We start from the raw sequence: 68,715 nt of genomic DNA on the forward strand, positions 1-68,715 counted from the left end.
CTCGTTTTAATCGACTAATTTGTCGATTAAACCGAGTGTAATTTGAACGAGTCTAACAATTTTACCTTTGTTAATTGGTATTTATCTAGGTAGAATACATTTTTTTTTCATATTATTTGTCTATTTTCATATCTCTTCGTGTTTGTGTCAGTGGCATTGTACTTTGTAGCACATCTTTAAATTAAAAACTAGTAAAAAATTTAGTTCCTGGGTCCGCCACAGGCCAAAGAAGCGTTTGGGCGCTTTACATAGATGTAGGCACCATCAAATACATATGATTTCTTTCTAATGGATCCAGAATAGATAGATATTCCCTCTGGTCAAAAAATACATAATATTTTTGATTTTTTATAGTCTTCGATGTACAACTTTAATCATTATTTTCTATTAGAATATAGTTATAATATATAATAAAAATATAGTATTATGAAAATATTTTTTAAGATAAATCTACACATGTGAGTTTTATGTTTTCTAAACTAAATATTTTAGAAGTTATTGACGGTCAAAATTTTAAAAGTTTAACCAGATCTTGATCAAAGTGACAAGTATTTACAATGGAACGGAGTATCTTGTATCATCAATGTGTCGGCTGTTATTTGAGATTCATGCGAAGAGAGATGGACGGGCGGGATTGAAGCGGCGTGAGAGGTGTTTGGCTGTGTGGATGAGATGAGCACGTGTCAAGATACAGTTGGCCACTTTGGGATGGGTGGGTGAGAGGGGTTTATTTGAATTTTGAACTTTAAACATATTTTTCTCTTAACCTGTGAGTTCGCTTTTGAATGCGTTTGAAATGTGATATTGTTTAGAATTAATGCAACAAAATGAGATCTATACAAGTATGCGTTTAGTTGAAGGATAAGGTTTGATGGGATATGGCAATTCATGTTTTGTTGAACATGACGATCTAATTTCTTGTTTGATAATATAATGGATAGGGCTATCTAATTTTTTGTTTGGTTGGACAGATAGAATCTAGATGGGGTTAGCTAAAATTTTGTGGGACTCGTTTGTCTTATATTTAGTTTTTTATCAAAATATAATCATATGAGATTTTATTTTATTGATTTAATTGCAATGAATCAGGGGCGAAAACAGGGGGCTAGAGGCCAGGCCCCTATGCTTATGTATTCTACAGTATATATATATATATATATAATTAGTAGCATATAAAAATTAAATAACTTAAGAGTTAATTGGTATACAAACTCATTTATCTACTATATATATGTTTCGAGTATTATGTCTTTTTTTAACACATTTAAGGTATTAGATGTCATCGAGTATAATTTACTACACATGGTTATTGTGAATGCATCTAAATGAAATGATTTTTTCTTGCCAAACTTTATCAATTTTAAAGCATTTGTGCTTAATGCTCATGATTTATGTTACATTGCTTTACTCTTTATTAACCCGAGCTTTAGTTATTTTTAGTTATAGATGTTTTTTTTTAGCAATTTCTATGGTAGACTAATATCAAACTAGAAAAGATAATATTGAGACGTTGAATGGATAACTATCATTATCTATTATAGGAAAGATCGTACATTTGTGTATGAATAAGAAAAAAGATGTTTTAAACTGATCTTAGAACATGGATTCATCGTAACATTTGTATTTTGTTTTTTCTAAAAAATAGAAAATATATTAACCAATATTAAGAGAAAATTACGTTTTTTTTATAAGGATCAATTTAATAGCTTCTTGTCGATGTAAAGAATAAGAGGTTTCTTGTCAGGAGGGCCCACATTGGCAGATGCTAGTTGACAGTTGATATTTTTAAAAACCATGGCCCCCCGCGTGACCAGGCGGGGCTCACGCGATCAGTCCCCTAGTCGCAGATGGAAACCCCACGACCAGCCCTTACTGGTCACGGGGCAAGTACTCACCTAACCAGTCTAATCGTATTTAATGCTTTCAGCAGGTGTTTTCCTTCCCCAGGCACCCTTTCGGCGAGCGAAGTCGTGGGCCGGCGCAGAGACGGTGTGACCCGTCCCGTAGCATTTAATGCTACGAGATGGCTTGGCACGCGAGCGTGACGGCCTGGCAGGTGAGCGTGACGGGCTTGCAGCGGGTGTGACGGCGTTTGGCGGATGGGACAGGGCGTGCAGGACGACCAGGGCGGGCCAGGCGTGCCCACCCCTGTAATGATGACTTAGGAGTAGCTGTTTTTTGTCAGGTATAGGACAGTCACCGTATTTGACACGGTCTACTCGTATGTACACGGTACACCTCGCCTACTGCTATATAAACGGGGAGGACTAGGCTTGTAAAAGGAGGACACTCTGGATAAGTTTATCCAACTCATAAGAAAATACACAGAACGTAGGGCTATTATTCGAAGGGAGGCATGAACCTGGATAAACTCTGGTGTTCTTGAGTTCTTTCGATACACACCCACCCACCAACAGCCACCAGAAACGTTGATCACGCATCCATCATCCGGCATACCCCGGATACATTGTCAGGGATTAACTCTCAACACTTCTAGAACCGATTCAAATTTATCTCTCCTCGGCCCCCTATCGTCCAATCCTGGCTCTGCCCATGCAATGAATACAATGGTATAATCGGTTCGCAAATCAAATAAACGGTTTAGAAGATAATATCATTTGAAGCATGATAACAAAAAAGTGCATTTACTCTAATCAACCAGAATATACCACATCAGTAGGGATAAAGCTCATCCAGTACATGGATGGCTCCATCCAGCATCTAAGAAGAATATTATCTCTAGATGGTCATCTCATCCAGCTTGCCCTTCAACCAAACAACTCAAAAAACTGGATAGTCATATCCCATATAGAGATATCCTTCCAACCAAACACACCATAAATATATTTTTCTTTTTTTTGATTTTTTTAAATCAACATTTTGAATGTACTAGTTCAACCTGCTGAATATACTATTTCAACAATTTCACATAAAATGTTAAACTAGTGTATTCAAAATGTTGAACTATGTTTTAAAAATGTTGAGCTATTTATACACTTTTATGAATTTGTTGAGTCAAGTTTTTTGAAAATGTTGAACGTGTATGTTGAAATTGTTGAGTTTGTTTCAATAAATGTTGACATAATTATTTCGAATTGCTGAAAGGAACTAAATGATAAACATAATAAATTAATCACAAGGATTACAGGAAAAAGTAAAGAAAAATGGAAAAAAAAGAACATGGGCTGACTTTTTTCCTCATGATGGGCCGTATTTGGGCCTCTTCCCCTGCGTGATGGGCTTCTTTTGCCGGCGTATGCTCAAGCTACAGATAGGTCTATAGATCCCTCTCAAAAAAAGAAAAAGAAAAAAAGATAGATTGACGGCTCGACGCCTCTCCTCTTGCCTGCTTCCTCCGTCTACCGGCCTCGAATCCCCTCCAGCCACCGACTGCACGACTCTTCCACCGGAGCAAAGCGCGCCGCCTGGAAAGAATCGTTCTTGCAAAGTTGGAGCCGTCGCCGTCCTCCCCTCTGCTGGACCGGCTTCGAGTGGAGATCCCATCGGGACTCGAATTGATTTCCTTTTTTGCTGGTAAGAACACTCTAGCTTGCTTCGCCTGATCGTTCGTCTGAGTTGTTCCGCAAGATCTCTTCTTTGTTGCGATTGATCTAATACAAATCATCTTGCCGAGATGGATACTCCAATCCATCCATCCACGTTGCGGATTCGCTCTCTCTCTCTCTCTCTCTCTCTCTCTCTCTCTCTCTGTGTGTGTGTGTGTGTGTGTGTGTGTGTGTGTGTGTGTGTGTGTGTGGTGGGCGTACTCAAAGCGATTTATTTCCCAAAATTTTGGGGTTTCAGCTGAACTGCTATATATTTGCGTTGATTTCAGCATTCCAATACGCGAGAGAGCAATGTCAGAAGTCATCACAAAGTTTGCTGTCACATCTACGGTGATGTGGATGGCCCCGGTTGCGATCGTGTATGGGTTTTACTACCAGATGATTCCAGGTTCGGATGTTGTTCTCCCTACTGCATGGTGTGCTCCATCTCTTATGTGCAAGTGAAGTACATACATTGGCAATGATGTTTTGCTCCTTGCTCAGGTGCGAGTCAGCTGTCGTCCTCGACGCAGACCCTGGTTAGTGGATTCCTCGCTGTCATATCTGTTAATCTGGTGATCGGCTTTTACATATGCATGGCGATGAAGGAGACTCCCCACCAGGAGCCACAGCCAGATCCAACCAGTTAGCCAATAAGTATTTGTGAACAGTTATTTGAGCTGGATATGAGGACTAGACAGGGCTTTGTTTTACTACAAACATATTACATAGGTGTTGTGACACAAAGCAGATAGACTCTTCATATATTGTTATTGACTTCCTGAAGGAATTCAATCGCGTATGACCAAGGAGCACTAGCTCTGGCACTTCAGTCTTGTTTGTTACATGTGCCTTTCTCACAGGAGCATACAACTGTTGATAACCTGCATAGACATTTTCATTTGTCAAAATCTTCATTTCTGCACAGAAGCTTTGAATTTATCTGGTTTGATCGTTTAAGTACGGATTTTATTCTGACCAAAATAGTCCTGCTATGTTACTTCTGATATTGGAAAAGCAAATGACGCAGATTTGTTAATTATATGATAGAATGGACTAAGTCTACAATAAAAGTTCATGGCAGTACATATTGTAGCACGATGACTTGTATGTCTTAGGAGTTGGGACTAAGATGACTCATCTGTAATTTGACATTTGGAAGTAGCAAGAGACTACCCAAGATTATAATTTCTTGGAAAATAGGAAAGTCAAATATGGTAAATACTTCACCAAGAGCATGCCGTTTTGGGAAGATAAACATCTCCAGGACAAATACAATCAAGCCTCAAACTTTTGCCGGGAATATGGGTGGAAACACAGTTCTCTGCTGCTCTAAAGATCTATGCCCATATGGCAAGCATGGACATCAGCCCTGCACCTACGAAAAGTGCAAGAAATGTCATCAGCTGAAGCTTTGTGTTCGTCTGTAGCTTCAATTTATTAAAATCTGCGGCTAGAAGGTCAACGAGGGACATATATATCAAAATTCCTGCCGAGGCCGAGTTGAAAACCCCTTCAACAATGAAGGCAGTAGAGCTATGGACATTGTAGCTAGATGAAATTGCAATCCCTAATGCAATGCCCACGGGAGTGGTCAGGGAGAAAAACACTGCCATCATGACAGTTGCCCTTAACTTGAAATTTGCCTGCAGTGAGAATTGGGAACCAAAGAGTGTTAGCTTTTTATTGATGTGAAGCACAATATGAAGTTAAGTTCTTTCTCCTTTGTGTTCATTTATTTCCTTTCTTGAAAATATGTGCTTTCTTTAACGTATGAAGTAACATATCGTTGTTAGGGTCTGTTTGCATGAAGTAATTGGTGAAGTCATTGGACAGACTTATGAAGCTATTTTATTTTTTATTTTTTAGGCCTCCAATGAAGGCCGTGCAGATGGGGTCGCACTGTTAAAAAAATAGTTATTTTTTTCTCTCTCCCTCTCTCCAAAACACTTCGAGGCTTATTTGATTCAACTTTCACAACATAAGTCTGTCCAATGATTGATCATTGATCAGTGTTGGGAATATATTTTGTGTTTTTTATTATTATTGGAAGAATGATTAGTAATGGTTCATGCTTGTAATATAGTAATATGTGATGTTGCTGTCCAAGAACCATTTCATTTGAACTTTATATGTCGCCTTCCTCTTGTTTATCCTCCTTTTCTCCCAAAGGGGCCACTTCTAGAGTTCTGGTGGTATACATGTTCTGACATGCTGAGTTATGGAATTGCCTTTTCGTACAAGTTGTAGGTTCTCGTTATTTTAGACAAAAGGTGGAAGCATAGAAAATAGTTTGATTTTTGTCAAGGTATATTAAGTTTATGTTATGGTACAAACATATACCTGAACAATGCAACCACCCAAGCCTATGCCTTCGAAGAATTGATGGAAGCTAAGGGCACCAACAAGAGGCCTGATGGTGGATGGCCTCACAGATGCACCTAAGGACACCCCAATGATCACTGAATGCACCAAGATTCCGAGCTCAAGGACCTGCATGGTGAGAGATTCACTTTGTTATTTCAAGGGCTGTTTGTCATGAAAATGGCAACCTAGTTGGTGAACAGTGTCCAAAAGGAGTCAGTTCTTAGGCTGGAGAGGAACATTTTGTTCTGAAGCACAAATTAACACACACACTTAATAGGTATTGATCTTCTCATACCAATCTCTGTTTCTTCATTGGTGTATTATGGAAAAGAGTAAAACTAGATGTACCATGCTGATTTTGGAGAACTATTAACATATCATTATGCTTTTTTTTGTATCTCTGGAACTGTGTAAGGGAATTATTTACATCTAATGTTCAATGTAAATATTTGATTGATCATAGTAAGATATTTGGAGCTAGTTCAGCAAACTGCTATTTCATTACCTTGATCTGATTATGTGCACTACTCATGGAAAAATGATGTATTCTTGATTCTATTTAAAAGTCTTTCATGCTTCTTTATCATTTACTTTGCTGCACTTTTATCTGGCACTCGTGAATTAACAAAACTTCAACCTTTTTTCAGTACTACTGCGAGGGAGGCTTATGAGCTTCAAGTGTCTGCTCTTACCTGAGATACCACCCTGTGCCGGATTGTGTCAGCTGTTGAAGCCTCCTCTGGTGAACTGATGGCATCCGCCTCTCCGTGTGAATGCCCATAACCATTTGCATGGGTGTGCACATACACATGTTGTGCATGCTCAGTCCTCTCCTCGTCTCCAGGTTGCTCATGCATCTGGAGGTTGTCAATTGGCCGTGCCTTGCTGAAGTGAGACCGGCGGTAGTACCCAGCAGCCAGTGAGTCTATCACCATTGTGGCCATTGCGGCAGACATCGCGACGAGGCCTGCGAAGGGGAAACTGTTGTTGTCCCTGCCACCTTTCTGGAGGCATGGGGACGTCAGCCCATCAAACGCTGCTGGCAGGATGTGGACCATGCCTGTGGAAAGGATGACGCCAGCTGCAAATGCCTTGACAGCGAAAAAGATGTCGCCATCAGGGCGTAGCGCAGCCATGGAGCGGCCAAGCACTGGAACCAACACTCCAGCTGCTCCAGCTGCCAGGATGGATGCAATGGCGATCATCTTCAGCTTCAATGCACCCTGGTTGTCCGCCCCATCTGTGGCATTTGTGCAGTTGCAGGTGCTGGCCGCAGCCAGTTGTGCAAAGAGCAGGAGCCATGGAAGCACTTGCAAGGTATGCTTCACAGCCTCCATGGCACTGATATGTCTTGTTGTGCTGTATATTCCGCTATGAATTGCAAGGAGACGGAGGCAATGGTTATTACTTTATATAGGAGGGAATGTGTTGATAAGGATAGTTGCCAACGTACCATCCTGTGGCCAGGTGGGGTCTGCTATTCTCAGTTTCCACATTCTGTGCAAGGTATTATTCATACTGGAGCGTATAGTATAGTCATCAGTGTCAAGGACTGAACGTCTGACCCGCCCCCCCCCCCCACCACAACATACTGCTGCTCTTAGACCTCATTACATGATGATGTTTAACGACTGGTGAATCGTCGAACATGGAAAAAGGAAGATCCAGAATCTGATCATCCAGTGTTAGCAACCGCATAGCCTGGTCGGTGCGTTCCATGACTGCTGGAGCTTTTTTTTTTAAGAAAAAAGAGTTTTATTAACTCTCATCGTTATATCAAGATGATACAACCGTATAAGAGTTTGCCTCTGATCTCTATATTATTGAGATGCACACAGTCACACATTAAGGAGGACTGCTGGAGCATGGATTGATGAAAGCATATACTGACGGATGAGGATGCGAAGGCGGTGAGTGACGCTTTCTGGTTTGGGACTGTTTGTTTCAGTTTCGGATTGTGGCTTTCAGCTTTTACAATCCGAAACTGAAACAAATAGATAATTTTTTGTTATAGTTTTTTAAAATCTGCTGGTTGAATTGTGGGAATCTGAGAAGCTAGTTTTTCTCAGCTTTTGATAGATTGTGAAAGTCTATTTTACAGAACTGTCCATCAAGGATTTTTAGAATCTACCATCTAAAAACTTTTCACAATCCAGTTTTTTACAATCCAGCTTTTCACAGTCCAGCTTCAGAATCTCTAACTGAAATAAACAGATCATTAGTGTAGTTTTGACACTCTTTTGGTTCGTGTGGAGGGCTGAAAAGGCTGTTTGGTTCCTGTCTAATCATCAGTGATGAGACTAACATTTGTTGATGGAATGACCTGTGGAGTCACCACTCAGATTAATCGACCTTTTCTGCGAGGATATTGCTTCTGGCTGGTCGTTGTTGCTGGTCGCTTATTTTTTATCGTCTACTGTAGCTGGCAGGAAAAGCATATAAGCCTTCACGTTGCCTCACCGTTCTCTTATCTTTACAGGAGGACTGCTCTTGAACCAAACTGATTTGTTGATGATGTCCATGACTTCGGCAGTTGTCGCAATGTTTTCCTGGAAGCTACAGCTCACCTTTTTACCAAGAAGCCGAGGCGAAGCCTCTCTCCACGAGAGAACCTCTTTATTCGCCTGGTGTGTGTTCATTCGGAATTATCTGTTTCAATCCTGACATGCGACAAATATCAAATGGTATCCTTTTACAAAGCACTATGTTGGGGGGAGTGGTACTATATTGGCTTCCGCTCGTTGACTTTGGCCATATCAGTCAATTCTAAAGGCAAAATAGCAAGATTAACATTGAGACATATATTTTTCTTATACTCTGCAGGGATTAGGTTGAAGAGCGTACAACGAAAGACGTTCGAAGATGCATGTGATGATCCCGAAGGGAGCACATAAAAAAAAGAATACTGAAGGGTGGAAGCGGTACCAAAGCCTGGGAGGTGAAGTTTGGACACGAGGACCGAAGGACGAGGGGATGCGGCGAAGCCCGGAGGACGAATGGTACAAAGAAGCCCTGTGGACGAAGGGATGCGACGCAAGATTCTTTGATAAGAAAACGAATGTGTACGATGTCATTTTGGCATGACAAAAGAGCTATACGTATACACATATATGCTACATACATACATATGCAAATATTGAAATAAAATAGAGAAAAGAAGGAAGAAGAAAACAACACATGCTCACCTTGCTGGGCTAGCCTACTCGGCCTCATTTTCCTTAGCTGGCCCAATACTTCTTCTAGCCCGCGCAAGCCCCAGCTGGGCTGGACCACCGGCCACCTTATCTTTTAGCTCCAGCACCAGGCGCCCCTGGCTCCTTTGACCTCTAGCCGAACAGCGCACGCGAGCCTGGGCACCACCTCCTCTCAATCCCCAACCAAGCTCCTTCCAAACCCCCCCCCCTCTCTCCTCTATCTCCAATGAAATCGGAAGGGGATTCTCCTCGATCCCCATCCGAATCCAAACTGCACCTCATTCAAATCTCTAATTGACTCTATCCCTAATCAGTTTGAGCCGAATCCTTAATCGAATCACGGGATTTTCGCATCCGGTGGCTCATGGTTGGTGCTTATATAAGGAGATGCATCGATTCGTTGGAGGGGGGGGGGGGGGAGAGGGCCAGAGGCCCTTGCCGCCGCCACCAACGAGGGAAAAGGGGGGGGGGGAGGGTGCAGAGCCCCTGCCTGCTGCCCGCCGCCACTGATGAAGAGGGAGAGGAGGGGCGGGGCCCTGCTGGCTGGCACTCGAGCGCGCCGCCGCCCCTGCCGTCGCCCACCAAGAAGGAGAGGAGGTCGGAGGCCTCGGCCGCCGGGCCGGCCGCGCCCCTTGCTGGCTGCCGTCCGCCTGCAGCCACCCTCGCCGCGCACCTGTGCCACCCCGCCTTGCTGGCCGGCGTCTAAGCGTGCCGCCCTGCTGTTGATGTTGCCCGGAGAGGACGAGGGTCGGAGGCCCTTGGCGCCGCCACCAACACAGAGAGAGGGGAGAAGGGTGGAGTCCCTGCCGGGCTGAGCGCCTGCGCGCGCCGATGTGGTGCCGTGCCGTGCCCCTGCTGATCCGCCCTTGCTGTCGCTTGAGAAGAAGGCCGGAGCCCTGGTGTCTTTCGAAGAAGAAGGCCGGATCCCCTCGCCGCCCCTCTGTCTTCATGGCCGTGGATCTTCACTGGAGTTGCATCGTTGGTGAGTCCCTATGGTGATTCCCGCGCTCCTTTGAGATATCTCTGGACCTTGTGCCATCGTGCCGAGGCGTCGTTTCTGTGATCCGCCGTTGCGCTGTGGAGTTCACCCATGTGCTGGCCATCGCGCCGTTATGCCTCACCTTGGCCCGGCTACTGCTGCAATTACGCTTGTCCCCGGCCTTCGCGTCGGCGTGCTCCTGCTTTTGGTGCTCACTGTTGTGATGCTGCGTGTCCGATTGGCTGGTGATGAAAACCTGAGGCCCGGCCGCTATGCTTCATGTTGATGCTCTGTGATAGCCCGGCCTTCATGCCGTCGTGCTCGCCGGGGCCGATGATGACAAAACTGAGGCCCCGGTCCACTTCGTCGATATGCTGTTGCCGTACCATGCGATAATTGTCGCTACTGATATGTGGCTAGTACGGGCTTGCCCTTGTCCTGATCATTGCCTAATGCTACTGTTGTTGGCTGGCCTGATGGTAGGGTGGCTTTACTGATTTTGGGCCTGGCCGATGACCACCAGATGAGATTACCTTTTTGTGAATTGATGGTATGGTGGCAATGTTTATGCTCTTAGACGAATCAATGGCATGGTCAATGGGTTGTTGGCCGGCTGCTTGGTGATCATATGGTGCAGAAAATTCAGAGTGTGGGTTTCTTTTGGTTGCCCCCAGTATTAAGTTATGATATTGCCCAAGACCTAATCCTTTCATAGGATGTTCAGTGCTATGGTTGCTGTCTGGTGGTGATTATGTGATACAAAAGAATACAAAAGAAGGGCTTTTTGTTGCCCCAGTATCGAATTATTGCCAGATACCTAATCCTTTTTAAGGATGTCCGGTGCTATGGCTGATGCCTTTGTGGCTCACATGTTATTACCCAGCCTTTGTGGCGTTCGCCTTTGTGGCACATTGCCTTCGATCGGCCAATGAGGATACGTCCGAGGCCTGAAGAGGGAGTTAGTGAGTCAAGCACGACGTCGGAGCTCCTGGTTGTGACCATGCTGCCGCTTCCGGTCGAAGCTACGCGTCGTGCCGCGCTCCTGGCTTGCCTCTTCATACATACATACACAATTCTGAGGCCATACGTGGTCGATGATGACCCGGGATACATAAACAGTCCAAAAAGCTCATGCTAGACTGTTATCCCGTTCTTCGCCGCTTTTATTTTTAACACTCACTTTGCTTGGTCTTTGTTGCGTGTGACTACAGCCTTGCAGACTCGGAGATGACCTTGATATGTCAAGGTCGACCGCCAGCGCAGCTTAATCGGAGGTAGCCCGAGGACGGGCGTAATTAACCGGAGGGCCTCACGAGGCCACGGGAACCAAGATGAAGCAATCGCCAGAGTATCACATAGTCAGATAGCGTGTGTGTTGTGGAGTAAAAATGTATATGAGAAACTGTACTTTATGATTTCGACATGAATGAATAAAGTTACATATTTTCGATTATTACATTCTCCTATCTTTTGTATACTCTGTATACTGGCACGCTCGCAAGTATTACATTACAATCATACTTATACAATTCGAATGTGTGTTTCGAATCCGTAAAACAAAATGACTATCCCAAGAGAAACCTATGGGTTAGCAAGAGTCCGACGAGAAGATGACCAGAGGGAATCCGTCAGTAGCCCCGAAGGAGACCCGATGTGGGTCCTTTGGGACACGTGTCGGGCCCAGTTAGGATAGGGCTTTGTAAATATACATTGACAGTAATATCTCAGGAATATTCTGGAATATTTTTTAGTGTTCAAAAGAATATTCTTGTGGATAAGGGACACAAATATAATGATAATTTGATGGTTAAGGTATGACTATAAATACCCTTATCTGACTAATGTAATAACATGAGGGAACAATTATTACACTCATTATTACGAGTGTACTGTTCATTATATTGTGATCGAGATCCCAACACACTCCTCCTGTAAATATGATTACATGCTGAACATCAGATCAAAAGTAAACGAACAAGATCATGCAGAATATGAGGACTATGAGGTCATGGATTTTTTTTTTTAGAAAAGAGACTTTCTCGGCTTAAATTGAAAGTCAAATTAGGCACCATAAAATTCTTAACATCTGTTGAGACTACTATCTACCAAGACCAATCAGACTATCAAAACAAAACTGACGACTAAAAGAGAGTCTACATACTGCTCTCCATGAGCTCAGAAAGGTGAATCCATCCGAGGTCATGGATCTAGGAGGAAGTAAACTCCATTCGGGCCCTGACTCCACTCTACTGTGAGCCAGTTCCTGTACGATCGGTCCAGATGCAACCGACGTACGGCTGTTTGGCTCTTTAAGGGCAGCTTCAATAGTTATTTTCAGCTGTTATCTTTTATTTCTCTCAACGTATTTATCAAAAGATTCCGTTCTCAATTCTCTCTATCTCACAATGCTCAGAGGTATCTCTTATTTTCTCTCCTTTAAAAATTAACTCTCTAAGATTCCCCTCCAAATAAGTAAAATTCTCTTTCACGTCAGCTTCATCTTTACTCTCATCTATTTTTCTTCTCTCTACATACTACAGTAATAAAAACTAGTTGCTATCTATAACCATTAGCCATGATCGCACGATTACACCTTTGGATAGTTCCTAGCTAGTTCCACTAACCTTTGGGTCCTCGTCCTGTATCCAATATCGAGGAATATTTGTGCATACATCAAACAGTAGCCATCAAATAAGGAGGGACGGGGACCCCCAGGTTGGAAGGCTGATGGTGGAACCTGAAGCTTTTTTTGATGAGGAAGAAAGCTGAATATTTTTCATGGAATGGAAAAGAGAGGTGGAATGACATTGCCGGATTCTGGCCCCAATAATGCCAATATGGATGAGATATGTGTAACGATGTTATCGCCCAATCAGTTCTGCACAGGAACTCTTGGATGAATAGACGCCGCATTGGTTGAAGTTGAGAGTCCTTTATCCATCCCGATGGGTTGAATTTGTTGGATAAAAAAGTACTTTTAGGTTTAATTTAATCCTTAGATAAATTATGAACACGAACGGATAAACTAGCATAATTATATAGCAAAAGTATATCCTAAACATATATGTAATATAACTACATGTATATATTTCTAATATACTCAATGATAGAAACAACAGAATAATAAGTATAACATACATGAGGGAATAAGAGCCCTGATCACAATGAACGTACCAATCGACAGCAAGAGATAAGAGAATAAGACACTATTTACGTGGATACCATGCGCGGCATCCTTCACATGTTGAGCCTTTAAGACTTATTCTTAAATAGGAAAAAATACATTTTTGATCCCTCAACTATCGAGTTGGTTTAAAAATCATCCCTCATCTCAAAAATCAGAAATCTTAAATCCTCCAACTTCTAAAACCGTTCGCTATCCATCCCTCAGGCCGTTTTATGGTGGTTTTGCACACGTGGTGTATCTGAATCGGATCTAACATGGACAGGCACGCTGACTGGGTGTGCCATGTCGGATAAAGATGCTCATGTGGCTAACACGTCAGCACCTCCGGCTGGGTTCTCCATGCCTCCTCCTCCGCAAGCAGCAGCAGGGGCGTGCGGACTCGCGTGGCAGCAAGGACGGCGTGGGCTCAAGGGCGGCAACTTGTGAGAGAGGCAGTGCGACCATGGGGTGGCGGCGTGGCGAATCTTCCACGCAGCAGGGCTTCAACGCAGCGGAGCCTCCGGCCAATCTTCGCTCTTCCATGGCGGGAGGTGGCCCATAATAGGGATGATGGGCGGCATCTGTGCCTAGCTGATCTTCCATGGGCGGTGGCCAGCAGCTCTGGGGGCGCGCGCGGCAAATGGGCTCGGCGGGCGGTGACCGCAGGACTTGGCGCGGCAGGGACAAATCGGAGGTGAGGCTTCGATCAGCAGAGCTTCCCATCAGCAAGGCTCGGTGAACACGACCGGCGGCGAAATCGCACGGCGATGAAACGCAGCAGGACTTCGTCTTTGTTTCTCCTCTCGATCGATCTCCCCGGCGGCAAAGCTTTCGTGGAACACCTTGTGGGTGCGTCGAACACCTTGTGGGTGCGCTGACCCGCTCTCCTCTGCTTCGTCCCACCGATGCACCGCGTCGCCGTTCTCCTCGGCTCGATCAAATCTCAGTGAGCTACTTTGCCACGAGCTCCTCCTTGACCTCCTCCTTCTTCTCCCCGCTCCAATTTGGTCATTTAGCCGTCGCGCCATCACCCCACCGAAGCTCCTCCACTTCCAGGCCCGGCGACCGTCGCCAGTCCAACCGGGGCGAGGTCTGGCTCACCTCGATGAGGGGATTCACTCCCTGCATTGAGGCGATGCTCGTGCATCCTTCGATTCGACTGAAAATGCATCGTAGCGTCGCCGCCTCGTAGCCCATTCTCCCTCCCCTCCGGCCATCGTGGGCAGCTCCACCTGAGCCACTCCGCCGCTGGCAAGCCTTAGAAATTGACTTCCCGCATCAAGGCGATGCTCATGCGCTCGCCGTTTTGGACTGAGATCCGCCGGAGCGCCATCTCCATCGTTGGCCCGAGCCCTAGACCTCCGCGCATTGCGGAGGAGCGGGAGGGCCAGGAGGTAGGCGGCGAGGTCGTCGGTGGGCACACCGGTCCTACTCGTGGAGTAGCGTATCGATGAGCGTGGTGCACACGGAGGAGGCCGGGTCACACACCTATTGCAGCGCGGCCGACATGAGTCACGGGACGAGCGGGGCCACGGCATCACGGCGGCCACGAGCGCGAGGAGGCGGAAGGTGGAGTGGAGAAGAAGAAGAGGCTAACAGGTAGGTCCCAATATGAGAGAGGCTAAGTCAGCATAGTCAGATCACATTGGATGCAAGTCAGCGCGAGGAGGCGGAAGGTGGAGTGGAGTTGAAGGATGAAAATTAAACCAACTTGATAGTTGAGGGACGAAAAATAGATTTTTTTCTCTTAAATATAATATGCCAAAAATAGATTTTTTTCCTCTTAAATATAATGGGCCAATTAAGCATATATATTGTGACAGAATTTAGAAAGAGATGAGATGTCATCTGCATCGATCTCAAAATAGGCATCCCAATTGCTCGCTTCATTTCGCCTTTCCTTCGCACGAATGTGCCGCGTCATTGGAGGCATAAAGATTGATGTATACATGCAATGAAGAAGGCTTGGAAAGTTGCTCCTGCGTGTGGGCCAGATTCCTCGTGCTCCACATCACCCTAGTACACGCATTTCAACCGTTCTAATCCTCAGACAATGACAATTCAGTGAAGTGGCCGCCAGAAATCACTCCTAGTTCTGAACATTGCGATTGCACATTGCAGTAGGCATAAAGATGAGTTTATCACATGGTCGACTGAGTAGTAGTAGTGAGCCCTGCAGCATGGCAGGCTTGGTTATGGCCGGTGCACTAGAGAGAAAAGAAGCCAGAGAGAATGCCATGTAGGAATTTGTTTGGTAGAGCTATCTTTAATTTAAATTTGTTAGAGAGAGTGATTTTTTGAAAAAAATGATTTTTTAGCAAACTTTACAGATAAAGTGATTCTGTATGGAAAGTAAATCAGAGAAAGTTACTTTTTTCAACTCTCAGCATCTAGTTCATTTTAAAAAATCACTTCTACGAATTTCACTTTAAAAACTAAAATTAAAAACTGCTATTTAATAAAGTTTCTCTGATTTAACTCAAGAAACCGATCTGAGAACTTTGCTAAACAAGCTCTATCATTCAGAGAAGGATAGAATTGTGGATAGGATAACGTGATCCTTGTACATGAACAGCAGGAGCACCGTCGATCGCACCAACTGTGTATGCATCAGGAGTGGAGGAACTACTAATGCTCACGATCGAGAGTTCGAGATCAACTGTGTAACACGATGATGGTGCGCTTGACTTGACCCCGATTGAGACATATCGGTGCAGGCTTATATGCTGTTTGCACAACTTGACTTATATTTTTGGCCCAATAACTAGTTAGCTATATATAGTAATTCGTCTAAAAAGATTAACGACTTCACATGAATTGATTAGGTATTTATTATTACCTAAAGACTAAATTCCGAGCGTGTATGTTCTCATCGCGTGGCATGCACGCTCGGATCGGCCGTTCGTTCTTCATCGGAGGCGTGCGCGACTCGCATATGCGTTCACACAGCGTCGGAGAGATGGAGAGATTTTTCTCACGCGCGTCCGTCTCGCTCATCTGTTAACCGTATACCGGACCCACGCGTCAGCGAAGATTTGCTCGCGGAACCGTCGAGGTGGCTTTTGGAGGCCTATTTCAAACATCGGGAACCGCGCCTGTTCATTTCGTCGCTCTCGTCTCTCTCTCCAGGTTCGTCGCCCTCGCTTTCTCTCGGAATTTCCCCTTCTCTCTATCGCTCGCGGTTTTCCCCCTGCGAATCTACGCACGACTAGGGTATTCTGATTCGCGCTTTTGTTGATCCAGTGAAAATCGGTAGCGTGGCGGGGAGGAGGGTTGCACAGGAAGGTGAGTTTTCCCCCCAAATCCGTCTGAATGTGCTGTGTTTTTTGCTTCTCTCGTACATATTTTGCTTTTTCGGGATCCGTATGATCCAGTGCAAATTGCGCGTAGCCACGTGCGGATTCCTCTGAATTTGCTTGTATTTGGTTCTCTCGCATGCAATTTTTTCTCCCCATTTGTTGCATATATTTTTGCTCGGGGAATCTGTATGATCCAATGCAAATCATTTATAGCCTCATATGCATGCCTCTGAATGTGCATATTTACTTCTCTCGTATGCAATTTTTCTCCCTAAATCAGTCACACGTAAGGGGTGGGGTTTCCGATTTGTGTTTAGGGTTTAGGAAGTCTAGTTTCTTCGCGCGTAGCGCATGTTTTCGTCCTAGTTTTTTGAGTTGTTTATCTAATCACGCACTGTGGTGGGGATGGCCCGATCCGTAGCATTGCCTAAATTCTAAACTACACCACTCTGCTGCACAACCAACTTTCAGAATGAGTTGAATAGAATCGCTTGCAATGATTCATATTAAAACGTTTTTGGCATTGAAATTTCTGAACTGCAAACTAGGCCACCCAGCTGCTAAACTAAACTGCAAAGAGACTTAATAAAAATGCTTGGAAAGTGTGCACAAAATTGCCTAAAATCTAAATTTACCAACTAGTGGTCGTATTGCTAAACTATAGTGCATAGCAACTTAAGTAGAATAAGAATAGGGGTTGTATTTGAAATAAGGGGCTAACCGTTTTTTTTTAATAATGTGGTATGCTTTGATATGCAGCTAGCACAACAGATTTTTCATACAAGATTTTATGTTACAAAATATCACACCCAAAAATCACCAACCAGATGTTAGTATACCCCAGCATACTATAAACACAACATAGTGATAGCCTGATGCATTCACTCTTCATACAAGATTTTATGTTCACTTTTTTTTGTGCATACATATATATAAGGTTTTTTAAGGTCAACAAACATTGGATGAGGTTTTTTCATCTTTCATTCTTTTTTTTAGGTAAAAAAATGGCTATAGATGAAATACATATGACAAGTCATGTTATGTGCCTGTTGGGTATCAATTATGGGCCACAAGCATGCCTTATTCGTGCCATGGCTCCAAATATCCGACGCAATAGTTTATTCAATGCTTGTTTTGTAGCTAGCCATGTCCTAGAGCACAACATGTTCACAATTGCTATTGATATGAGTGGATTTACATTCATCCAATGTCTGAGCGGGGCTGATGTAGAGCTTCTCCACAACACGAGCTACAAGTGGGGTGTCGAAGTTGTCTCCTTCCAGCACGTGTATTATGGTGACGGATGCTACAAGTGGCCAGTCGACCCTCTTTTAGAAGTTCACGTACCTCAGAGGATGTAGCAGAATATATAGAGTAAAATAGTATTATGTAATGTAGGGGAATGTCGATTATAAATTCCCATGGTTTTTTTTTTCTATATGTCATTTATGTATTATCGTCGCATGGTTAAAAAACTTTGTTATGTATTTACTGGGTCCTCACATATATATAATCCATGTGGTCCTCTTTTTTTTACATCTCCCCTGATGCTATGATTTATCATTTATTTTTCAACGCTTAATGCGAGGCAATTTGTTTATGTATTATAAGCATTTTAATGCTTTTACTGTGTAGGCTAAATTGCTTATGTATGATAAGCAATTTACTTTTTTTGTATTAGCAAATTTGTTTTAGCAGATAAGTATCATTGCACACACACCCTGATCTTCTTTTTTTAATTATTCATCTTTTTGCTTCCATTTTTCACACGGCTCCTCTGATCTCCATGTGTCAATTTTTTTTTGTAAATTTTTCATAGGTTATGGCAAGGCAAAAAAACAAAAGAGGATGTAGCTTCTACATCACGTAGCAAGCATCATCGGCAGTGTGGGATGCGTATAACAAAAGTTATTTTATTTTTTGTTTTACTTCAATAGGTTCCTGGTCTCTATAATTTTTGCTATGTGATTTGACTTTTTTTTAACATCTAGTTTTGGTGTGATGGTGCCACATTCCATTTGCATCGATTCACTTTTAGAGTAGTTCTATGATAATTGATGATGCTGATCAAGTACTGGTTCAGAAAGAAAAAGCCTGAATTTCTATAAACAACTCACCACCACCACCACAGTGCTATAAGTATTTTCATGCTTCTATATATTTGAGTAGTTTTTTTAGTTCTAAGGGAAGTATTGTGTTGCAGTATTTTTTTTTTAGTTTTCCTATAGCGTGGCTTGTATAGCTTTTTTCTATAGTGTTGCAGTGTTTTTGTTTAGTTTTTAAATGATGTCATGTCCCATACTCAGGGTGCTAGGAATAGAGCTTCACCATCAAGATTGGTTAAGCTGTATAAATGCATATCAGCTGCACAGCGCGACATGATTACAAAAGTTGGTTTCGGAGGGTTGCTCAGTATAGGGATAAGTACACTACCATCTGACCTTACCAAGTGGGTGATAAGGAATTTCAATGCTAAATCGAGCGAGCATGTGTCACAGCTGAATCAGTTCATAGGATTCTTGGCTTGCCAAAGAAGGAAGACAAGGTGTTGTATGACTTCAATGTAAAAGCCATCAACTTTATACATGAGAAATATGATACTGAGAATGCACCGAAGATTAGTTCAATAGTGAAGAGATTGAAAACTAACAAAAATGCTGATCAAGATTACCTAAGGACATGGCTTATGATACTGAGCAAGCTTGTGATTTTTTTTATTTCTTTTTATATGTACAACCGCTGTATCTGGACTCTTTGGACATTGACGGATATGAAATTCCTGATTGCATTCTAAGAATTGGGGCATGGAAGAGGACAATCATCGATAAAGTCATCAAGCTTGACAAAAATAGAAATGGGTCATTTGGAAGCTTAAGAGTGCGTGAACTTTATTCTCATATCTTTTTTTTCAGTTCAGATTTAATATGTACAAGTTTTTATCCTGCAAGAGGGGTTCACAAAATCTCACTTTCTTTCATGTTGTTTTGTCTCCTTTTTATTCATCTTAAAAGTTCATGTCACTCAGTTGTCCAGGAGTCATTGCTGGGACATATGGATGATATTGAAAGCTTTGTTTCATCTAAGGTCACTCCAGGCTTATCAACTGAGGTATGTTCCATATTCTTGCTATGCACTTTTTTAATTAAAATCATTTCAATTTGTCCTCTCAAGCACTTTAATGTTAATTCTCAAGCTACACCAACTTTACAACGGCCATAAATAGGGTACTAAAAGTATTGCATCAAAGCTACATATCCAATGATAGGCAAATCAGAATGAAATTTTGTCTCCAGTTAAAAAATTGCTACTCCAATTTTGCATCCAGCAATTTTTGTTACTAACTGTAAAAGCAATTTACCTTTGCTGCGAGTTGCACCTATACTTTCTTTCCTATTAACCAGGTGTACAAAAGCAATTTTGTTAGTAACTGTAAGCAATTTTAATGGGTTTGAAAAAGCAATTTTAGTAACTTGGAGAAGTATTTTTGTTATCTATCTACAAGCAAATGCAGACAATTTGGAGAAAGCAAGTTTTTCATACTTGTCAGCAAATTCTATATAAGTCGAAACAACCTTTTTGGAAATTTCAATCAATGAGCAAATCGACAATAAACTGAAAGCAAGTTGTTCCATGTTAATTCTCAAGTTCTTTTTTTTTGACTAAGTTAATGTTAATCCCCAGGTTCTTTAATGTTAATTCTCAATGCATTTTTCACTAAGATAAGCACTGCTATTTTACATGAATTCAATGCAGAAAAAGAGGAAGCTCTCTGAAGCTGTCAGCAAAGTATGCATTGGCATCACAGAAATGATGGACAACTTTTTAGGAGAGGTATCTGAAATCATGGGGGAACACTAATCTTCTGTGTACCATGATCAACCAAGGCAAAGAAAATCCAAGCGGAGGAGGATGAGCAAAAAAGATGAAGACGATGATGAAGATGAATACGACGATGATGAAGATGAAGACTATGAGGACGAAGAAGGAGAGGAAATACATTATGACTCCAGCGAAGATGAGGATGAGGAGGATCAAGGTTCAGAGAGCGAAAATGAAGCATGTGCAGGTGATGAGGAGGAGGACTTAGGCAAATATGATGATGAGTCGAGTGAGAAGGAGTGCAACAATGAGTCCGTTGCGCATGCAGAATCTGAAGAGCAGAATCTGAGAGGTCATGACAAGGAAGAACAAAAACAAGATAGGCATGATGATGAAATACAGATTGAGGAAGACATGGAGGAAAAGGAAACACCTCTGGTTAGGCGGCTAAGGAAGGACAGAGGCGTGGAGAAAGGACAATGTGAACTAGATAGGGAGCAGAAAGCATCTGGAACAGCTGCTATTCATGAGGAACAAGGAGTTGGAGAATTGGCCAACAACAAAGTCATAGAGTTACCGTTACCAGAGCATCTAGAAGATGTGCAACATGGAATAAATAGCAACACTAAGAAGAGAGGCGCTCAACAAGATGATTGTAGTGAGAAGCGTTGGAAGAAATTGAAGAGGGAGAGGTTAAGGCTACTTGTCCCAGCAGATAGTGTGAAGAATGAAAACTTCATTTTAAAGAAGAGCAAATCAATAGATGATGTCCTAGAGACAAAAGATGTTACACCACCTATTGCTAGGAGCAATTCTTGGGATTTCCCGGCACCAGAATGTAACATCATGAAGTTCATTGATATTAACTCTGATGGGATTGAGTATGAAGAAAAAAATTTAGAGCAAACAAAGGTTGATTTGATTCAGGCTAAAGAAGGCCTAAGGAATATCACTGTACATGATACAATAGCTAAGAAAGACACAGCACCACAATTTGAAATCAGTAACAAGGAGGATTCAGATGATTCATTTGCAAACATACCTGAGGAAATGCTACAGAAAATGGAAGAAGATGCAAGAAGGCATATAGAAGAAAAGAATGTTGCAAACTTGCTTCCTGCAGGGATCACATACAAACAAGATGAAGCTGCAGCAACTATGCAAAGCATTGCAGTAGTTCAAACTGATGAAATTGGAGAAAAAACCCCAGCAACAACCAATCTTGAACCTGCTACTACACCAAGTACATCTGGTACACTAGCATTTGAACCTACCCCCAGAAGGCTTCTGAAGATCCCAGCTACAATGAGGTCTCTATTTATCGACTACGATAATAAGAACAACTTTAAATGCAGTAAGGTTGTTTGCATGGTGTACAACGCGGTGTGCAGAGCCACTGGAAGGACTACAAGGTCAAGCCAAAGTTCCAATGAGACATAGTATGTATTTTTCTATTGCTTATTCATCATCATTCTTTTTTCATATCCTGTTGTTTTTATCAGCTGTTCAGCATGAATAGTTGTAATTTTGTATAAGCCTTTCTTCTTTTTTTTAGCATAAAAAGTAATTTACCATGTGTATAAAAGTAATTTACCTTGCTGGGAGCTCCACATATACTTTCTTTCTATTTTACTAGGTGTATAAAAGCAATTTTGTTAGTAACTGTAAGCAATTTTAATGGGTTCGAAAAAGCAAATAGTAACTTGGAGATGCATTTTTGTTGTCTATCTGCAAGCAAATGCAGGCAATTTGGAGAAGCAAGTTTTTCATGCTTGTCAGCAAATCTATATAAGTCGAAGCAACCTTTTTGGAAATTTCAATCAATGAGCAAATCGACAATAAACTGAAAGCAAGTTGTTCCATGTTCATAAGCAAATCTATACACCTAATAAGTATTTTGGTCCATGTGTCTTGAGCATCTGACCTTACTAGGTGGGTGATAAGGAATTTTCAACCACAGCATGATATGATTACAAAAGTTGGCTTTGATAGACAACCAACTTTAATGTTAATTGTTATGGTCTTTTTCACTAAGTTAAGCACTGCTATTTTACATGAATTTATTCTCTAAATTTTTTATCAGTTGTTCAACATGAATAGTTGCAATTTTGTATAAACCTTTCTTCTTCTTCTTTTTTCTAATGTTCATGCAGCGATATTATAATCAATGTATGGGACTTTTGGGTCACCCTAAATCATCTCTCAAAGTCAGTCAGACCAGGGGGAAGTTAATCAACATTGTAGCTGAAATCAGGATTCATCTGTTGAACGAATCTGATAATATGAGGTCTGCTAAACATGTACTGCCACTAAGGGTTGCAGTGAGTATTCTTTTTTTTTTTTGCCTCTGTACATCCCTAGGAAAAGACACAACATGGTTTTCTAAATGTTTTAAATTCCCCATGTATTCTTTTTTATGTGCAGCATCGACTCCTGAAAGGCGAAATGGATCATGGGGATGTCAAGAGGGCATTCATGAGAGGCTTGACCCATCTTGACAGATCTAAATTGGTAACATTCTTTCTTACTTTTTTCACTCTTTTTCTTTTTTCCTCACATTTTTTGGCATTTTTTAAAACACAATATGTTTTTCTCCATTTTTTTTTCTAGGTAATGTTCCCTGTACTTCAAATGTGGGAGGTTGAGGGTCTTCACGAAGAAATTGGGCACTACTTTCTATTATCCTTGAACTTACGGGAACAACGGTTTGAGGTACTTTCTAAAGTCATTATGTTCATTCTCAATAAGGTCTTCTATTCATATTCAGCACAAGTAACTTATCATTGTTGTGTTTTGAGGTACTTGACTGAATGAGGTCCCTACATGATAACAAGCTGAAAAGCTGCTGCAGTACTTTGGTATCTGCAATCAAGCATCTCTGGATCACATATTATCCACAATCGAAGAAGAAGATAGATAACTATGGGCTAATAGACATCGAGGTCCCATTGCAAAGCAATATGTAAGTTATTATAATGCTATTTGCAACTTTGTTTGATTTTTTCATTGGCAATGTGTAAAGATTTTTTTTTTCACAGATATGACTACGGTTTTCACTTGCTTATGCATTGTGAACACTGAGACGGTCATAAGCTACCCACATTCAAGGAAAAGGATATGCCAAACTACTGACATACAATTGGTTGAGTCACCCTAAAAACATGACGCGATGGAAGACGAAGCTCAACATCATTTAGGTAACATCTATCTTCTTTTTCCTACCCTCTGCTGAAATCTTAGTTGACTCTGAAAATATATTTACTTGTTAAGAAAGCAAAATTGATTATATATACAAGTATTATTGTGTCGTAGTGCAAGTAACTAGGCTAATATCATATCACATTAATGCTCTCCCTTTAAGTCGAAAGTCCCGTAGTTGCTAAGGGAAGGGTATTGGCTAAGCAATTACAGCAGAAAGTGTTTTTACTAGTTTGCAAAAAACATATTATTAGCCTGCATAAAGCAGATCAACCAAACCTTGTAAGCAAATTAACACAACATTTCAATCAAAAAGAAGTAACATAATCCTCTAATAAAAGCACTTTACTAGTCTGCAGAAAGCAGTTTACTACTCCGCACAAAGCAGATTAACACAAACTTTTAAGCAAACTCCACTGCATACATTCCTCCTGCCATAATCCTAAACAAAAGCAGTTTACTAGTCTGAAAAAATAAATTAACACGACCTTTTTAATAAAAAGCAGTTTACTACTCTGCACAAAGCAGATTAACACAAACTTTTAAGCAAACTCCACTGCATACATTCCTTCTGCCATAAACCTAAACGAAACATACTACTGTCATGTGAATAGCTGCATCTCCTTTCTCGGAATTCTTTTTGTTATTTTACCAGGACATTTTGCAGCATTGTGATTCTCAGAGTGACAAATGCTGCATTTGTTCTTTCTCTTTGGTTGCACATTCTTCCAGTTAGACAAACTTTTTGACTTCTTCCTCCCTTTAGTTACTGATCTTGACGGATTCCTTACTAATCTTGAACTACTAGGATATGAAGCATCTTGAAAATCTGTAGAAGCAGCACATTTGGGTTAGGAGTAGACATAGTAGCTGCAGTGCCATGACCAGGAGGTGAAGTTGTCATAACTGCATTAGAAAGAGGCTGAGATGCATTTGCAACAACAAATTCATTGCTAGAAACAACATTTATCTTCTTCCTCTTCTTTAGATCTTCAAGTTCAGATTGCATCATTTCGATGTGCTTAGTAACAATAGCATGAGCATCATCTGAATTTGAACCTTCGCGTGCAAATTTTGCAAGTGCAGAAACAAGGTTGCTGAATCTCAGTGTTTTCTTGTTTTGCAAAGACATACCACTAGCAGCAATATCAACAGAAATATTTGCATCAGCAGACATATCTATATCAACAGGAATTGCTTGTTATGTCCATCTTTTCAGTATGTATCTTTCAGGCAGGGTCTTCACACCAAATCTGATCAAAATCTTCATGATGTGGTAGCAATTTATCACATCCTTATCAAACTTGTTGCACTCATAATAGTAACTTGTTTCTTCTTCAATTACTGTCACAATATATGATCTAGTCCTATAGTCTTCAGGAAATTTGTCATTCGGTAGTAGCTTGTATCAGTAGGGCACTTCATGCTGCTGCACATCATATTCTGCAGTCTTTTCAAATTCCTTTGAGAATTTATAGAAAATACCTTTTGTGTACACAGTTGAAGCATGTTTCTCAATAGGGTACTTTGACCATGTGTGCCGTTCATTATCATCAGTCTAAAGTCCTGTCCATCCTGAGCAACAAGGCACTTTTGCTGAATTTTCTCATACTGTTTCACAAATAACAGTATTGATAAGTTTGGATTCACATATCTCTTCAACATTGCATTAAAGCCTTCACTTCTCTGAGTTGATTGGAGGAAAGGATAGAAACAATGCATATAGTATGCTTGAACAAAACTCTTCCTGATGCTATACAAATGCTAAAAATGCTGGCTGTCGCCCAGGTCATGCTTATTAATCATAGCAACCCATTTCGCCTCAAATTCTTCAGGTGTTACACTGTAGTTAATACAGTCTGTAAACTCATCCTTCAATTCTTGATTAGATGAAAGGTATGGACCAATTGTTCCAGAAGCTTTATCTATTATGTGCCACCGGCAGTTTCGATGATTTGTATTAGGGAAGACAAGCTCAATTGCCCGCCTCATAGCCCCATCTTGATCTGTTATTATATTCAGGGGAGCCATGCCTTTCATCGCTTCCAGGAATGCTTTGAAAAGCCAAACAAAGCTACCTATCTTCTCATCCCTTAGGAATGCGCATCCTAGCTGGAACGATTGAGCATGTCTATTTATTCCAATAAAGGGAGCAAAGGGCATGTCATACATATTAGTCATGTATGTCGTATCGAATGAAACACAGTCACCATATGCCTCATACGCCTTCCTTGCTGACCCATCCACCCAGAATAGGTTCTGAATCTTATAATCACTGTCCAACTTGAACTTGTAGAAGAAATCAGGGTCATCTTGCACTTTCAACTCTTCAAAGTAGTCTAGTGTTTCTTGCATATTTTTGTACTTTTCAATGGTACGGAGTGTGGACCGGAAGTTACTCACATCTTTACCTACGTATGGTACTAGTTTTACAGAGCCATAGAACTCATCCATTAGCTGCATAATGCCCCATGTGCTCATGTTGCAGCCATGCAGCATAGTGATGAAATCTTTTTCTTCCTTAGATATGCCTTTGTGTGATCTAAGCCATTTTGTTAGTGAGGGCTTCGTAACGAGTGGATGATTGTGCTCAGCTATGAAATAAATTACATGCCACCTAACACCAATTAGCTTCGCAGTCATCCTCGCTTTGCATTGCGTATACTTCATTTTCTCCCTTTTTGTAACATCCCAAAATCATAAGCTGTAGTTTTTGAGATAATTAATCGTTGTTAATACGAGACTACAAGTTTAATTTCTAAGAGATCGAGTTTCTTTAAAAATTTAGGAGTATACATTTGATTCTTTCAGAATTCATTTGGTGTGTTCAATCTGTGATGGTTGATTTGTTTGGTGTTAATGTATTTATGAGATTTTCTTTCTTTTATTTTCTTAAGTTTTTCTGTGCATCAAAAATTATGTTTCTTTATGCATAGCATCTTGTTTTGAATTCTGAGAAAATTCGGCTTAGCCAAAAGTTATAAAAATTTAATTGGATACACTTTATGGTCTGTAGTATTTTGATAATTTTTGGTAGAAATTTTAGAGCCCATCTAAATAGATTTCGAAAATCAAAGTATTCTTAATTAAAAAAATAGATGCGTACTTTAGGGCCACATTCTCTCTTCCTAGCCCATTTCCTCTCTTTTGGCCCAGCTCAAATCAACCAACAGCCACGCTCGGGAAGCTTCGGCTATGTTCTCCTCGCCATACCGCTCCTGAGCTCGCCGTCAGCCAAGGACGAGCGTCACGCCTTGCTCTCTTCCCCTCCTATGCTCGTCTCAACCAAGGACCGTGACCATGCCGCTTCCCATGCTCTTGTCCTCCTCGTTCTTATCTCCTCTGTGTCTTGGCTCATCCCCTCACGCTCGTGCATACAAGCAGCAACAGCAGGAGCTCCCTCTCTGCTCCTCCTTTTCCATTCACAGCAGCACTTCATCTCCCTCTCGAGCAGCTCTTCCTCACTGCTCTCTCAGTTCTATCTCCTCCCTCCTGTTGTTTGTTGCACTCTTCTCTCTCTCACTGCTCTCTCTCTCTCCTTGCGTGGTCTTCACTGAGAGCACAGCACAGAGAGCAGCAGCAGCCTCTTCCATCCAAAGCCAGCAATGACAATGCCTCCCATCTCCCTCTCTCTCTACCACACGCTGCTCCTCACCACCGATGCGCGCCGCCGCCACGATTCTTCATCCTCTGCTGCATCGCGCTGAAGTCTCGCGACGCCACGCTGCCGCATCGTCCTGCTGCGCGCCGCCGTCTGTGCTGTGCCGCCCGTCGCCGAGCACCCGGCTGTCATCTCATCATTCCAAACTTCGGCCATTGCTGCTGCCGCGAGCAATATCTCTCTGACACCATCAACCGTCGGCCGAAGCAAGCCGCCACCATCTCCCTACCCCGGTTCAGACCGAGCTCGAGATGGAGCTTGCGCCCGCGCCCTCCAGTCCGTGCTCACGCGCGCGCAGCCGCGCCGGTGTGCACCGTCGTTTGCAACCCGAGCCGAGGCGCTCCACGACTCGGATCTGCGACGTCCTGTCGAGCCATGTACCCTACTGATGTTCGCCGAGCCACCCGTTTTACATGGCGTACACCGAAGGCCGGAGATCTGGGAGGACCGCCATCGCCGTCCATGAGCTCTGTCGCCGTCGATCTCCTGACTTGGTGAGCTTCCAGTAGACCCTCGAGTTTAGTGCACCCCAGGAGCATCTATGCACGCTCATGTATCCATTTGATAACCCAAACAACTACACACGAGTGCACTGACCTGCATGCTTCATGCAGACTTCACGCCGTGCGCTGCCGTCACCATTGCCGCCGTCGAGCTTGCTCCGACCACCTCCGAGCCGTGCGTGTCACTTCGCAAGGATCCCCATGGCACACTGAACGTCTTGGTACCCTCCACTGCCCGAGCCACCGCCGGAACCGCCGCCGCCGACGCCTCCAGCGAGTACCGCTGCTCCGGTCTGGCCTCTGACTACTGTTCATCGTTTGATCAAAATGACTAACACTTGTATAATTCGTAGTAAAATAAATACCACTCAGAAAAATATGAAACTAAGTTTATTAGTTTTGTTTTGTCGTACACTACATGTTAAAAATGTTAGAACACATACAATACTTTCTGACAAGTAATTAATTAATTAAATATGTTTCAGCTTACTTAAATCACAGGTAATTAATACAATATCCTAAAAATGTGAAACCACTTTTATTAGCTTTATCTTGTCAATAACTAAAGTATAAAAATGCAAGTGCTCAGGAAAATTGCAAAGTAAGTTTGTGATGATTTAAATGTGCTCAATCTTGTTTAACTCATCATTTAATCTTGGAATGTCTAAAATTTGTGAATCCAATTCTAATGATATTTATAAATAGAGTATTTTATAGGAAAAATTTTGTACAGCATGTTAGATGAGTTTGGCCATTGTTTTAGCACATGTTTTGGTCTCATATTGTTAACTTCTAAAAATTGTACATGAATTAATAAAAATAATTTAGGGGTGTGACCACTTCTAAAAATCTTTGTTGGTGTAACCTTACACAATAAAAATACATTTCACTCATACTACGATTAACACGATTCTTATTGCAAAATTCATCTAAAATAATGTTCTTTATTTTTATGCAGAATATTTTGTGTTCATTGCTGTGGATTTTCTTGGATGAATTTATTTGCATCTTTCGGTGTTTATCGATCGAGTGTTTGGCGTGTTCATGAGTGCGAACGACGACGAATTGAATGATAAAGAGCGGAAATATGACAAAGGTGAGAGGCAAGCAATCTCTGGATCATTTTGGATCCATTGTTCAAATTTATTTTATGTATTGATTATGAAAATTTATTATGCATGCGTATATATTTTATAAAACTGATGATTGGGATAGTAGTCATGACCTAATTGAATCAATATGTCAACTCTCTTTGAACTTGTTAACCTTACCATTGTTGCTCTAGGCTGTGGATTGACATGATAATGTCACTTGGGTAGAACCGGACTAAGGTGCGATAGAAATACTTAGCTCTGTTGTCTACGGTAATTTATTTGGTTATCACACTATCACTTGGGATATGAAAAGATTTGTTAAAAATAGTTAAGTCGTTTTGAGAAACTTGAGTTGTTGTCCAGATTCGGGCAGGTTTATGTCAATGTGTGTCAGAAGGTGAGCGTCGTCTCACAGAAGAATGTATAGGTGGAGACCTGCTCGTGTTGTATGAGGACCAGTACCTTGTACCCAGAACTAAAGGATCAGTACAACCATATGTGCCGGTATGGATGACGGCCCTAGCTTATTAATCCGGATAATTCTACCCTTGCTTCTTAGGAGTTTGGTGTGTATGTGCGGGTAATCCACGAGGTGGGTGTATCCGAAGGGACTCCCATGGCTATATGCGTGGGATCAAAGTTTGCCGACACAACGATTAATACCCTCTGGATTAGTGAGACCGCCTCTGGGGTACTTAGTTTAAAAAGTAAAGGAGGGAATAATATTAATCGGGAAGAGCAAGAGTTAGGATTAAACGGTGTAATGGCTTTGTCATGACGCCCTATGTACACCCAACGTGTAGAGTGTACGGTATCGACGAGTACCACCAAAGGGAAGTTCATGTCGTGCGGGTAAAGTGTACAAACTCTGCAGAGTAATAAATCTATTCGAATAGCCGAGCTCGCGGTCAAGAGCCCCTTAGGAAAGGCTGCATGGTTTAGATTATTTGTTTTGGGATGTCGGGTTTCACTTGTAGGCACTAGTGTGAGTTTTGTGTATGTCTAGATGGAGAAACGATCTTCATGATCTGTGGTAGACATGAAGCTATTGTTGTTCACTTATTTGCTTTGTTATTTATTTTATGCTCTTTAAATTACGTTACGAATCTATTATTATGTGTACTTTTCAAATTGTCACTGTATTTATACAAAACTATACATGTGGACCATCCTTCAATTCAACCTTCATTTATTGTATCATTGCAATACATATAGCTTACCTCCTGAAGTTGGTTATTCAGAATAATACCAGGGAATCATGGATACGATGTCACCAGGTCTTTCTAGGATTCAACTCCCAGTCGGTTGCCTGTGGGCGAGATTGTGCCACACCCTGTTGGCGATATGGGATCGGGGGGTCCCCGAGTCCTGAGGCCAGGACAGCGCAGTGCCACGTGGCGCCTTCTCTGGTCCGGGAGAGGGTGCTCGAGGCCGAGAACAGTTGGCCCCCGAGTACCCCGAGGACCCGACGGAAGCTAGTTCAGGGAGGGGGTGCTCGGGGCCAAGAACAGTTGGTCCCCGAGTACCCCGAGTTCCCCGAGGACCCGAAGGAAGCCAGTTCCGGGAGAGGGTGCTCTGGGCCAAGAACAGTTGATCCCCGAGTTCCCCGAGGACCCGACGGAAGATAGTTCTGGGAGGAGGTGCTCGGAGCCAAGTACACCTGGTCTCCGAGTACCCAGAGTTCCCCGAGGACCCGAGAAACGCCAGTTCCAGGAGGGAGTGCTCGGGGTCAAGTACAGCTGGTCCCCGAGTGCCCAGAATTCCCCGAGGACCCGAGAAGAGCCAAGTCTGGGAGGGGGTGCTCGGAGCCAAGAACAGTTAGTCACCGAGTACCCAGAGTTCCCCGAGGACCTAAGAAGCCTCTTGCCAATGGACCCCGCAAGAGCTCCACGGTGAGGTGTCGATCGGTGGGAGGCCCGATGCTGCATTTAATGAGGGGCGTGTACGGTCACATCCAACCACTCTCTCCCACGCCTGTCGTACTGAATACGTCAGTTCCTGTCACCGCCTGGTAGGACGGCGTGGGCACATTTAATGTGTCGGGTCCCATCGCGCGTCCCCTCGCGGGGCCCATAAAGGAAGACGGCATGAAGATATATTCGATAGGCTCGAGGCTTATCACTCATCGCTCCATCGCATCAGACCGTGTTAGACCAACTCCAACCAGACGGGCGTGAGAGTGTGCTCAGAAGGCTGGCCGGTGGGCGCCCCTGCGCCTGCTACAGCTGGGACATGAAGACCGATGAGATCTTCCAAAGGGCGCATTTTCAATCCTCTGTAACTTCAACTGTAGACCCATGATGGTTGTTTTTCATTTATTGTTTACGGGAACTTATGCCCTCGTTCTGGGCACTCCCTGGAGGGCCTCCCCCCGTAGATAAAAGGGGGGAGCACTTCATAGAAGAGAAGAACTAGAGCACCTTGTAATAGTCTGAAGACTTAGAACAGCAGCTCCTTGCAACACAGAGCTTGTAGCGCTAGAGATCCAGATAAAGGCATTCCAAGAGCATGAATAACACATTAGACACATAGGAGTAGGATATTACGCCTCCGTGCGGCCCGAACCTGTCTAAATCCTTGGTGCATTTGTTACTACTAGCTAACGACGACCATCCGTCCCGCCTAAATCCCATACACTCGCCTTAACCCCACCCACGAGGTGGATCCAGGACCAGCCTCCCGGCCGAATCTCAAAAGGGGGTCCCTCAGGATCCCCGCTCGCGGTGTTCATCCGCCGACACACCCGCTGGATATTTGAATCTATTTCGTTGTATTTTTTTCCGCTGCATATCCTTTTATATTGTAGACCAGTTGATCATAATGTTGTAAATTTAATCCAATTAAACACATTCACCTTGTAAAATGTATGGATGTGATATCACTGTTGTAACCGTGTGTACTTGCTACTGATCATGGGACAAGTACAGTGGAAACACGGAGTTTCGGGTAATATAATTACCCGGGGCGTTACACTTTTCCTTTTCTTGCCACCACGTCTCCCCCCTGTTTAATGGCTGGCTCATCCGATAGATCAAGATTATCTTGTTCAGAATCATCTTCATCTGAATCATCTGTAGGCTCCTCGATATTTTGATCAGTTTTGTTTTTCTTCCCTTTTCCTTCTTTGTTGCAGACAAACTGGATTTTTTCCAGCACTTTTGTAATACCTGATCTGCGTGAGGTATTTGTCCTTATTGAGAAACTAATTCTCTTAGCATATGCATTGTAGTATTCCCTTACTTCTACTACACTGCCAAATGTCATCCCAGTATAGGGGATTTGCGGCGTAGACCACACCTCACCCTCTTCATGCACATCAACTTGTCCAGTAATATATGCAACAATATCCCCTAAAACAACCAATATGTTATCAGCATTTTCTTGCTGAATATCTTGTAAATATGTTTCTTCCAAAGATAGTCTAACATCAGCAATATCCCCTAAAGTAACCAGTGTGTTATCAACATTTTTTTGCTGAATATCTTGTAAATGTGTTTCTTCCAAAGATAGTATAACATCAGAAATGCTTGAGGAGTCTTGCTGGATAGGGGAAGGCTGAGTGCAATTTTTTGGATTGCTCTTAATTGCATCTTCAGTATGTCTTGAGATGAAATCATAGTCAAAGTTAGGCGGTAGCTAGTTCAAATCCATCTTTTGAAACCTACATAAATGCTTTTCAGTAGTGCATATCTTCATAAGCAAGAAAATCATGCATGGTTTTTGCTTTTTTTACGTAGTACAATCATGCATGCTGAATCAGCTCTAAATCATGTTTTGTGTTTTGCAGTACATGTAAATTGTATCATTAGAGAATTCATATACAGACCGGGGAGCAATGCATTATATGTGTATACATTTGTGCATAAAAAATGTTCTTAAATCATTCATATTTTAACAACAAACTCTACATAATATCGATTTAGTACATTTTGTTACCTTTGTTTAACATAACTCTTTTTTTGTTTCAGGTTATAAGACACTCGAACCAGATCAGGAAGCAAATCTAGGGTATATCTTTTTTTGGAAGTACAATTTCTGTTCTTTTTTAGGTTCATTAACCATCCGAGAAACAAATATGCACAAAACTATATTATGTTCATTCAGTAAAGTAAAACATGCAGAAAAAAACTGACAGGATTTTACAAATTTTAGAAGAAGCAATTTTTTAAGATAGAAACAAGCTTTTCAAGATAGATACAAGCTATTTTGATGATCTGTAAATGCAGATATAATATGTTCATTCACATTGTTTAACCAGTTTAGAGAAGCAAAAATAGCTATATTCTATTGAGCATAAACTTTTTCCTCTTTCTATTAAATATGTTTTGGAATTTACATTAAATAGGAACAGGGATATCTCATTCTTATATGTTGTTTTTCCTCAATTTGCAGATCTGTATAGTCAGTAGCATCAGATACAATAAGAATGTAGCACGTTTGACTATTCAAATTTTTTTTTTTGCGAGGATGAAGATCTTTGGTTCAGAAAAGAAAACATTCAGAAAAGCAAGTTTGTATGCTCTTTTTTTTTTCCTGGTGCAGGCAAATTATGATATAATTTGGATCATACATGCTAAATGTTGTTTCAGGAAACAAACATGTAGATTTTTGTAGGGGAAATCCATGTAAACTTTAGTGTCAGATGAAGAATGTGTGTGTTCCATCCTTTTTTTTTTGTTGCAAAAATGATGTAAAGCTGATCACATATTACAGAATATGGGAAAACATAGCTAGCAAAGCATACCTGATCTTTAGGTAAATCTGTTTAGTTTCATATGCTACTTTAATGGAGATTTTTTTTGCTTTTTCACCGGAACCCTAGCGGTGCCTCCGCGTGTTGTCCAGGTCTACTGGAGGCAGCGCGTGGGGGTAAGGCTAGCCCAACGGTTTCTCTTCGGGGACCAAAATTTTGTCGTGAAAGAATTTTCGTTCCCTTCAGCGTTCTAACAGTTTAACTTCACGGTTTCCTTCACGACGGGATTCCTAGAGTTATTCTCTTCAGGACGAGATTCTCTCTCCTTTTCCTTCGCGATTTTCCTTGAAGAGAAACTGTTGGATATGAGAGAAAATAAAAGGAATAAAAATGAGGAAAGGAATTAAAAAGGAAATAAAATAAAAGGAATATGGTTGGGATGGTCTAAGCGCGCTATTGTTTGGGCAAGTCAGGTGACAGGTCTCAGGTGCCTCCGCTCGTTTTTTGTGGGCCCAGCATTGCCAGCGCTCGCTTCGCGCGCAGCGCAATGCCGCACGGGGGAAAGCAAGATTTGTGGGTCACCATTGCCAGGCGTGCTCCCGCGCGAGGGAAAGCAAGAGTTGGGCCATTCGCGGGCTCCGTGCGGAGCAAAAAAGGAAACCTTTCCTTTTTTTTAGTGTGCGGACAGGAAGCTTATATGATGTACGGCCGTGCATTAGTCGCTCCCTTATAATTACTAGGCAGAATGGCGCGTTTCACTGCGCCCGTATCAAATAAATATAATGCTGAAATATTGTGTGATTTGTAGTTTTCAATTTGAAGGATAAGATGGGCTTTTTTGGGTTTTTTCATAGCCACACTCATTCAAATGTTGTGGTGGAGGGGCAATTCCTGTAATAAGTAACTTTAACACTATAAGTGTTCATACAGTAACCATGCAAGCTGGGTTATCTTTCTGTAGGAAACCCGATGTGGCATATCTAAACTATGAAAGATAATTTTGCTTCATTACAGCGGCTTGGAGCCCTTTTTAATCCCTTGGCAAGTATCTGCCTACATGCTATAAGGCAGGGCACCATACTGCATGATTTCGATTTTAATCAAAATGAAAAATCTTGACGTATATAGATGTTCATCTGGTTTAACAAACAACATAAAAAAAAACAAACTGAATACTCGCACCTCACAAAGAAATATATCAGCTGGAAAAAAACATCCTATCATATCATTAAAGCAAGAGTGCAATATTTGACCAATGCACAATATTTAGAACTTGAAAGAGGCTCAAATATATGTGAGATGCGTGCCCACCACCTTGCATCAGCAAAGCATACTATAATCCCGAAACAAATAAAACTTATGATCCGAGGAGGAGGACGATAACAAATACCTACAATGAAGAGCTCCTTTGGATTCTTATCGGGACACGATTCACGTGGATGACTGGATTGGTTAGCTCTGAACCGGACACGTCCACGAAAAGAGCATATTCTGATTTTAGGATTGCCGTGTCATTAGCGGACATGGCAAAATATATTGTTGCCTGCCTAACACTTCTAAGAAATGAATGCCTAATGAGCAATACATCTTCTGAACATTCAAGGAAGCAACAACAGAACTATATTTGTTCTACAAAGAATAAAGAACAAAAAAAAAAAGAGGAATCAGAAAGGATGAGACGACATAAAGTCTTGCACATCTAGTATTTCCAAAGCAATGTATTGCCAAATACACTCCACTTACTGAAAAAATTAAATTTAATGTCCATAACTCATCATTTCATATAATTGAATATGTAATTCGGATGGTTCTACACTTCCTATGAATCAAAGTTCAGGAACCCCAAGCATCAACCCCACATCCCCGCACATCTGATCGGCCAAGCTCCTATCTAAACAAAAGCATCATATATGAGTATGCTGCAAACATATCATTTGATTTGCTCTATGGATGATAAGAGGGTGCATAGTTTGACAATGTAGGAAACCTTAGCACAAACGGAGTAGCTGGTAAGAGAGGCTGCCAGTGGTGGATGAGAGCACGGCAACATTGTTGGAGTCGAAGCTTTTCATGGACATGTTCGCAATGCAATAAAGATACAGCCAATTAATTCACCACTTTTAATGCCATCGTCAACCTTGCTATGGAAACAGGTAAGCAAGCACCTGAGGGGCAGCAGTTCTTGGCATCAAACAAATCCACCCTACATAGAAACATGAACGAAAATGTGTATGAAACAATGGCAGATCAAATTATTTTATCTACAGAATTATATCTAGGCTTATATTATATATGGTGTGTGCATGTAAACTACAGGAAGCAAAAAAGGCAGCTTTATGAAGTTGCGATGAAGTAGCACATTGTAAAAGATGTCATTTGAAATTTGCAAATACTGCATATATAGCGTTAATATGAATTGATAGAGTTCTCATCCTCCAATGACAGCTTGCATTTTGCAATTGCATAAGAATCCACGGAAAGAGCAACCTAACAGGGGCATACTAATAAGCGATGGCTTGGATCATCACCTCTAATTACATAATCAATCAGGAGGTCAGTGCCCACAACAAACGTTGGCGATGCCACCGTAAGCATCGAGGTAAAGGCAGCCATTGTTGCCGAACAGGCACTGCATCTTTCTCTCGACTATGTTCAATAACCACGGTTGGGGAAGGTGGAGGGGTGAGGAGCAGGCGGGAGAAGTGAGTGAGGAAGGAGTTGGCCTAATTTCGGGACCGGCGATTGGAGTTCGTCGAGGGAGTCGCTTGGTTTCTCTAGGCTTCACACGAGGAGGGGATTGGCGTGCTACAGAAAACTACAGCTGAGAGCTCATTGAGTTCCGAGAAACGGCACCTGATGGAGGAGCTCCTGATGGTTCTTCTTTTGTGGATCTGAGCAAGAGATGGAGCTTGGGGAGGAGCTGTAGCTGCTGTCGCTGCGCTTTGGTGAGAGAAAGAAAACACAGCCTGGAGTTCGTCGGCGGAGTGGAGGTGGTGCTCGGCCGGTGTGGAGGAAGGCGGGCGCGCGGGAGCTCCGGGTGGGAAGTGGCTCGGGAAGGCGGGGATCCGATGGAGGAGCTCACGGGCGGTGCGAGTACGCGAGCGAAATGTGGGAGGAGGAAGCGACGATTTTTTCGGCCGATGGCTGGAGTTCGTGGAGGGAGACGCTGGACTTTTCTGGACTCACGCGAGATGGGAGCTGGCGCTGGCATCCGGACCCACCTATCATGAATGACGCTACAGGAGCTACAGTAGGTAGGCACGCCGAGAGCTCGCCGATTCCTCCACGGATAGTATATAGTATTGATACGTAATCAGATAAAGTACTGGTGCCTCTCAGTAAACATCTTTTAGCAAGCTTTGTAGACAAACATGATGGCCCGTCAGAGTGAATAAAACCAAGTGATTTCAGGCAAAGTGACGAACCAAATGGGCTACAAGTTATTACTAGGGGTATGTTTGTTCTAGTTTTAAATTGTGAGAATTTAGTTTAGTCTATGAAATTTATGGAAATTTTTTCCTATTAGATTGTGATGGTGAGATTTAGTAGTATAATATGGATTGTGAGAATCTGCTTTCAGATTGTGACCCTTTTTTTTTTGGTTAAAACACATAATTAGAAAAAAAAAGATCTAAACCACATCACTTTCGGTAGATATACCTAGCTAGGTGCGAGGCGGTTGTACTATAGCAACAATCTATTACCTTATTATTTGAGTGCTAAAATGAGTATTCACATTCGTTCTTAAGGTCATAAAATTACCATATTAATCAGGAAAAAAAAGATCTAAATCACTTATTGTTATGAACATCTAACGGTCTAGATTAAAACAAAAAGTTCATATCAAATACTATTAATAAATAGTTAAATTAAAAATTATGAAAAAATAGCGGATCGATTTCCGTACTGATTGAGAAGCAAAATATCTAAATAAAGAGTCCAAATAAAATAAAATAAATAATAATTGAAATTAGGTTTAAAATAGAAAAAAGAAATATCCATATCAAATATAGTCTTAGAAAAAAATAAATTATTATACAAATCAAATACCTAAATGAAGTGTCCATTTAAAATACAATTAATCAATAGATTTATTGCCGCATAGCACAAGATCATGATGTCATGTAGGTGTCAAGGCAAGCCACAATTTGCAGACTACAAATGGTCAACAAGGGACACTGGAGTTAGGCTTGGGTCGCGTACCTCGCAATTGTAGCCATAAGGAGATGAGTAGCTACGTTTGACTTATTTCGTTGAGGAAGTTAAAAAAATATGATAATAAATTTGTTGCGTAGAACGGGATAATGATGCTAGATAAATGGCAGAGTAAGGCACAACCACATATTACATATGGTGGACCCGCGACCTATGATAGCTGCAAAGTACACCTAGAAAGCCAAGGATTAACAAAACAGAATGCAACTGATAAGAGCTAGGCTTGGGTCTGACAGCTTGCGATCACAACGGCAAGCGGGTGAAGAATATGGTTTGTGTTTTTGTATGATCAAGATATGTCTATACAATTATATTATATAAATTCAGTTACTAGCCAATAGATTTATTAATTAATCGTATAAATGTGAATTTACAATCGAAGTGAGTACATAAACTAACGAGTACACAGAATTAGCTGAGTAAATACGCTAGCCATAAATAATTTTCTCTTCCTCTAACATAAATTCATGTCTTCTTCTAATTTTATTTGTTTTTGACTAAATTGACACTAACCTCATTAAAAAAAGGTAAATAGATTATTTTTTAATTAAATATTATCATGATAAAATATTACGGTGAGACTAATCAAGTTATTAGCGTAGATTATCTTGCTAGTTTAACACAAAATGCATGCGATTAGCGAGGCTCTCACTTTCTTCCCTCTACGTACGTACTGATGAACTCAAGGCTATTTATCTCCCCTGGATCTGGGAAACACAAACACCTATGTGTTTGCACCACATGACAGCTACTTATAACCCAGTGCCTGATGACCTGTTAAACGATCGAGGATGATCGTCCTGAGTAGTTGTATACAAATCTGGCTGATTGTTACTTATTGACCAACATCTATCTATGCAGTTGCAGTCTGCAGCTTGTGATGTTAGAAAGTAGTACTAGCGTCTATCTCATTCGGCGTAACCGGTAGCTCATCAAACCATCTGATCTGAACCGGGAGCTGGGGGCAAGCCAAGAAGTCGAATTGCAGCGTTCCGGACACGTCTTGAAACGATGAAACCAAGACAAATTACAACCATCAAAAGATCCATAAAAAATCAATACGAAATGATAAAACGATGAACGTGAAAAAAAACTTACGAAACTTAGTATTTATTACATGGATAAGATCATAAGATGCATTTCAAAGCATTCCTAAAAAATTTCTACGAAACTCTAGATAAAACTCTAATTTTCCTCTCCTTTTCCCTCTCTGTCTACTGTTGTTCGGTGTACTATTCCCAACTCCTTTTAATATGCCGGTGGCAACAGTAGACTCCGAAACAAATCAGGCACGGTAAAATCACGTCCGACATGAAGAGCGTGTTTGGTTGGAGCCCTGGCAGACAGCTCTGACACCAGACAACACATCCAGTCGTAGGCGTCCAAAATCGGACGCTGGAGCTGCTGCTTGGCCAGCAGCCAAACAGGCCCTCGCCTCTGCCTCGCCGCGCTCGGTCTCGGCCTGCCAGATGGCGCACACGGGCCGCTCCCCTGCCTCCAGAGCCCCCTTGGGCCTCAACGCGCTCCAGAGCGCGCGCCACTGGGCCGCCTGCCCCTCCTCGGCGCCTGGCCGCTCGCCCACCAGGCCGTCACTTGGGCCGTAGCGCTCGCGCGCGCGCCTGCCCGAGTTGGGCCGCCCCGCTGAACGCCGTCCCGCCTGGACCGCTTGGACCGGCTCGCCCCCGAGCCACCAGGCCGCAGTGCCCTGACTGCCGGCTGGGCTGCCCTCGCCGCCCACATGAGAAAATGACGAGTTTTTTTTATATATATTTTTTAACATAAAAATTTATTTAAATATACTATTAATAAAACGATTTAAAAAATAAACGCCTACCGTCCACTCATAGAGCGGTCAGTCCCTTACCGCTCAGCTTACCACTTCTCATACAGCTGCAGGTCGGTAGCCGGTAAGCCCCCGTGTATAAACAGTGCCGGTGAACAGTACTCCGAATCGCCTACATGAGAAACTGACGAGTTTTTTTATATTTTTTAATATAAAAATTTATTTAAATATACCATTGATAAAAAAAATTATAAAAATAGACACTTACCGCTCTCTTATAAAGTGACTAGTCCCTTACCACTCACTGAGAAAGAAAACGGTAAGCAATCGGTGCACAGCTTACACCGGTAGGCCTGTAGCAGGTAAGCCCCCGTGCATAAACAGTAACGGTGAACAGTACTCCGAATTTTAATTTTTCTCCTACCTTATCTATTCAAAATAGTGATGTTTTGTTGCTAAAAAATCCTAAAACTTTTTTTACGTGTTCCATAATCCATATGCAACCCATTTTAATTGAATTTACCCAAAAATCATGTGTAAAATTTAAACTAAAATTCTCAAAAAAGGCTACTTTTATAATTTCTAACAATTGTTAGTGCCTCAAATAAATTTCTAAAAATCTAGTAAAATTCACTAATATTCTTCTTATGTGATGTGATAATTTTTAAAATTATTTTCAGCCCTATATTATGTGGTAAAAAAGTGATTTCATTTGTAATACACCATTTATATGTATTTTTATAATTTCATATGATATTCTTCTTTTAACTTAATTTGAATTCAAACATATATAAACCTAGTGCTGAAAATAATTTTAGAAATTATCACATCACATAAGAAGAATATTAGTGAATTTTAACAGATTTTTAGAAATTTATCTGAGCACTAACAATTATTAGAAGTTATATAAGTAGTCTTTTTTGGAGATTTTTAGTTTAAATTATACACATGATTTTTGGATAAATTCAATTAAAATGGGTTGCATATGAATTATGAAATACATACAAAAAGTTTTAGGATTTTTTAGTAACAGAATATTACTATTTTGAATAGATAAAGTAAGAGATAAATTGAAATTCGGAGTACTGTTCGCCGGGTATTGTTCATGCACGGGGGTTACCGCTGTGAGAGGCGGTAAGGTGTGGGTGACTGATTACCGCTCTTTCAGGGGTGGTAAGAGACTAATCCTCTACGAGAAGATGGTAGGTGCTTATTTTTATAAAATTTTTTATTCAAAGTATATTTAAATAAATTTTTATGTTAAAAATATAAAAATAAAAAAACTTAGAAAATGACGGGGACGAAGCAGCTTCGTTTCGCCAGCTTTGAGATCCGTGACGGACCTGCTGACGCGGCACGCATCTGGGAAGCAACAGAGGAGAGAGACAGAGCGATGCACATCCGTCGTCGGCATCGCGGCTGCCTTTCATTCACTTTGGCGCGTCCATCGGGTCCGAATTCAGGGGACAGCTAATAAAGGCTGACGCCACCATCTGGACATTTGCGGGCGCGTGTCACCTCAGTAGAATCGAGAAAGATGATTAGAAAGAAGTGAATAGAAATTTTATCAAATTTTTGAATGGTATATCTTAATTTTTTTTATCCAACGTATATCAAATCAATACGTGAAAGTAACAAAACTGAGAGAAATAAAATACAATAAAAATCTTCGAAGAAAACATGACTCTTATAGATGAATATGAACTCTATATTTCATAAAAATCAATTCTAAAAATCATAGCCACAAAAAACTTACAACTTAATTCACTTAGATTAAAAAAATAGACACAACAAAAAGCTTGCAACCATCGAACGGCCATAGCGCTTTCATAACTTAGCTTCGTCTCGACGCAAACTTCGCAATGATGTCACGTGCATTTCACACTTTCCCGCGGTTTTGAGATCAAACCGCGAAACCGCCTCGCACGCTTCTCAAAGCGTAACTCACAGTCACTTGTTTACACCTTAAATAAGCCACCCAATGTCGACGTGTGTACTCCGTCTTGCGATCTCAACCGCCAGCAAGTCTCTCCTGCTTCTAATCCCTCGGGCCGCCTTGTCATTTGCACTAGCATCCCTTTCGTTTAACTTTATCAACACGCTGTCTTCATCCACCATCTCATGCCTTATTTGTCCTCCACGTGTACAGCTAGGATCATCTTTGATTCTGCTCGGCCTCCTTGATCGTCCGGCACCAAGCACCCGGCTTAGCCTCGATTATCCTGCTGTTGACCGTCAAGTTATATACATCACCTGCACATCATAAGACAAGCACACATATTTCTCCAATTTCATCTCCAATTAGTCAAAATCACAAATCTCTGTTGAAAAGCTCATCACACAGAAAACGTGAACACCGAATGATCCAGTATACACTCCTTCTAAGCACCGGACCATCCGGTGTATGGAAATCCTTTCTTCACTGAGCGGAGAGACAATCTCCTGAAAAAAGCTTCGGTGAAACCTCTGGTGTACACAAACGTCAATCACCGGATCATCTAGTGTATGCAATCAAATTAGACAACCATTTTGCACCATCTCCTGGAAAATACTCCGGTGAAACATCCGGTGTGCACACCATCAGGCACCGGATCATCTAGTATGTACAAAGTCATTCATCTGAATAACTTCTCCTCCTGTAAAATAGTCCAGTGCTCTTATCTGCTCATCACCGGACCATCCGGCATTCAACTTCATTTTGGCATCACGAAACACATCTCCTGGAAAATAGTCTGGTGTTCACACCTCCTTAACACCAGGCCATCCAATGAGATCATCGATTTTCTCTTCTGAGTCAAAATCCTCCAACGTGATTTTCTTCTAAACACCGAATCATCCGGCGTGTACAATTTCTCCAACACCGGATCATCCGGTGTATACATTTTTCCTGACTCAGAAATAGAAAACGTCAACTCCCATTTCTCTTCAAAATCAATTAGTCATAATCATAATCATGTATTGTAATACATAGACATGCTCATAAAAATTAAACTCAACTCAACATAAACATTATCAATTACTCATCATAAATAAATTAAGACACATTTTCATTTGATTTCTCAACCTCGCACCTCGAGTGCCTCGTTTGGCGAGAGTAGGCCTATTGTAAGGGGAGTGGAAGGGCCACTTTTCCGTCCTATTTTTTTTATTTTAGCTTTTCAAATTTTTTTAACCTGTCAGGTAACTCATTCTAATTAATACAACGGGTAACATTTTTGCCGGTTCGTTAAAAAAAATTTAAGGGACGGGGACGCGAACGCGGAGCCACTCTCTCGCCTAGTTTCGTCTTTGTCCCGACCAAACCAAACGGGGACAATTTGGGAATTTAGACAACATACACGGCCGTATTTGTGAAATTAGACAACATGTCGGCGTATTTGTAAATCTAGCACTCGTATTCGGTAACTCAAAATCCGAAAATTGGCTTTCGGTAACTCAAATTCCGAAAACACCCCAGCCCCACAGCTTTCGGCAACTCAAGTGCCGAATACGGCACTGTTCACCGTATTCGGCACCTCAGTTGCCGAAATCTCCCCGTATTCAGCAACTGAGGTGCCGAATACAGCGAACATGCCGTATTCGGCACCTGAGTTTCCGAAATCAGCCGGCCGAACATCACGTCAAGTCTTTTGGCCACGTCACGTCAAACACTTTTTTCTTTAGCACCCGTGATGCTTTCGGCGAGCTGGTGATTTTTTCATGCATGTGCTCATTTCAAAGATCCCATGCGGTCACGTCACGTCTCATAGTTGCTTTGGTCGCGTGCGGCGCGTAGAGGCGAAGGGTGTCGGTGCTTTCGCGTCCAGTGTTGCATAAAATGAAGTTGCTGGTAGAGGAGAAGGGAGCAGCAGCAGAGCAGAGAAGGGAGAAGAGAAGGGAGCAGCAGAGGAGGAACGCGAGGAGCATCAGCAGAGGAGCAACAGCTCGAGTATAGGAAGCAGCAGAAGAGGAGCAACGCGAGCAGCAGCAGCGCCAGTTTAACACTACGAGAGCGCTCACTTTCGTACCGGCTAGTTCTTAGATTACCTAGTTAATACTTAGGTTAGTAATAGTATTTAGAGTAATTAGCTTATTTGGTTAGTCCGTTCAGAAGTAGATTAGTTCTTTCAGAAGTAGATTGTTTAATCCGTTCAATTACATTTGTTTAATTATATTAATTTGATAAATTAGAGTACTTTGATTATATGAATTAGATTATTTAATTTCGTTATTAGAGTACTTAGTTTATTTAATTAGAGTACTTAGTTTATTTAATTAGAGTACTTAGATTATACGAATTAGACTATTTAATTACGTAATTATATTACTTAGATTATTTAATTAGAGTACTCAGAGTACTTAGTTTATTTAATTAGATTATATGAATTAGATTATTTGATAAATTAGAGTACTTAGATTAATTAATTACAATACTTAGTTTGATTATATGAATTTGATTAGTCTGTATAATTAGATTATTTAATTAGTTTGATATCATGAATTTTTTTCAGCATTGTAATTAGATTGTGTCCTTAGTATAATTATAAGAATGTCATTATCCGGTAAAATTAGAAAAAATTACGTGTACCTTTGTTTAATAGATACAATATGATTTTCCATATTTATTATGGAGAACGTCCCGCTGTTATTCAGCTGTTAGTTATACTACTTATTTTGTAATACATCATATGGTACTGGCATCACAGACATTGTATTTTTATTTGAACCATAAAGCTTGTTATTCATCTATTTATTGAACCATGAAGCTTGTAATATATTCTAATTTGTTGTTCACCTATTAGTTGAACTATGAAGCCTTAAATCATTATCATGGCTCATGGTGATCTTCCTGAGCTTCTTCAACAGCGGTACGACGAGAACCATAGGGGAAGGATGATTTTTACAGGGCAGCAGGTACCACGTTTATATGTGCTATTTCATTATCACGATAATTTCAAACTAACTCTGTACATGTATTGGATACCTCTTACAGTTGGGTCCGTTGCGAGCCCGGAGTGTTCACAAGATTAAGGAGTTAGACCATAGATTCCACGAGCCACTCGCACGGACAGGACTACTACCTTTCGCTCTCATGATGACCGAAGCTCCCATGGCGAACGGTGGCAGGACACCTCTGCCGGCGATTGATGAGGCACTGCTCACAGGTCTCGTCGACTGGTGGCGTCCTGAGACGCACACGTTCCACTTTCCTTTTGGCGAGATGGCTGTAACATTAAGGGACGTGCCCATGCTAATCGGCCTGCCAATCAGGGGTACCCTGTTAATAGTTTCGCGACCCGCAAGGGAGCAGTGGAAGGGTTATATTGTGGACAGGTAATTATTTGTTATGTAATACACTTCAAATATTATAGTGCTATTAAAGCTTCATTGACCATCTGCATCTTGTAGGTTTGGTGTGCAATACGACAGGAAGGATGCTGGCCTCTCCATGTCCTGGGTTCATGGGCTGCCACAGTTCGGTCCATGCCCACTGGATGCAGACGAGGCTACACTTATGCAGCACTATGAGGTGTACTTGTACGTCCTGCTCGGAGGCATCATGTTCTGCAATTTTTCATGACACATGTATTATTGACTTCAATGTCGAGATCATCCCTATTATGTCTTATTCACTGTATTGTTAATGTAATAAATTCTCATTTATTTAATGTTCGTCAAATAATTATGCCATATACCTTTGTTTATGCCATATACCCTTTAGACAAAAAGTGACCACACAGCTCTGCTTTAACTATGAAATGACAACATCTCTAGCAAATTCGTCATACAGTTTGGCGAAAATTCTATGGCCCGATGAATTCGTCAAACGGGATACAGAATTCAACGCGACACGACGTTGAGTGGCGACAAGACGGCGGATGCGACGCACGGCAGGCCCCGGCGTTTTTCGGCAACTCAGTTACCGAATACGGTACTGTGCACCGTATTCGGCAACTCGATTGTAGAGGGAGGTCGATGGTCTAACAAATGATATACAGAAGTCAAGAAAATATTCAATTTGCTAAATTCAATTGCATTCTAAGATCTGATACATTCAATTTGAGATCCCTCTCGGAAATTTGTAAGAGAAAACAAACAAAATACGAGAGAGCACGTCAATGCAAGGAAAGCCAGTACAAAGCAGACCAAATTGTATGTTACAAATGCTCTGAATTTGCTAAATTCATGTCATTCAGATCCAAATACACATTAGCTCGAGACAGCCCGACGGTGCTAAAAAAAATGGATAAAAGCTCTGTACGCTGAGACAGCCTGAGACAGCACTTGCACCGGAACTTGCACCGAGATAGCCCGACGTGTTTTTGAAAACTTAGGTGCCAAATACGGCACTGTACGTCGTATTCGGCACCTCAGTTGCCGAATACAGGAAGATTTCAGTAATTGAGATGCCGAATACGGCGTACAGTGTCGTATTCGGCACCTGAGTTTCCGAAAACTGTGGAGCCGGGCTAATTTCGGATTTTGAGGTACCGAAAGCCAGTTTTCGGCGTTTAAACTACCGAATACGGGTGCTAGATTTGTAAATACGCCAACATGTTATCTAATTTCATAAATACGACCGCATATATTGTCTAAATTCCCAAATTTGCCAACCAAACGGCAGATGCGATGCTGCTTGGCATACAACTACGCACGCTTGCCATTGTCCCTGCAGTGGAAACTTCCTGCACAGGCATTTGCTGCCTCTTGCTCCCAGACTTTTCAGAACGGTTAGGTTAGCCTTCCATGATTTTTCCCCGCCGAACAATTTAGGCTTCCATGTGGTGTGGTTGATGCTTGATCAGATCGTACTGCAGCGACTCAACTCTGCAAGTGTTTCTGCATTTCGACCTGAAACTCAATCAGGCTCCTCGTTGATCATCTGCAGCGACATGCACGAGCGCAAAGCGAGCTCTACACCTTTGATTTAAACGATAGTTGGTAGTAGTGCTATGATACTGCTTATTCTTTTGAGATTCCAGGTTCAGAAAAATGTAATGCCATTTGGTACCTTCCAAGTGTAAAGATCAAGCAATTCAGGTTATTAGCTGGAAAAAGATCACAAAAAGGGAATAGCACGCACACTCACTCCATACTGTCCCCACTCCCATCACCTTCTGTGAGAAAGCAGATCAAACCTTATTCAGAAATACTCGACATGTATACGTACAGCACATACAGGACCATAAATAGATAAACTAGAGCATGACAGGCTTGCAAGAAATTCAGAGCATCTCAAGCATGGAAGGAACAAGGGAACAAAGGAAAAGGAAACCGAGCACCCAAGGGAGGAGGAGGAAAGGAGAGGGGGGAAAAGATGGTGAAAGGAGAGGAGGAAAGGAGAGGAGAGGAAAAGATGGTGAAAGGAAGGGCAACCAAACGGAAGTGGGGAGAGAAAAAGAATACCCCATACACCAAAGCAACTTTTCTTCAGCTCCTCCTTTGATTCGATTAAAGAACAACGAAAACACCAAGCCGGTGCAGTGCACATCCCGGTCGTTCCCTTCTAGATGCACAGGGCACGCTCCTCCACTGACTAGTGCTACCGGTGCTAAGTAAAATGAGCCGGGACCAACCACCATTGATCCATAGAATAACAAAGCTGGAAGATTACGTGTAACATGTTGTTCACACAGCCCTGCCCTGTCGTTCTTTCAGAACAACAGCGCTGCACCGAGAGCAGTCAAAAAGGAAGAACTGTTGGTGCAATATTCAATGGCGTAATCCTACGCTGGACGGCTGGAGTTGGCAGCTGGTTGAAGAATTGCATCGACTTGTAAAGCAATCATCGAAGCCTTTTCACTTTTGCCATTGCTCCGTTTCGTTTCGGTCGGGCTCCTCCGTGGACCGGATCCACCAGCCTTGTAACCATCGCGCGGCAACGTCTCACATTCGGAGCTAGCACATGAGTATTTCTCTCCCTGTGCTGCGCAGGTGTATGTATTGTAAGTTTGTAACCCCACACACATATCAACGACTCTATCTCCCTCTCTGAAGAGCATTACCATTTCAGCACCTAGGGGCAGGCACGCAAACAGTGCAACACAGAGAAAGAGAGAGGGAGGAGACAAAGGTGAGGATGCCTGGACGCCATTGATGTCGTAGCAGAGAGGTCAGGTCAGGTCAGGTCCGGCACAGGAAACTAAGAGAGGAAGGGACCATGGAGCCTGCAAGAAGGAGAGGAAGAAGCGGGGGCTTCCTGGTGCTTCTCGGGTCTCTGCTGCTTGCATTGGCCGGCGGTGCAAGCGCGTGGCCTCACGACGGCACCGGCGGAGCGGTCGGAGGCGAGCGGCGGTACAGGGATCTCGCGCTGAGGAGGATTGGGAGCATCAGGTCTTCGTTCGGGGCAAGAAGAGATTTAGCAACGGTAAGTCCTTTGATTAGTAGCAGTAACACGCTTACCTTTCATTCTGACATGACCGCGGTTCAGGTCCTACCTCCTTTCCCCGTGTAGTAATGAGTTTTATAATGAGCGGTTCGTAGTTTCGTACACTTGCGCTTCATCATCTTCTTGGTGCAGCTGTTAGGCTCCGATTGTGTACTGGCAGTAGTAAATTAGAGAGAGAGAGAGAGAGAGAGAGAGAGAGAGAGAGAGAGAGAGAGAGAGAGAGAGAGGTGTCGTCTTGCTTTGCAGTAGATTACATTTTCTTTCTGCACTTTGCACGAAAAGCAACGATTTTTACCACCTAATGGAGCTTTGTAAGCATCTCACCGTCTCGAGGTCTCGTTTTCTGCCGGAAGCCGCTGTCGACACTCACCAAGAAATCCAAGCATTCCTTTTTTTTCCCCGTAGAAAATCCAAGCCTTCCTGAAGTAACTAGTACTACGCACAAACGTCAGGCCCATAAAAATCAACTACCCATAAGAGTACGCATAGAAAACTCTCCGCTGCCTACGCACAAGAAAGAGAAAGAGAAAGAGTATTGCATCTGCATGAGAGACTGTCAGACTGCAGAGCCGTTTAGCCGCTGCAACTGCAACTGCGTCAGGTTTGGACTGCAAGCCGATGACGCCGCTGCATTTTCCAATTTCTCATGCGATTTCGTAGGAAATGTTTGGCGAGCCCACGTAGCAGCGAAGCAACTTTCTCCAGCTTTCCTTCCACTTCCAGCCCTGGTAGTAGCACGAGCGCTGTACCAACCGCCAACTGCCCCACGCACACCGCGACACGAGCGCCCAGCAAACGTCAGATGCTTCGCTGCTACTCGTGCTCGCCGTCGCATCATTGGCGATTCGGTGCGGCGCCACCGGTCACGCTTCTCGGTACTGTGCACGCCTGACCTGGCGCGGTGTGTTTGCTTCGTTGGTGCAGTCCTCGGCGGGCGCGCGGGTGTACCACGTGACGGACTACGGAGCGGACCCGACCGGCGCCGCCGACGCGACTGCGGCGATTAAAAGGGCCATCGCCGACGCGTTCCGGCCCCCGTCCAATGGCACCATGACTGGCGGCATCCCCGACCTCGGCGGCGCAGAGGTGCACCTCGACGGCGGCACGTACCTCGTCAAGGGGCCCCTCACGTTGCCGGCTTCCGGCGGCGGCAACTTCAAGGTGAGACGGCACCTCATAGCTGGTAGCATTGCGCAGGCCTTAAGGCTGGTTGCACAGTTGCACTGAACTGTTAGTGTACACATGTCAGATCCACAGCGGGTCGCTGCGCGCGTCGGACGATTTCCCGACGGATCGGTACCTGATCGAGTTGTCGGCGACGGGCGGCGGCCGCAGCTACGACTACGAGTACGCGACACTGCGGGATCTGATGCTGGACTGCAACTACCGCGGCGGCGGCGTCACGGTGGTGAACTCGCTCCGGGTCGGCATCGACAACTGCTACGTCGTGCACTTCCAGTCCGACGGCATCGCGGTGCACGGCGGTCACGAGACGTTCATCCGGGACAGCTTCCTCGGCCAGCACATGACGGCCGGTGGCGACCCCGGCGAGAGGGGATTCACGGGCACGGGCATCCGGCTGGACGGCAACGACAACTCGGTCTCCGACGTTGTCATATTCTCCGCGGAGACCGGGATCATGGTCACCGCAGGCGCCAACTCCATCTCCGGCGTGCACTGCTACAACAAGGCCACCGGGTTCGGCGGCACCGGCATCTACCTCAAGATCCCGAGCCTGACGCAGACATGGATAAGCAACAGCTACATGGACTTCACCAGCATCGTCGCCGAGGACCCCGTGCTGCTGCACGTGTCGGGCTCCTTCTTCCTTGGCGACGCCAACGTCGTGCTCAAGGCCGTCAACGGCGTGGCCAAGGGCGTGCAGATCATCGGCAACCTCTTCAACGGGCGGGACAAGGGCGTCGACATTGTGCAGCTCGACGGCAAGTTCGCCACGGTTGAGCAGGTGTACGTGCAGCAGAACTCGGCCACCGGCATGACGCTCAAATCGACGTCGGCGCGCGAGTCGATGGACGGCAACGGGACCTCGTGGACGGTGGACTTCTCGCCGGTGCTGCTGTTCCCGGACCGCATCGAGCATGTCCAGTACTCCCTGGTCACTGGCGACGCATTCCCGGGGCACACGCTCCGGAACGTGTCCGGCAACCAGGTCGTCGTCGCCACGGACAAGGCCGTGTCGGCGACGGTCCACGTGCTGGTAGACCAGAACAGCAACTGAAGTGGGCCGAGCGCGCGAGCGCCGCAGCTGCATGCTCGTGCGACCGCGAGCAAGGCGTGATTCGTTCGTTTGTTCTCGCAAGATTCATCCATTCATGTTGTCGGGGAGATGGCACTGGTTTCCTTTCCCCTCGAAAATGCTCCATAATGGATCATTTTTTTACTCTTAAATTTCTCAAAAGCACGATTAATTTGAGCAAAATGCATTTCTTAACCACTTGAAAAGAATTCGAGCTCTGACAGTACACCAGGACAAGCTAAAGCTGTTCATAATTTCACGACACTTTCTGAAATCCGAGCATAGACAAAAATAAATAAACAATCATAGATCATTCGCTTGCAGTAGATCTTAGGTGACATGATCCATACCTGGCCGGTCTATTTTCTGGTCACCTGTCATTCTCAAATGTACCAGAAAATGGCCCCCAAATCATGCATGCTTAATAATGTCTCCGTTCTGATTCAGAAAAGTGGCCCGGGACCGAAACTATGAAAGTAAGGTGCTACTAAAAGTTTCTAAAGCATAACGAGTAGCTCACCTGCTTTTCTTGCTAATTTTCAATCCGTTCGGACCGGTCATTTCTTGATGCTAAATTTTCGATGCTAGCGTGGCTTACGTTTTGCAGTTCAACTGCCAATATTTCAAACTGTTTTGCCTGGATTTTCAATCGACGGAATATGGCCTTTGAGATGTTCTGGATGCAGGTTGGAAACGGTAGTGTTAGTTTACCAGCTTTCGCTCGTCACTCCTCAATGTGTGCCCTGTCTCTTGATCTCGTCATCCAAAAGTAATCCAAATGGACAATTTGCATTAATTATCTAGTATTTAAGCAGATCAGCTCATCAGTTTCTCTTGTCGATTCTACGTATTTAGACTACTCTCAATGCTGATTTCTTAGACATTAATTAGGTATCCATCTAACAAAAAAATGATGTGACAAGCAAATTAAAGATGAGAGAGAAAGAGTTTGTTTCTTACGGAAAAGCTAGCTTTTTGAGCAATACTAGATAAATGTGAGCCAATAAGTTGTCTTAGGGGTCTTTAATAAACTAATAACACACATGTATGCAATGGAAGCTTATTTCTTGACATCAATTTTTTACTTTATCTCTTCTCTTAAACATCACATAAAAAACAAAGCATTAGGAGTGACCTTAGACATCACAATTGACAAGCTTCTGAATTGTGGATCTCCAAATACATGCTGCGATTGATATCGAATGACAACTTATCAAGTCTGCACTGAATTCCAAAGTTAACTGACACACCAAATCTCAGGGAACTTCTTTCACTGAAAGTCTGAAACCTGCTAGAGAGTGGAACAAAAGGGTAAACAAACATGCAGTAAGTGCTAGAGTCAGTAATTGTAGTTCTCTATTCTAATTTATATCTTTTTTCCTATTGCCTCAAAAGGATAAACAAATCAATGAGCCAATTTATGTCCTTTTAGTGCACTGGCATATACAGTGTGGAGCATATCGGAAATACATATATGTACGCGCGCGCATCTTTGGTCCCCGACCGTGTGAATTGTGGCTCCTGGAAATCTGATTGGCAGCATCAGGGATTTCAATTCCGTTTTACAATTTTTTTTCATCGGCAAAAAACCCCGAAATCTTTGAAATTCCAGTTATTTTTTGTCCTCTACGTTGTGAGCCTCACATATCAGTGAAAGAAAATTCTAGAATTAGATTTCGTTCCCATCCAAAATTCATAAAATTTGGACAAAATTTTAATCCCTAAGTAGCATGATCCCTCTATCACTAATCCAATACTATAGGCTATGAAAAAGATACATTTTTTTGGAAAAGAAAGTTCTATTAATTCTCATCGTTACATCAAATTGATACAACCACATAAGAATTTATCTACAGCATCTGCATAACCATAATTCACACAACCACTATCAAAGAAACAAGAACCCGATACATTAGATACATAAAAATGGAAAGATCTAATAAGATGGCAACACATCTCCTCTGTTGAGGTTATTCTGCTTAGGCTTCAATGCGGAGTCTAGACTGCCATCCAAATCGGATAAAGAGCTCTCTGGCCACCCGCTCCTATCGCATAAATGCCGTAGTAATCATCTTGCGATGCTCCTATCAATGTAGTACAGATCACGAATGGAACCAGTGCGTACAAATAAGAATAACCTGTAAAGGAGAAACATGTTTCCCCTTGTTAAGAAGAATATCATTCCCGCATAGCCATAAAGACCAACAAAATGTGTTCGCCGCTACCAGTATATAGCCTTTCAAGTTTTTACTAAGACCACCAAGTCACAAGGATGTTTTGAACACTTCACGGTTGGTAAAGATTCAATGCTACCTGGAAGCCATGCAGAACATGTGAGACGCCAATTAAAGAAGAGGTGTTTAATTATCTCAAATTTGTGACAAAAACAACCCTTTTGATCTCCCCTTCACTGTCTTTTACTTAGGTTATCATTTGTTAATAGAACACCCTTGTGTAAATACCAAAGGAAGATTTAATTTTTAGCGAAATTTTTAATTTTCACAATTTACTATTCTGGATTGGGTCATCCCCTTGCACGAGGGTCCTGTACATAGAGCTAAATGTGAACATTCCATTTTGGTTTAGGCTCCATTCAAAGTCATCTCAGTCCGTAGATAAAGTGATGTTGGAGAGACATGCCATCAATTCATTCCAAGCGATCAATTTTGGGACAGTCAGGTCCCGCCTGAAAGAAATATTGGTAGGGAATGACTCTATTGCCTTAGGTACCAAGGCTTTTTTTTTTTTTGTTTCGCACTATGTTACATAATGAAGGAAATTGGAGTCTTAGTGACGAGTTGCCTAACCAAATGTCACTTTGCTAGTTACTTAAGACGGTTAAACCTTAGAATAGCTCAGTCTAAAGCTATTCCACTGTCACCATTAGCTTGCTTAAAGTTTTTTCAGTTCTGTATTTGTACATATGATGGTGTCAAGTTCCAGTAAAAAAGGGTGTCCTTTTCGTGCTCTTGTATTCCAACTTGTCTAACTGCTCAGTAAGAAGAATGGATAAATAAATATAGTTTAGCATCTCAAGAAAAGGTCATGTTTATGCAACCAAATTGATCGATAGAAATCAAGGCATGACTGTAGAATTTCCTTCAAACCATCTGACAGGTGAGTCACCTAAGTCTAACTAGATTTCTTCTCTAAGAGATCTAGAAACTGAGGACTTGCAGCAACTAAAATATACTATACTACCTTGGAACAGATCCAACACCTTTCTACTGAGATCTGCACGCCGTGATGCCATCAGGATTAATTTGCTAGGGTTGTTGCGCCTCTGGAGTAAAGAATAAACGTTGTTGGGAGTTGAGACCTCATTTGAATTTCGTCGACCGTACTGATTGTTGTTGGTCAACTAATCTGACAAAGCGAAGCACCCACCTAATGATTTGAGGTCAAGAATTGACGTGGAAAGCACCAAGGCAATTTTTGTTAAGGGAAGTAATGCATCGTACAGTACTTCATCAAACAAAGTTAGCAAATTGCAAAAGTTTGTCGATCGTTCATGCTAAATATACCTTCAATCCAACTCGATGAAGACAGGATTCAAGAATGATGCGATCCATCTCTTTTCAAAGAAAGGTGATAGCCTGATAGTTCACTTTCAGAAGCAATTTCAGTGGATGCATTTTTTTCAGATGCACTAATTTAGAATCCATCGACAGAATCTTAGCTTGTCGGAAGCAAATCTTAGTGCACGTAATTTTTTTCTGATAGAGACATTCAGAACCAGCTGATATAAGCTACAGTAAAATTTCTGTTAAGGTGTATGATAGATCAGCAAAATTATTTCTTGTAGCAGAAATCCAGCAGCAAAGTAACAACATTCCTGTGCTGCGACTTGTAAGCCCAAAATATGATCCCAATTCCCACAAACACTACCATGCTATCTTCAAAGTTCGGTATTTCACTCGAGTCACACAGCTGCACCTAATATTGAGAGTCCTTCCCCATTCATGAATCCTCACTTGTTCACAACTCAATGTGCCTAATTCCCTGAAGAATTGAGCAAGCAGTTCAGAATATTTCAAACATAATTAGCAAGAGTTAAGAAGCATATTTCATTCAACATCCGTGGATTTCACAAGACATAAGCGGTGAAAGGCATTATCCCAGAATGTGACAAGGGTGATCAAATATAGCCATCTAGCATGTATTTTATCTAAATTTGTTGTTCTAGAGCTACAGCATACAAAGAGATATTAGTAGTATTGTGATTCATGTACCCACATTCTATACATTTCCCCTAGGAAAACTCACTACCAAGCAACTAGTCCTGGAGCTCATTCCATCCTATGAACAAGTGACTAGACCTTCAATGCCAATGCCTGTAGAACTATGGCCTTCCCACTCCACAGCTTCCACCACCGCTTCATAAAGCTTTGTCCATGAGCACCCATTGCCTGTCCCAACAACGTCCCAAAATGTCAAATTGGGGCTTGGCGGGCATGTGGCAACAACCATGTCAGCAATGCTGCCCACTTTCGCTACTGAACGCGGGAAGTCCAATGCCAAGTTGTCAACTTTATGTTCGTAGATTTTGCCATTCCTGTCAACCTTGTATCTCGATGTGCCACTGAAGCAGCCGTATGATTCCCACGGGACACGCGGGGTGCCCCACAGCTCCCACCGGACAACTATTGAGTTCTCTGTCAGTTGCCAAATGCGTGATATGTCAAGCCCAATCTCACGGAATAGTAGACGCCCGTGGAATCTAAGTGCCCAGAAGATTGTCTTGTAGTTGTCAATCCCATGGAAAGTGTTCAGTGGGTCAACAAATGTGATGTCTTCACTGCAACAGACGTAAAAAAACATTTTCAGTCACCATCATTATTTTTTTGCATGAATAAGTATGTCCAGCATGCCTGCAAAGAATTAAGTTGGCAAGGGATGCAATTTATGCAAGCCTAACGTTCTTGTCAGACATGATCAGAACCACATACTAGCATAATTGCGGATGATGGACTGTTGCATCTCACCGCCCTCTAAAAACAGTACCCTGATAACTGTTAAACCGGTGGATGTTCATCAATATATTTAATTATCAGTCTTGAATGATTGATTATCAGTTCTTAAAGGTTGATACTGCAGCAGCAGAACAAATCAACAACCAACTGCATCCTTCATTTCTAAATCATGACTGGCATCACTGAAAAAAATCATCATTGTTTTTTCATGATTAGTCACTTGTGGGCACCGAGTGGCCATTAGCTGCTCAATTTCTGTCTATGTTTGACCTTAATTCCCTGGAAATACCGAGCTACCATTAGCAGCACAGGGATTTCTCCATGATCAATCAAAACTAAACTAGTAAATCCAATTCGTATCAGGCATATCGATCAATTCTCAAAGGCCTAATCTAAAATTAACCGCAATAGCAACACAAAAGGAAAAAAAAAAAAGGCATCCTCACCGGTAGACATCGTAGTTGGGTTCCCGGACGAACACAGCGGGCAGGTCGTCGCGCAGCGTGCGCACCGCCGTCCCGAGATTAAGGTAAAAATCCGACCTTTGAGGATCCCCACCGGCCCTGCCGCCGCCCTTGCCCCGGTTTTTAGTCTCCGTGGATTTGGCCGCGGGGACGGCGGCGGCTTCTTGCTGCGAGGCGCTGAGCAGGAGAAGGAGGCTGAGGTGGCCCGGGGCCGCGGCCTGCGCCGCGCCGGAGCCGTGAAGCTTGCCGCCGCCGTGACCCGGAAGTCCAAGCTGCGGCTTGAAGGGGCTCTGGGGCGACTTGCAGGACGGCGTGGTGAGCTTGGGGAGGAGGAACGCCATGGGTTCCTGCTTCCCTTCCTCTTGCTCCTCGATTTTTCTGGTCTCCTCTGCTTCGTCTACGAGCCTCGGTGCCCCATGTAGAAGCTTCCAAATCCAATCGCGCTGCGTTCTTGGGAGCTTGCGTTCGTGTGTTGTTCGAGAGGGGAGGGACGTTTGAGTGGCTCTGAAAGCTGCAGCAAGCCTGTCTGCGAGAAGGGATTGTTGGTGTGACTTGGTCCGACGGTGATGTGGTAGTCTGGTTTTTCTTCCTTTCCTTTTCATTTGCACTAGCTGGTTTCGTTACATTGTATTTTTTTTAAAATAAATTTATATTTATATGATCAATCAATAAATCCTCTAACGTTTTAGTAAGCATAGTTATATAGACATATCTTAATCATATAAAGGTACAAACTATACTCTTTATCCGCTTGCAACTGGAATCGGATCCTCTGACAGGTGAAGTCAGGTGACTTCAAACCTCCGTGGACCGTTGTATCGTGGATGTATGGACCAGATGCACTGCTATAGTGCAACGGGGACAGTAAAATCAATACAGTAAATTAATGGAATCGTTACTATAATACTTTTGCTACAGTAATTGATGTCAAGGAACTGTTCATCTACTCACAATTTACTGTTCCCTCGTGACTTCGTGTCCCTAAAGTTAGGGGATCCGGATCCCTTGCAACCATGACTATAAGCTATCTAGCCCAAGTCCAGTTTTTACCGGTTGCATTCTGCCTTATTGACTCTCGGTTTTATAGAAGTCACTTATCACTGTCATAAGTCACAGTTCCACCATCTGCGACATGTGCTGATACCTTGCCCTGTGAAAGTGTATCTAACCCATATGTGCGGTTTTAGTAATTAATGATAATACATATGGACTAATAATATTATTGTGAATTATTAGTAAGTTGTTCCATGTGTGATACATGGAGAAGAAATATGCATCAAGATGAATGTACTCTAAATGATGCTCAGATAAGTCAATGACAATATATATGGACTAATAATTATATTAAGAATTGTTATTAGGTTATTCTATAGAAAATATATAAATGATGAAGCATGAATTAGTTGAAAATGTCATGAGTTCAAAGAATTACATCAAAGTCAATGAGATCTTAGTGATACTCACAGGAAAAAAGAAAAGCTAATTGAAGATTAGTGATAAGCATGAATGTTAAGTTACTTGTGAAAATTAAGTAATTAAAGGTATGCTATTGTCAATTGAGTTTATAGACTAACCCACGTACTTTGTGCTTGAGAGTGGGTTAAAGTTAGGATTCATAAGAAGACATAAGTTGAATTGAAATCATACATGTCAAGAGTGAAGAACAAGATTAGACTCAATATATGATAAAGTGAATTTATTAAAGATGTCGAATACAAAATGATTTTTTATAGTAAGATGGTGAAGGGCAAATAAGACTCGGCTACGATGGATCATCTGATGGTGAAGGGCAAGCAAATGACTTGACGTCGAAGGATCATGACGATGGTGAAGAGCAAGTGAAGGTTTTGCGCCAATACCGTGTGAGGCATTAGTTGGATTTCATCCATGCTGTATTGCATAGGCATCTCTTGAGTTTTTTTTTAAATCTTCAGAGTATCCGGAGATTTCTGCGGAGTGTCCGCACATTTGCGGAGACTCAAAAAAAAATCCACTGACTGTCCGTAGATTGCTAATCCGTTGCATTTAGTTTATAAAATTTTTCAGGATACGCTTATTCACCTTCCTATAAGTGACATTATTGTCTTTTCACCCTGTCATTTACCTAATACTACTACCTCATGCTATATAACAATAAATTTATTATCAGATTTTTTAACTTCCTTAACAAATTAAGTCAAACATAGCTCATCGCCACTTTTGTGTCCACAACTGCAAGGTACGTGACCCAAGCTTGGCTCCAATATCCTCGGTGTCCCTTGTCGCTACTGTAGGTTATGGCTTGCCTAGTCACTTATAACAGCCTACGGGTTATGACTTGCCTTATCGCTTATTCGACACCTTGATCTTGTGCCACATGACAACAAATGTATTGTTGGAGATTGTGGTTGCACGTGTCTATACATCTACAATGTAGGCTCCCGTTGCATACTTGACATCATGAGCTTGAGTTGTGTGGTCAAAGCCCGATATAATGACACACATATCTTCCCCTACCAATCCAATTCTATGTCTCATCCTACCGATCCATTGATTTGTTGATGTCCCTTTGTCGCTGCTAGAGGTAATGGCTTCTACCGTTTGCAGTCTATGTGTTGTGTATTGTCTCACTGCCTATGTGACGCAATGACCTTAAGTTACACGTTGCTTCTGAATTCTTATAAAAATCATGTTACTAACTTTATTTATTTTGAATTTTTTTCCTTTGCTACTAGACCGTAGTCCTGTGTGTGCCATCCGAGAGTGCACTCCTCCACTTTCCTCTTTTCTCAAACCTTGTGTGTGCCAACCAAGAGTACACTTCTTGTTCCCCCACTTTCCCTCTGCTCTCAAGTCTTATGTGTGGCAACCAGGGAAGTGGTGCACTTCTCCTTCAAACCTTCACCTGGTTCCACTTTTTCGCAACATTAGCCTAGTGTGTGCCGTCTAGGGGTGTACTTCTCATTCACCACTTTCTTCTTTTCTCAAACCCTAACCATGTGTGCGCTCATTGTCACTGAGATATTTGCAATACAAAACACTACTATGCGAGGGTCAGTTTTGAAGAACTTCTCCTTTACCACCCCTCCTTTTTCCAAACCCTATCCATGTGTGTGCCACTTGGGGCGCACATCTCCTTTGTCCTCTTTTACAAGACTGTAGCCCCATGCGTGCCACACAGGAGCGAACTTCTCCTTCCCCACTTTCTCCTTTTATTAATTCATGTGTAAGCCAAGCGAGGTATGGACCCACTTCTCGTTCACCACTTTCTACTTTCCCTAAACATAAGCCTGATATGTGCCACCTAAGGGGTGTACATCTCATTCACCACTTCCCGCTTTTACCAAACCCTGGAATCGTGTATGCTCGTCATCATCGAGATATTTGAATGCAAAATGCTTTTTAACTCCCGCTTGTCTCCCTCCACTTCTTACATTCCGAACATGCCCCTTAAATTTGCATATTGGAATATGAAAATTTTACTGGAGTGATTAAATTGCTCGGTATCCCTATGGATTGACCATAGCTCAGTTGGTTATATTCCTTTTGGTGGAAGCTGTCCATCTTGGTTTGTGTCCCAGACTCGCACATATGCTTATATTTTCTTAGGATTAAATCCCGAAAAGGAAGAATACATACATATGTGGGTGTGTTCAATGGTCAAAACGTGTGCCCATGTTACGTAAGGTTAGGCTCCAATCTAATTTAGATATATGCTAAGTTGCATCCACGTGGGCGTGAGTCAGGTTTGTGTCCGACTTTTATTTAATTTCTTTTTGCTCGGTGCCCCTATGAAAACAGAAATGCGTATGACCTGGTTCTTTGCATAAATAAAGACCCACATACGTAAGATGCGTTCAATGGTCTACGTAAAATTAGACATCCAATCTAGTTTAGACATGTGCCGAGGGGTTTGTGTAATGTGCATCCGACTTGTACTCATTATTATTTTTTGTTAGGACCCTTTTAAAAACAGAAATGTGCATAACCTGGTTCTTTACATAAATTAAGACCCACCTACCTTACTACACGATCTTCAAAAATCTAAAAGCAACCATATGTTGGTCCTCAAACCACTATAATTGTCGAAAGATGTAGGCATTGCTAATTAGATATTGTTGAATTCCATGGCTTTCCCATATCTGCAACAATAAAAATGATCCTAATGATTGTCGTAGGTCGTACCACAGTTCAATTCATCGGGAGAACATCAGTGGAGAAAGCTTCACATAATGGGGTTCTTCTTCTTTGTTCTTAGATTTTGAACCGTCAAAGCAAGAGTTCTGGTGCAAGCACAGAACAGAAGCAGCATGGGTGCTTATTTCTAATCGTTACATGATAAGCACATCAGCTTCATTGCTTATGATGATACAAAACAACAATTTTCTTTTCCCCTCAAAAAATTTAACTACACCGTACTAGTTTCTCCTGGACAGCTGACCGATCTTCTCTAGTTGCAATTCACTGCGAGATGATGTATTATTGTTGTGAATTGCAACAGCTAGATTGCTTCATATCCCCATCATGTGATCCAAGCCTGGCTGAGGAGCTCCTCCTATGCCTCCGCCTGTCACATTATGCAGCAGTTGTTGGAGCCAACGCCTTGTTGCTGGGTCATCCTGTGTTAAGTCAATATACTTAGTATTTGACTGATACTTGATTTAGCGTATCATTTGTTTAGGGATGCAAGCAATAATGAATTGTTGATGGCAGATGTAAGAGCATAACTCACCCTCAGACAGTTATTGAATGTTCCATCTTTGAGCATGTCCGGGAGGCAACTTTGCAATGCAGCACAGGCCCTGCGTTACGAGAAGAACAAAATTTTACAACGTCTGGAGATAATATGTAAAATAACTTTGCAAAATACAAATGATAGCAAGAACCTGGGATTATCTGAGAGCCTGAGGTAACAACGAATGATGTGCTTTAGCAACCTTGTGGAAGGCTGATCAGCAAGTGAAACAACCATGTTTGCTAAAACACTGCCTACAGCAAAAAAACGCTCAGCAGTGGCACAAATGTAGCGCAGCCCAACATCATCTAGAAGAATCTTTTGGACAATGAAGGTTGCCACCTGCATAAGTGCATATGCAGATTTGGCTAAATTAGTGCTGAAGAGATGGCTATAAACTTAGCTGAATAAGAGCTCGCTTGTTCTACGAGATTTTATTTCAGCCTTAAAATTCAACTTTGAACTCCACCACCAAAAGAAGCTGAAGCCCCTCATAAGTTCATATTCAAAATACTTGTCTCTTATGCAGAAGAGGTGTTGCACACACACACAAAAAAAAAAACAGGTTCAAGTGTTAAAAATCTGCCACTGGAATTAGTAGCATAGTTCACGTAAAAGAAAGATAGTAGCATAGCATAGTCGCTGAATTGCCAAACAGCTTTTGAGGCTCCTTGTACAATCAACCTTTTAGGCTTATGGATTGTAAGGTGGTTACGCTTATCAGAGAGAAGCCTCATACAGGGCAAGAAGATTCTAAAGATAACTGATGGTAGCAAAATAGTACTCATGATAAACTTCAGAGCACAAAATACACTACAAAATGTATTTCACCTTTGCCCGTGCTAAGCAGAAGAAATAAATTCTGATATTTCGTATGAGAATTGAGATGGATAACCACATACAGTTTTTGACAGCTCACTGCCCATCTCCATGGTTCGCAAGCACAGAGGAATTATTTCAGTTTGCAGCAAAAAACTGATAACTTCAGTATCATCAACCTGCATTATCACAAAGCAAAGAAATTTCGTTCTTATTTGCACAGTTGGTATTTCTAGAACAAGTGGGGACTTCAATATATTATTATGTATTTGGACAAGATGAAGGGGATGCCACAAAAGGTAGTAATATGATGTCATTGCTATAAGGTAATACAAGAACACCTCAAATTACATATGTTGGTTGGATCATGGGCTTTTGAGCCTTATACTGCCTAGGAGCAATTGGTGTGGGACTGTAAGGAGTAGTGGGTGCAACAGAAAAGGTTTATATTTTTACGGCATGCTTCTTTGGATACATATGGCCATAAATCTGACTTCTAATTGCAGCAACTGCTTTATAGCATAGCATAATGAATTGTTCAACTTCATATTTCTCAGCACTACAGAGTTATTCAGTTTTGCAGCACTGAAAGGGAGGATGTGACAATATAAATGGTGCTTAACTATTAGCCGCTTTTATATACACCATAGAGCCAAATTCTCTGCCATAAAACTAAAGGCCATCAGAGTTCAGTTTCCTCTAACATCTAGAGAAATCATTACATTGCAGAATTAGCGAAACAGATCTGTGTATATGGAATGCACCTATCTAGTGTTGGAAGCAGAGGCATTATAATGAATTTGCTAGTTCATGTAAATTTCGAAGAACAAATTACCTTAACAAGAGCACCGATGACACCCAAGCTAGTAAGCCGTAAGTACTCAAAAGGTCTTGTTTTACTTGTTGTATTCAAGAAGGGGTACAAGTACAGTGGAATGTGGGCTGAAAAGAATAAAACTTTTGTCAATATTAGTTACATCATACATCTCAAAATATATGAACAGTGCTCCCTGCCTCTGTGTGTGTGTGCACGCGCATGTGTGTGAGAGAGAGTGTGTGTGGAGCATGCACATGTGTGTGTGTGGAGTGCGTGCAAGCATGCGTGCGTGTGCATGCGTGTGTGTAAGGGATTATCAGTGCATTTATACTATGCTATGCAAAGGGCATGGCTTGTTACCATTTAAAAAAAGGATCCTGGTCTCAGGGTGCGATGCAACACACTGCAATAATTAAAAGAACCCAGAAAAGTTACATAACAAATATATATAAACCTAATGATGTGTAGAACAACCAGCAGCCAAAAATTTGTGCTATTATCCCCTTATTTGTACAAGCGTACCTGAAGAAGTGCAAGTGCGTTGCAGACACGGTTTGATGCACCAGGTGTTAAGGTTGGAGGTGAAAGTGCAGGGTAAATTGATACAATCTCCTGAATGTGTTCCCAAGTTGCCAAATATATCACATGAGAAATATTAGCTTAAACCTGAATAAGTTACACAAAAATAACTAATATGATCACCAACACTGTGTTAATTTCTAGGATAAAGAATCACTGAGCTATGGAGAAAAGTTGAAGATGGTTCTTGTTTGTTCTGTAATGAAAAGGAAAGTATCCATCATGTGTTTTTTGAATGTGCAGTAGCTAGTAGAATGTGGAGTGAGTTGATAGGTGCTAATTTTGAATCAGTAGCTAGGCTATGGATTAGTGATAAGAAACATATGGTGTTAAATACGTTCAGTTCCGCAGCCCTGCAGGGGCTGTGGAAGCTAAAAAATTGTCTGTGATTTCAGAATGGACTCTGGAAGGATGTAGCTATGTTATGGAAGCAAGTGATTCCTATGCCAAAGAACTGGGTGCTGCTATGCCCTACGAGAAACCTGGAGAGCTACAACAATTGGGTATCGGCACTGGAGAATGTGGCATTAAGACTGGAGAGAATCAAGTTGTTGATGGATGGTGCATGCAGCCGTGTGACCTGATGCCGGGAAGGTGTTCATGGAAGGTGACTGGGTGCTCTGAGCTGTGTGCAGTGTGTGTGCTTTACTTTTAAACTTCGAGTGTGCAAGGCTAAGCTGTAAACATTGATGTATCGGTGCGGTAAACGTCATAGTTATTACAGCGGTGCAGCGAGGCGCAGCGACCCACCACCTTCATACCTTTATATCGCTTATGGCGCACGGCGTGGTCTAGGATGTTAGGAGCATACGCCTTCATAACTACGAATATTTACAACAAATTTGGAAATACAGCACCAATGTTTCAAAGAATACAAGGAAAATGAAGAGAATTGGGCCATTACCCCACTCAGTCCACTGTCCCTCTCAAGCCCAAAGCCCATATATGCACCCATCCCTCCCATTATGTGCCCTAATTCTAACAAAAACAAGCAGCCGCCACTTCCTTCCTTCCCCATTCCCTCTCTCTGCAGTTGGTTTCCCTCCCTTCCTCTCTCCCTCTCCCTTTCTCTCACGGAGAAGCAAAGAGAAGCAACAAAAAAAGGGACGAGCATCTGATCTGGAGCTCCAAGAGGGCGACTAAGGAGGAGAATCTAGCAGGAGACGGTGCTGACAGTGAAATCTACTGCCGGCAACCACAAAGTGGACCGGCGAAGGCTTGGATTTGCAGTCCGCAACTCCTCTGACTGTCACTGCTCCTTCCCTCTACCACCCTCAACTCCGCGGCAAGGTAAGCGACAACTCACAAAACCGAGCCGCAAAGACCTCCTGTTCACCGCCACAACGCTATATCGCCGCTATGGCAACGATATAGCGACACCTTAATAACTACTAAACGCCACATTGTCCTGTTTTGCAATGCAATATGGACTGGGGCATGATCCCTAGAACTCTAAAAAAAAGTATTGAAGGACCAGGAACTAGCATACCTGGAGTAGCGCAGCAATTGTGCCAAAAGAGTGCCACAGCAGCGGGGCAAGATCTTGAAATATCTCTCTTTTCTGAAAAATGGATTCATTTGAATATTGAATCGCTTTGCCTAGCAAAATGCCGTTACAAGTAAATGACTAACGTACAATCTACGTTTATTCAGTTTAGGATCATTTAAGAATAGATTCATTTAGATACCGAATTGCTTTGCCTAGCAAAATGCCGTTGCAAGTAAACGACTGACGTACAATCTATGTATGTTCAGTTCAGGATTATTTAAGAGCTGAATTACTAAAAAATTCCTCGTGGAGGCAACATTCTTGGCAACAAAGCCATTCATTACAGCATCCATTCATATAGCAACTTAGCAACTATACCAAAATTGAACTAAGCCATTAACTACTACAAAACTGCATAATATTGCCAGGGCACAAACGCAAAATGCTGTTACAAGTAAACGACTAACGTACAATCTACGTATGTTCAGTTCATGATCATTTAAGAGCTGACTTACTACAGAATTCCTTGTGGAAACAGAATTCTTGGCAACAAAGCCATTCATTGCAGCATCCATTCATATCCTAGCAACTTAGCAACTCTACCAAAATTGAACTAAGCCATTAACTACTGGTCAAGATTTCTCGGTCTTCACTTTCGGCCAATCGAAAAAACTTCGGGGAACACCCCCACGTCGCCCGCTTTGGCGACTCGGGGGGCGACTCCACCCCTAGCCCAACACCCCCCCCCCCCAAAGCTAGCTAGATCCGGCTGCCGCCGCCAGCGGGCAAACGCCTGCAGCAGTGGCCAGCGGCAGCTCCGAAGCCAGGGCGTCGCGGCCATTCCTCTCCCCTTTCTCGTTCTCCCTCCATTCCTCTCCTCCCCCCTCCCCCCTCAAGCTGTTCTCCCGTCACGGCTGTTTTCGACCGTCCTCGTCTTCGGCCGGGCGGATCCGGGCATCCTGGACCTCGATCTATCCTCAACAGTGGTGGATCTGCCCTCCAGGGTTTGGATTCGGGCTCCTCCTGTCTTACATAGCCGCACCTGGGGCAGCTGCCTCGGTCGACTCGCCGCCGATGGGAGGGCTCTGGGGCGCCTAGCGCGGGCGGTGGTCGGCTGCTTGCCTAGCGGGCTGGGGCCTCCGGGCGGCTGCTCTCCTCTGTGGTCGGGGGGTTCCATACACCGCCGACCGTCGCCTCGGCGGGCCGCTCAGTGCCCTCGGATGGGATCCGGGGGCGCCTGGCTCGGGCGGCAGTTGACTGTGCTTCCTGTGACCTGGTGGCTTCAGGCGCCTCCGCTTGTTGGCGGATCGGTCCCCCTCGGCTCTTCCCTCTGCCCACGGGTCTCTCTGGCCGGTTGCTGCCGCCGCGGGTTCTCTGTGGCCCCACTGTGCGCTTGTGGCGGTCGACCACTGTCGACGACGTTGTGGTACAACCCGTGCGTTGTTGCGTGACGGGGCTTCGCCCCCGGTCGTCTTCTTGCTGGTGGAGGTGTCGCTCGGGCCTCGTGCTCTAGTGCTGCTGGTTGTTCTCCTGCTGGTGTGGTCTGGTCGATCCGTCGAGCCTCTGTGTTCGTCGGGTTGTGCCGTTGTTGGGGGGATTTATGGGCGAGAGCCCTGACTAGCTTTATGCCATTGTCCACGATGGTGGCGTCGTCGGGTGTCATTACCTCCCTAGAGGCGGCGTCACGAAGCTTCCCCTGGGATTTCTCCGGGTGAAAACCCTGTTTGGCTTCCCGAACGAGCGACGACGGTTCCTATGCTGCTTCCTTCCTGAAGGCATCATTTCGGAGTATCCCTCCGTGTTTTGATTTTACAACTGGCGGCGCTACTTGCAAGTCGCTCCTCCCTCCGTTGCTGCTCGACCCCTTTGTTCGGCTGGTGTTCCCTTCACCTTTCGGCGCTTCGCGTCAATGCATGTGCTCCAACGTCCCAGGACTCCGTCCTACTTGCGGTTTGGCGTGAGCCGCCGATCGAATTGGGTAGTCAGGCGTGTGAGCGGGGCTCCGCCTGTTTAGTTGTCCGGTTGTTCTGGTCGAGGTGCTAGCTAGGCACAATTGCTTGTCGGGTAGGGTTGCTTGGTGTGGGTGATGTTGGTTGATCAGGTGTGTCAAAGAGTGTCTCTGTGCCGGTTTTCTCATGTTGTTTGCATGAGTGCCAGGTTGTACGTTGTGTGTTTGCCGGGTTGTATGTTGTCGAGCCTGTGTCGTCTGGTTCTTTAGGGGGTTTGGGGTTTCTTTCTTCTTTCTTTCTTTGTCTTGCACGTGAGCTAGGCTCTGCGGGTAGTTCTGCAATGCTTGTAAGGTTTTTGGACCCGGTTTCACTTATAAACTAGGTCACTCTTCTTAATGCAATGACGCGCAGCTCTCCCGCGTGTTCGAGAAAAAAAAAATGCATTAATTACTACAAAACCACATAACGTCACTGGGGCACAAACGCAAAATGTCGTTACAAGTAAACTACTAACGTACAATCTACGAATGTTCAGTTCAGGATCATTTAAGAACTGACTATAAAATTCCTCTTGGAGACAGCATTCTTGGCAACAAAGCCATTCATTACGGCATCCATTCATACCCTAGCAACTTAGCAACTATACCAAAATTGAACTAAGCCACCAACTCCTACAAAACCGCATAACGTCGCTAGGGCACAAACATTTCACAGCCATAACAACCTAACCCGAGATAATTCCCACAGTAATCGTAACTTGCTAATCTGCTATGTACAAGTGATCACAAGGCGCAAATCATTCCTCACGATGAGAGACTACTAGAGTTGCGCATAGAACCTTGGAGAGCTCGAGGAGGGCGTTCTCCCGCAGCTCGGGGTCGCAGAGGTCCAGCACCAGCTGCTCCGCCGACGCCATCTTCTTGTCCTTGGACGCCTGGCCCAGCGCGGGGCCTCCACTGCCCCCAGACAGCGGAGAGGGAGACGGCGGCGAGGCCCCGGCGAACGAGGGCGGAATGGTGAGGGAAGGCTGTAGGTTCGTCATCTCACCTCAACTGCGCAACGGCAACGAAGCATCGAACACCACAAATTCTTCACAAATCTCCAGCATAGAACGAATCAGGGGAAAGCGAAATAAATCGAATCCGAGTCATAGCTCACCGATCCAAGTAACCAATCGAATTCTATGCGGATCTCCACTCCGCTAGACTCAGCTCCGAAATGGACGCCCCAGCCAGTCCGCTCCCGAGCGACGTGCGGCGCCGCTTCGGAGATTCCACCACTCGGGTCGATACGGGTACGGCAGGCGGCAGGACGAGGAGGAGGAGAAGGAGGCGACGGGAGAGGAACGGAAGAGGGGAGACGACAAGGCCTGCCGAGGAGATCCTCTCTCGCCTTTTGGCTGACCAATGGACGGACCGGATCAAACTTTCACTACGATCGGACGGTGGACAGAAGGCAGTTTCTGAACTTGGCTACAGTAGTGCTTCAATGCCAACTGCGTGATTAAGGTCAGTTTGTTTTAGCCTGCAACTTGCAGGTGATCACAATCCATAACTTATAATACGTAGACAGTGATCATAATTTACAATCTGTAAATTAAAATAAACAAACAGATTTTGCAATCTAATTTTTAATAATCTTCTAGATTATAACAATCAAACAATCTGTCTTCTAACATCTCATACAAACCGTGCAATCCAGCTGTAAAGCTGTAATATCGAACAGTGTATCAACTAGAGCCTTTTTATTTCCATATTTCAAAAATAAAAAATTACAAAACTAGACATCTGTCTAAAAAATTACAAAAATAGATTATTATCACCTGTTCAATGTCCCCGTTCTAACAGGCGATAGGTTTTGAAAAATAAATATGTCATCCATTGCTTTTAAAATTCAAAACAACATTGAAATAATCATGAAGAATTCTAAAAAAAATTAGTGGTATAAAGAATACTATGATCTAGCTGTCAAAAAAAATTAGCCAAAAATATGATTACTATGTAGAATGAAATTTATTTATTTTTCTCATTGTACATATCATATTTTTATGTGAAACTTTTTAAAGCTAGATTATAGCATCCTTTACAACATAATTGTTTTTCAAAAAAAATTTATGACCATTCGATATTGTTTTGAATTTTGGGAGCAATGAAATATAGTGTTTTTTTTATTTTTAACATGTCGCCTGTTGAAAAGGTAATATGTTTATTTTTTATACCCTATCACCCGTTGGAAAGACGTCATTCTAACAGGCAACGGTAGTTTTTTTTTTTTCAAATATACACTTAGTTTTACATTTTTTATTTTTGAAATTTAAAAATAAAAAACGGACGCCTCATTTGTGTGCCCTGCCGGAGGAATTTGGGCCGAAGCAAATTTGGGCTGTGTGGGCAATAAAAGGGTGACATATTTACTTTTTGATATTTTAACATGTGCTTATTGAAAGGGTGACATATTTATTTTTTTAAACTTATTACTCGTTGGAAGAACGTCATCATTATAGCAGGCGACAATAACCTATTTTTATAATTTTTCAAACGGACACCTAGTTTTACATTTTTTTTATTTTAAAATATAAAAATAAAAAACGGACGCCTCATTTGTGTGGCCGGCCCGGAGGAATTTGGGCCGAAGCAAATTTGGGCCGTGTGGCCACGCGACCTCTCGATAGATTCTGTAATCAACAGGGGTGTTTATGCAAAATTTATGCTTTCGCCAACGAGGCTGCGCTATAAGACTGCTCCCTAGGGTTTTACCCCGCGCCGCCACC

General features: G+C 42.8%; 9 protein-coding genes across 14 annotated transcripts in view; 4 read left to right on the forward strand and 5 right to left on the reverse strand.

The window, feature by feature from the left end:
- Positions 1-3,319: 3,319 nt before the first annotated feature.
- On the forward strand, positions 3,320-4,195 carry LOC133924960 (uncharacterized). The gene is made up of 3 exons (XM_062370725.1): positions 3,320-3,534; positions 3,836-3,954; positions 4,050-4,195. The coding sequence occupies exons 2-3, from the start codon at positions 3,858-3,860 to the stop codon at positions 4,193-4,195; spliced, it is 243 nt and encodes an 80-aa protein (XP_062226709.1). The 5' UTR covers positions 3,320-3,534; positions 3,836-3,857.
- A 690-nt stretch (positions 4,196-4,885) lies between these two features.
- On the reverse strand, positions 4,886-7,249 carry LOC133924959 (zinc transporter 3-like). The gene is made up of 3 exons (XM_062370724.1): positions 6,605-7,249; positions 5,889-6,038; positions 4,886-5,191 (listed from the first exon to the last, which is right to left on the reverse strand). Exons 1-3 carry the CDS (start codon positions 7,247-7,249, stop codon positions 4,886-4,888), a joined length of 1,101 nt encoding a protein of 366 aa, XP_062226708.1.
- Positions 7,250-20,459: 13,210 nt separating this feature from the next.
- On the forward strand, positions 20,460-21,809 carry LOC133925610 (protein bfr2-like). The gene has a single exon (XM_062371478.1). The coding sequence runs from the start codon at positions 20,460-20,462 to the stop codon at positions 21,807-21,809; it is 1,350 nt and encodes a 449-aa protein (XP_062227462.1).
- Positions 21,810-25,331: 3,522 nt separating this feature from the next.
- LOC133925611 (protein FAR1-RELATED SEQUENCE 5-like) lies at positions 25,332-26,048 on the reverse strand. Its single transcript, XM_062371479.1, has one exon. The coding sequence runs from the start codon at positions 26,046-26,048 to the stop codon at positions 25,332-25,334; it is 717 nt and encodes a 238-aa protein (XP_062227463.1).
- Positions 26,049-34,258: 8,210 nt separating this feature from the next.
- On the reverse strand, positions 34,259-36,820 carry LOC133924961 (uncharacterized). Of its 6 annotated transcripts, none has more exons than XM_062370726.1 (4): positions 36,372-36,820; positions 35,684-35,721; positions 35,506-35,582; positions 34,259-35,147 (listed from the first exon to the last, which is right to left on the reverse strand). In XM_062370726.1, the coding sequence occupies exons 1-4, from the start codon at positions 36,727-36,729 to the stop codon at positions 35,117-35,119; spliced, it is 504 nt and encodes a 167-aa protein (XP_062226710.1). In that variant the 5' UTR covers positions 36,730-36,820; the 3' UTR covers positions 34,259-35,116. The 6 variants fall into 6 exon arrangements, 2 of the variants coding, with proteins under 2 accessions (XP_062226710.1, XP_062226711.1); XM_062370727.1 differs by lacking the exon at positions 34,259-35,147 and adding an exon at positions 35,195-35,409 and having other exon boundaries at positions 36,372-36,819; XR_009910868.1 differs by having other exon boundaries at positions 35,506-35,721; positions 36,047-36,820.
- Positions 36,821-47,453: 10,633 nt separating this feature from the next.
- On the forward strand, positions 47,454-50,503 carry LOC133924963 (polygalacturonase QRT3-like). Its single transcript, XM_062370728.1, has 3 exons — positions 47,454-47,863; positions 48,809-49,045; positions 49,134-50,503. The coding sequence occupies exons 1-3, from the start codon at positions 47,657-47,659 to the stop codon at positions 50,121-50,123; spliced, it is 1,434 nt and encodes a 477-aa protein (XP_062226712.1). The 5' UTR covers positions 47,454-47,656; the 3' UTR covers positions 50,124-50,503.
- A 3,687-nt stretch (positions 50,504-54,190) lies between these two features.
- Positions 54,191-56,111, reverse strand: LOC133924964 (uncharacterized). Its single transcript, XM_062370729.1, has 2 exons — positions 55,561-56,111; positions 54,191-54,939 (listed from the first exon to the last, which is right to left on the reverse strand). The coding sequence occupies exons 1-2, from the start codon at positions 55,917-55,919 to the stop codon at positions 54,441-54,443; spliced, it is 858 nt and encodes a 285-aa protein (XP_062226713.1). The 5' UTR covers positions 55,920-56,111; the 3' UTR covers positions 54,191-54,440.
- Positions 56,112-59,781: 3,670 nt separating this feature from the next.
- On the reverse strand, positions 59,782-67,323 carry LOC133924965 (uncharacterized). The gene is made up of 10 exons (XM_062370730.1): positions 67,104-67,323; positions 66,784-66,997; positions 63,997-64,068; positions 62,451-62,540; positions 62,289-62,331; positions 61,947-62,053; positions 61,195-61,290; positions 60,444-60,634; positions 60,290-60,359; positions 59,782-60,176 (listed from the first exon to the last, which is right to left on the reverse strand). The coding sequence occupies exons 2-10, from the start codon at positions 66,985-66,987 to the stop codon at positions 60,069-60,071; spliced, it is 981 nt and encodes a 326-aa protein (XP_062226714.1). The 5' UTR covers positions 66,988-66,997; positions 67,104-67,323; the 3' UTR covers positions 59,782-60,068.
- Positions 67,324-68,660: 1,337 nt separating this feature from the next.
- The window catches only part of LOC133924966 (small ribosomal subunit protein uS17-like), a 2,174-nt gene continuing 2,119 nt past the window's right edge, over positions 68,661-68,715 (forward strand). Inside the window, exon 1 of the mRNA XM_062370732.1 lies at positions 68,661-68,715. This exon is cut by the window's right edge and continues 100 nt beyond it. The gene's annotated coding sequence lies outside the window, so the exon portion shown is untranslated.

The sequence above is a fragment of the Phragmites australis genome, chromosome 7, assembly GCF_958298935.1.
Source record: "Phragmites australis chromosome 7, lpPhrAust1.1, whole genome shotgun sequence".
Classification (NCBI taxonomy): domain Eukaryota; kingdom Viridiplantae; phylum Streptophyta; class Magnoliopsida; order Poales; family Poaceae; genus Phragmites; species Phragmites australis.

Coding starts and splice junctions, on each gene's coding strand:
- LOC133924960 (XM_062370725.1), top strand. CDS start 3,858: ATGTCAGAAGTCATCACAAAGTTTGCTGTCACATCTACGGTGATGTGG. Junction 3,955..4,049: donor TTACTACCAGATGATTCCAG/GTTCGGATGTTG, acceptor CTCCTTGCTCAG/GTGCGAGTCAGCTGTCGTCC.
- LOC133924959 (XM_062370724.1), bottom strand. CDS start 7,249: ATGGAGGCTGTGAAGCATACCTTGCAAGTGCTTCCATGGCTCCTGCTC. Junction 6,039..6,604: donor GGCACAGGGTGGTATCTCAG/GTAAGAGCAGAC, acceptor CTCACCATGCAG/GTCCTTGAGCTCGGAATCTT. Junction 5,192..5,888: donor TGGGTGGTTGCATTGTTCAG/GTATATGTTTGT, acceptor TTCTCACTGCAG/GCAAATTTCAAGTTAAGGGC.
- LOC133925610 (XM_062371478.1), top strand. CDS start 20,460: ATGAGCAAAAAAGATGAAGACGATGATGAAGATGAATACGACGATGAT.
- LOC133925611 (XM_062371479.1), bottom strand. CDS start 26,048: ATGAGCACATGGGGCATTATGCAGCTAATGGATGAGTTCTATGGCTCT.
- LOC133924961 (XM_062370726.1), bottom strand. CDS start 36,729: ATGCCAGCGCCAGCTCCCATCTCGCGTGAGTCCAGAAAAGTCCAGCGT. Junction 35,583..35,683: donor CAAGAACTGCTGCCCCTCAG/GTGCTTGCTTAC, acceptor GTCCATGAAAAG/CTTCGACTCCAACAATGTTG. Junction 35,148..35,505: donor GCTACTCCGTTTGTGCTAAG/GTTTCCTACATT, acceptor TATTCTTTGTAG/AACAAATATAGTTCTGTTGT.
- LOC133924963 (XM_062370728.1), top strand. CDS start 47,657: ATGGAGCCTGCAAGAAGGAGAGGAAGAAGCGGGGGCTTCCTGGTGCTT. Junction 47,864..48,808: donor CAAGAAGAGATTTAGCAACG/GTAAGTCCTTTG, acceptor TCGTTGGTGCAG/TCCTCGGCGGGCGCGCGGGT. Junction 49,046..49,133: donor CCGGCGGCGGCAACTTCAAG/GTGAGACGGCAC, acceptor TACACATGTCAG/ATCCACAGCGGGTCGCTGCG.
- LOC133924964 (XM_062370729.1), bottom strand. CDS start 55,919: ATGGCGTTCCTCCTCCCCAAGCTCACCACGCCGTCCTGCAAGTCGCCC. Junction 54,940..55,560: donor CCCAACTACGATGTCTACCG/GTGAGGATGCCT, acceptor CGTCTGTTGCAG/TGAAGACATCACATTTGTTG.
- LOC133924965 (XM_062370730.1), bottom strand. CDS start 66,987: ATGACGAACCTACAGCCTTCCCTCACCATTCCGCCCTCGTTCGCCGGG. Junction 64,069..66,783: donor CCCTCCTCGAGCTCTCCAAG/GTTCTATGCGCA, acceptor TCCATTTTTCAG/AAAAGAGAGATATTTCAAGA. Junction 62,541..63,996: donor CAATTGCTGCGCTACTCCAG/GTATGCTAGTTC, acceptor GAACACATTCAG/GAGATTGTATCAATTTACCC.